General features: G+C 48.6%; 4 protein-coding genes across 4 annotated transcripts in view; 1 reads left to right on the forward strand and 3 right to left on the reverse strand.

The window, feature by feature from the left end:
* Nucleotides 1–28,885: 28,885 nt before the first annotated feature.
* On the reverse strand, nt 28,886–40,812 carry LOC136465004 (protein FAR1-RELATED SEQUENCE 5-like). Its single transcript, XM_066463913.1, has 2 exons — nt 40,495–40,812; nt 28,886–29,683 (listed from the first exon to the last, which is right to left on the reverse strand). The coding sequence occupies exons 1-2, from the start codon at nt 40,810–40,812 to the stop codon at nt 28,886–28,888; spliced, it is 1,116 nt and encodes a 371-aa protein (XP_066320010.1).
* Nucleotides 40,813–51,608: 10,796 nt separating this feature from the next.
* On the forward strand, nt 51,609–55,076 carry LOC136466494 (phytosulfokine receptor 1-like). The gene has a single exon (XM_066464927.1). The coding sequence runs from the start codon at nt 51,686–51,688 to the stop codon at nt 54,947–54,949; it is 3,264 nt and encodes a 1,087-aa protein (XP_066321024.1). The 5' UTR covers nt 51,609–51,685; the 3' UTR covers nt 54,950–55,076.
* A 3,909-nt stretch (nt 55,077–58,985) lies between these two features.
* On the reverse strand, nt 58,986–62,743 carry LOC136465005 (HIPL1 protein-like). Its single transcript, XM_066463914.1, has 8 exons — nt 62,653–62,743; nt 62,389–62,531; nt 60,680–60,961; nt 60,448–60,633; nt 60,057–60,351; nt 59,906–59,988; nt 59,636–59,802; nt 58,986–59,460 (listed from the first exon to the last, which is right to left on the reverse strand). The coding sequence occupies exons 1-8, from the start codon at nt 62,741–62,743 to the stop codon at nt 58,986–58,988; spliced, it is 1,722 nt and encodes a 573-aa protein (XP_066320011.1).
* Nucleotides 62,744–70,059: 7,316 nt separating this feature from the next.
* Nucleotides 70,060–72,089, reverse strand: part of LOC136465006 (HIPL1 protein-like) — a 2,653-nt gene continuing 623 nt past the window's right edge. Inside the window, exons 3-7 of the mRNA XM_066463915.1 lie at nt 71,485–71,973; nt 71,123–71,396; nt 70,972–71,054; nt 70,703–70,869; nt 70,060–70,528 (exon numbers count right to left, since the gene is read on the reverse strand). Of these exons, the coding sequence (XP_066320012.1) occupies nt 70,060–70,528; nt 70,703–70,869; nt 70,972–71,054; nt 71,123–71,396; nt 71,485–71,973 (1,482 nt within the window). The remainder of the gene's footprint in view (nt 70,529–70,702; nt 70,870–70,971; nt 71,055–71,122; nt 71,397–71,484; nt 71,974–72,089) is intronic.

Genomic DNA, 72,089 nt, shown 5'->3' on the forward strand with positions numbered 1-72,089 from the left:
TTCATGAGAAATTATCTACAATTTGGACTTTGGCACATATTAGATGAACAATTGTAAAACAAGCTATGTGTCGTGCTCCTAAACAATTTAAACCATGTAGGTTTGCTCCAAGGGTTAAGAGTGAGACCGAGCAAGCCTACCATAAGATATACCTAGTGTATGCAATACAAAAGATTAAACATGCAAATGCAAACCTAGGCATGAAAAGGAACTAGATGCTAATTAAAATTGCAAGAAATTAAATCTAGTTACCTAACATGGGGAGGGGAATTTGGGTCCATAGTGTTCACTAACCCACTTGACAATTGACATGATCCAATGTGATGCACCCCATGAAATGCACCCAAAACTATACCAAGTCTCCAAATTCCCCAAAGTCCATTGGACTTCTCACTTTCCTTTCGGGATCCAAACCTTCTTGGTGCTCTTCATGTTGGAAATGATCTCCTTTGGCACCCAAATGCGTTTGGCCCCATTGTTAGCTTGCTTGTTCACCTTGATGGCGACCACCTTGTTATTTTTCTTCTTCTTCAAGAGATAAGGTGTGGAGGCCTTTTTGTCCACCTTGTTGGTGTAGGTGTTGGAGAGCTTGCTTGTTTCCTTTTTGTTTTTCTCTTTCTTCTTAGCTCCTCCCCCATTCTTCACCTTGCACTCATAGGACTTGTGTCCTTCCTTGTGGCATACGTAGCAAACCACAGTTTGTCCTTCATCAAGCTTCTTCACTCCCTTGACGGTGTTATCTTGATAAAGTTGGGCTTGCTCTATTTTTCCTTTTACTTGAGTCAAGTCCTTGGTAAGACAAGCCACTTCTTGCTTAAGTTGCTCATTCTCCATTGCGACCTCTTGTGTGCATGTATCTACAACAACTTTCTCAACACAAACTTAGTTGCACAAGGATGAGTCTAAACATAAATCATTGCAAGAAGTAGAGGCATCCTTTTTAGGCATGTCAAAGATAGAACCTTTCCTTTTAGATGCCTCCGTGGGGGTAGAACTGACGGCTTCAAGATTAGCAACTTTATTAGTTAGCTCATCACAATGTTTGCACATAGTTTCCATTTTAGAAAGCAAACTTTTATAAGCATCTTGTGAGTTAGCTAACTTTTTCTTTAATTTTTCATTTTTCTTTACAAGTTGCTCATCATTGATTTGGTAATTATTTGTGTTTACACTAGTCTTAGGTTGCTCAGTTTTAGTAGATAGCTCCATATTAAGATTGGCAAACGTTTCATATTGTTCAAGCAAAGTATCGTAAGCTTGTTGTGAGCTATCTAGTTTTTATTTTAATTTTTCAAGCTTCTTTTATTGACTAGTGTAAACTTTAGCAAAGTTAAGATTTTCTTGCACAATTTCATCATAAGAAGGTAGCTCATCATCACTATCACTATTATTGTCACTATCACTAGGGATAGCCTTTTTGTTACCTCATGCCATAAGGAACACATGTGAGGTGCTTGATGATGAGTGCTTGTGCCCTCGCCTCTTGTGATGGTCTTCTTCTTCACTTGAAGAATTATCCCATGACCTTATTGATGTGAGGGCTTTGTCCTTGCATGCCTTCTTCTTTGTCTTGGGTGTGGGCTTATTTGGACAAACTTCCACAAAGTGCCCCAACTCCCCGCATCCATAGCATCCTTTCTTTCTTTGCTCATTTATTTGATTGGTAAAGATGAAATCTTGAATTTGGATGGGCACACCCTTGACATTGAGCCTTTGGATCATCTTCTCAACCTTGTTGATAAGTTTGATTGATTCTTCATCAAGGTCGAAGGTGGAGGAGGAAGATTGATCATCATCACTTGAATCATCATCATCATCATCCTCATCCTCATCTTCTTCTCCATCTTCACTTGAGGAGCTTGAGCTTGAGCTTGTCTCAACTTGCTTGCCCTTCATCTTGTTTTTCTCACTACACGCGAGAGATTTGACTTTGCTTGATGAAGATGCTTCTTCTTGACCCATCTTGCATGACATTTCAAATGCCACTATCCTACCAATGACTATGGCCGGGGTCATGGTGCTTAAGTCCTCCATGTTGTGAAGAATGGCGATGATGCTAGCATATTTCTTTTGTGGTAGCACGAAGATAATCTTCCTCACGATGTCTGCATCATCTAGCTTTGTTAATCCTATTGAATGGAGCTCATTGATAATTAGATTCAAACGAGAATACATATCATGAACAAGCTCATCATCATTTATTTTAAAGGAATCATAATTTTGTTTAGCTAGACAATGTTTTTGCTCACGGACATTAGTTGTGCCATCATGGAGCTCTTGGAGTTTTAACCAAATTTCATATGCCATATTTAAAGTGAACACTTGGTTAAACACATCCATGCTAAAAGATTCAAATAAGCAATTTTTAACTCTAGCATTGATATGAATTTCTTTTTCTTCACTCTTTGTGGGATTATCAAGATTCTTAATGGGTTTCATCCTGTCACGAGTGACTCTCCAAACACCCAAATCTACCGCCTCAAGGTGACAAGCCATTTTAGCTTTATAGTAGGGGAAGTTAGTGCCGTCAAAGTGCAGAGGCCTAGAGGTATCCATCCCAACTACTCTAAATAGCGTCGGCTCAACGGCGGTGAAGCCAAAGGTCCAATTTGAGCCAACCGACTCTGATACCAATTGAAAGGGACCATGACACCTAAGAGAGGGTGTGAATTAGGCAACTTAAAACTTCTAACTCTAACTAAGGCCTCTTTTTCTAACCTTAGCAAAACCTATGCAAAGAGATAAACTATCTAAATGTGCAACTACAGTTTTGCTAGTGTGTTGCTATCTCTACCGCAAAAGGAGTTATGTAAACAATGTAAATGTAGAAGCTAAAGAGTAAGGTAGAGATATACAAACTCCCATCGATGACTCTGGCTTTTTTACCGATGTATCGAGAAGGGCGTAAGCTTCTCCCTAGTCCTTGTTGGAGCCCCTCACAAGGAATCCCTCGTAAGGGCCAAGCTCTCAGTCGGGTAACTCCATGGATAGCCCCAGGCCTTCCCCACATGCAAGTGGGTCTTTGGTGTGCCTTCCAGCAAGCCTCTCCTAGATCACTCCCTATCATCTTCACTATCAAGCTTCTGGTCGAACCGTCGTGGGCCTTGTTCCCTTTGGTACACGGTGGCGGCCACACCACAAATGCGGTTGGTGTGATCTCGCAAGACTATAAGCCCCTTCGATGTATAGTAATGGTGCGTGCAAGCACCGAATGGTAAGAGGTATGCAAACCTCACTAAACACTAGGCCTACACCTAGAGCAGGCGTATAAGCAGTGGTCTAATCAACCTAAGCACTTCGCAAAAGCACCTATGCTAATCACCTAATGAATTACTAAGCACTATGTGTTAGGTTCATAAACCTAGGGTCCCCAATGGGCCTGCTTCCCAGCAAAAACTCAGCCTAGCAGACGGCATAGCGACAATGCGCGCCTCTTAGGCCGACCCAGTTACCTAACGACCGACTAGGAGAATGATCCAATCTCTGACCAGAAGGCCTGGCCAAGGAGGGACACAGTACGACTCTAACCTCCTTTTCTGACCGAGGAAACTCCGGACCTCCGCTCGTGATTCTTCCCCGACCGACACGGTCAGACTCGACTCAGAATGACCAACTAGGGACGCTTGCTCGGTAAGGACCCAAGGATTAGGCGGAGCAGATAAGGCAAGGTGCTCAAGTCAACCATAATACCGAGGACCGTACCCTGCCATACCCTGCACACATGCAGGACAGTGCCACCAGGCGACGGCAGACAGGTACTATGCAACCTTCCAGGCATATCAGAACCCAAACAGTGTTTTGGGCATCGACATTTGTCTTACAGTATTGTAGGCACCGACATTTACCATACCAGGCGAACACGATAAAACCTGCCAGACGCATCTGGGCATGAACAGTATTATGGGCGCCGATAATCATCTTGTACCCAATGGCATGAGCAACAAGACTAGGTAGCACACATGTAGGGGCGAGATGGCGACTAGATGGGGGTGAATAGTTGTTTCTAAAACTTAATCATGTCGGCTAACCAAAACAAGTGTGGAATTAAAACTATCGGTTTAGCCAAGACTACACCCCTCTATCTATGTTCTCTAGTACCTTGCAAAGATTCTAATTAAGCAACAAAGGTGCTGGGCTACCTAGAGCTTACCTAACCAATTCTAGGAGCAAGGTCACACAAACCTATGCCACTAGTATTTCAAGCAATGAGGGAGCTCCTACACAAGCTAGTAAGCAAAATCACAAAGCCAACTAAGCTCACTAGCAATACTCAATAACAAGGCAACCAATGCCAAATTAAAGAGCGCAAATACTTAGCTACACAAACTAAGCAAAGTGACTAACAAGGTTACATAAACCAAATTAGCCATGCAAGGGAGCTACTTCTATGCTACACAAGCAAGAAGGTAACTAGTGAGCTACACAAGCTAACTAATTACAAGAGCAAATACACAAGCACAATGTATATAAAAGTAATCACAAGCTTGTGTAAGGAGATTGCAAACCAACAGGAACAACAAGGTTGGCACGGTGATTTTCTCTCGAGGTTCACGTGCTTGCCAACACGCTACATCCTCGTTGTGTCGACCACTCACTTGGTGGTTCGGTGGCTAATTGGCATCACCCGCCAAGCCCGCACATCGGGCACCGCAAGAACCTACACTGAAAGTGAGGGTAGCTTAATGACATGCTCAACTAGGGTTGCTCTTTGTGGCTCCCACGGGGCGAGCACAATGCCCCTCACAAAGCTCTTCTCTGGAGCACCACACAAGATTCTTGCGGGCTTCGATGGAGACCATCCTATAATTTAGAGTACATCAAAAAACATTTTTCTCTTCTCTAAGTTCATTCACAACAACTCTAACTTCTTCTCCTTTACAAATGTGCCAACACCACCAAGTGTGCACCACCATGTGTATGTGTGTTAGCTTTTCACAAACATTTTCCAAAGGATTAGTCACTCAACTTGCCACGCCACTTGATCCTAGCAATGATGCAAAGTTAGATCACTCGAGTGGCACTAGATGACCGATATGAAAACAAGTTTGCCCCTTTTGATAGTATGACCATCTATCCTAAACTCGGTCATCAACTTCTCTACACACCTATGACCGATGAAATGAAATGCCCTAGGTTATACCTTGCCTTGCGCATTCCATTCCATCTCCTCCAATGTCGAGGCAACACATGCACCAACATGATCAACAATGATATGATCCACTTCATATCATCACGTGATCATATTGGTTCATCGATATTGACTTCACTTGCTTTCACTGTTGCCTTCGTCCATCGGCGCCAAGTCTTGCTCAAGCTTCACCGCCATGCGGTCCATCGCTCCAAAGCCTCTAACTTGCCCTTCACGCTTGCAACCAGTCCATCAAGCCAAGTCTTGTCTTAATCTTCTCCACCTTGATCACATGACTCAATGTCATGTCTCATGTGCAATAAGCTCCTTCATCATCACATGTGTGAGCTTTGCAATATCTCCAAACCATTTTCACCTTCACAGCATATGTTGCTCACACACATGTACTTGTGGACTAATCACCTATGTATCTCACATAAACATAATTAGTCCACCTAGGGTTGTCACTCAATTACCAAAACCACACAAGGACCTTTCAATCTCCCCCTTTTTGGTAATTGATGATAACTCTACAAAGATATGGAAATTAAGCTCTTTTGGATTCATTTTGCTTGCCCAAGCAATTTTATCTTGTGTAAATGATTTTAGACAAGTACCACAAACCCAAAATAGTAGTATTAGCTCCCCCTATATATGTGCTAGAGTATTTGTTTTGAAGCTCGCACATATGCATAGATTGAAATTATGGGAGAGTAATTACTACTAAATGATACTAAGGTGTATAAAGTAAACCTTTGAAGCGTGATATCAAACAGAGTTGCACCTTTAAGTTCATTCTTAGCACCATGGTTAGCTAGATATCACTTGGAAATAAAATCACTAGATACCTCGTGAGATCAACATTAAAATCAAGGTACTAGCATTACTTGAAAAGCATACCAAGTGTCTAGCTATCATCCTACGCATGCTAGTTTTCATTTCATCAATCAAATTCTACAACTAGCATACCTCACACAAGCATGCATATTGAATTTAAGAACTTATGCAATGCAAGCAAGCACATGAATATACACATATCAAATACAATCAATCAAAGTTCATGAGCTTGCTCCCCTTATTTGTGTGCTTTTCTTGTCCAAGAATTTTGATCCATCTCTTTTCTCCAATGTTGCTCCCTCTTTGTCCATGTCCATGTCGAACCTCTACTTCTTTGTCTCAATCTCTCCCAAAGCTTTCATATCTTATCTCTTGTCTCAATCTCTCCCAAAGCTTTCATATCTTATCTCCCCCCTTGTACAAATCTCAACCTCAAAGCTTTCATATCTTTGTATAATCTCTCCCCCTTTGTCATCAATTTTCATAAAAGGTGTGCTTCTCATTGAAGCAAAGGTATGCATTTAGGGTAGATGGTTGAGGCTTGAATCTTGCATTTTTTATGGACATCACTTGATTGTTGGAATGACACCACTTGTAGATACCACTTGTAACTTGTGCCACTTGTATCTTGTGTAGGGATTCTTGAGATACCACACCTAGGATCTTTGATCTTGATATCAATTAGCCAGACACCTCCCCCTATTTGATAGCATGGGTCATCCATTTGATACACTTGAGTTCTTGTAGGTGAGGGATGCATTCTTCATTTGATGATCACTTAAAGTTGAGGATCACTTATGGAACCATCATCTTGCATGATTGATATCATGTGTAGATGTGATACTACTTGAAAGAATCTTCTAGTATGGAACCACTTGATGGATTTGTCAATTTTGACCATTTCTTAAACATTTGCTATCTTCATGAGTACCTCTTATAGGATATCACTTGTGAGTTGATCTAGACATAACTTGTGAATTCTTGATGAAATACTTGAGTCTAGGTAACACTTTGAAACAGACAAGCTAGATATCCATCTACATTGTTGTCTTGTGCTTGTACTCTTATCACTATCATGGGCTTCTATGATTGACTTGAACTAAATTGATTTGCCTAAGCTTCCAAGTCTGGTTTGAACTAATGACAAGCTTCTTCACACCTCTTGCAAGGGTTATCTTGCCAATGTTGTACTTGTCACTTGTTGGCAATCCAAATTAAATCAAGTACTTGGGTTCACTAGCTCATGAACAAATTCATATACTAACCACTAGATCAACTAATCATTCAAGCAATAGTGGTAGGTTATGAATTTAAACATTTCATTTGTTATGCATGATCCTATGAAGTATGAACTATATGCACTAACCGCATACTAGTAAGGGATAAAATGATCATGCATATTACATTGATATCTTTGCTATGTTGGAGTAGAGGATAGTCACATAGATTCCAATTAATTACTCCAATAGCAATGTGAAGTCCAATTATAAGCTTGGTGAAGACTAATAGATACTATTTTAAATTCCATTCTTCACCCATATGAAATGAATACCACTTATGATCAAGTGAACTTTCTTGTTATGGTTGGCTTGCTTCATCTTTTGATCAATGCTTGCATGAGAGCATCAATGTGAGAGTACCACTTGAAATATCATGATTAGCTCTCTTTTTAGGTGTTGCTTGCTTTTCTTGATCAATCCTTTTGATTGCTTCAACTAAGCATCTCAAATGTCCCTCGGATCACCACTTCCATGTTAGCCTTTCAAGTACCACACTTGGTTTACCTACTCATAGACAGCAAGCCCCTACACTAGGGAGAAGTGACCTCTCTCCAAAGAACCATTCTTGATACTCACTTGAAATAGCTTGATTGATTGATCCAAGTGATGGACTTAACTTGATGAGTAACATTGATTCCTTCTTTAAGTCATTTTCTTTCTACTTATTTAAGTCCTTTTCTTTCTACCAAATGATCTCCAATCATATCTAGAACTTAAATTTCATCAACAACTTGAATTTGATCTTGATCTTCATCTTGAGTACCAAAAGTGTGCAAAGTACACTCCACAATCAAACGGCCTTGTACTCTTTGCTTGTCATGCTTCTAGATCATCTCAAAACCAAACTTAGGTGCATCAATTACTTATGAACATGTTTCCAATTTGAAAACCTTTCAATCAAAGTGACTCTAGATCAATCCAACATTTGTCACTTTTCTAGTAGATTCTGTACCCTTCAAAGAAAAGTGCATACCTCCTAAAGTACAAATCCAAATACCATGAAATTTGGTGAAGATGTGCTTCCCTAAGTTATCTAGCAGCTGTAAAATTTGAGCTTTGTTTGACTTCTAGATTGCTACCAGATTTCAATTCATCCACCATTGATATATGCTAAAAACTGCTGCACTATAGCTGTCAAGATCTACTCCAAAACCGAAGCATCTCTTATCCAATTCTCATGAAATGTGTATAAAATCTTATACCATAAGTTGAGCATGTACACTAATTTTTATGCCAATCCAATAAGTTTTGATCACTCAAACATGGCTAAGATCATAGCTCACTCAGATTTTCAATATAGGACATATTTCAATCACTTGAGCTATACTTCATCAAATATGAATCAAACTTGAAACTAACTCATTTGAATACTTTCACAAGACATAAATCCATTCAATCCACTTACTAAATATCATCTTATGAATTTATCCAACATAAATCAATCCAAACTTGATTACTAAGCAATTATCCATTCAATCATCTTATAGCAAGCAACATTGCATATTTATCCAATTCAATCAACTCCACCCAAATGAAAAGATCAATAAAAGATATACCTTGGTTAGTTCATAATCATCCAAATAGCAAGCTTCAACTCAATTATTTGCAAGTCATCAAATATATCCAATGAATCACCAACAACTTGAATTATAGCACTTGTATGTTGATAGCACTTGGACTTCACTCAATTTTCACTTGGCATTGGGATAGAATTGCATTAAGCTTCAATGCTTGATTCAACATATGGTGATTAATATGAAAACAATTGAATCAAGCCTCTAATGCCATGGTACCTACACACATTCATCCACTTTTTGATGATACCCAAACAATTTTGGGTCCTCTCAAGTTAGGAGCAACATACTTAGGCAATGCCTTAGTATGAGTAGCGGGATGTTTTGCAATAGCAACCATAGAGGTACCATTACCATCCTTCCTAAGCATAGAATCATCATAAATTAAAATAGGCTTAGGAGTGCTACCTAGGGGATATGAATGTGCCATGTGTCCCCTTTCTCGGCATGAGTAGCACTTTCTCTTTGCTCGAGCCTTTTCTTCCTTGCTCATGTTGTGCTTCTCATTGTCTGGCTTCTCCTTATTTGCTTGAGCCTTCTTCTCAAGCTTGTTTGGACAACCCAAAGCTAGGTGGCCCAATGTGTCACAACTATAGCATCTCATGTGAGCAATCTCCTCCATTTTCTCTTCTTTGTTCTTGCTCATTTGCTTTGCATCTTGATTCATCCTTGGACGCAATGCTCTTTCTCTTGCTTTTCCACCCCTTCTAGTTTTCTTCTTCTTTATCATTAAATCACCACCATCTTCATGGTTGGTCTTGATTTGCTCTTGGGGTGTCTTCTCTTGCTCAACTTGTGGCTTTGGTTGAAGCTCTTCTAGTTGCTTCACCAATTGCTTGGTTGGGCACATTGAGGTAAGGTGACCCCAAGTGCGGCACTTGAAGCACTTCACATGTTCGAGCTTCTCTTCTTCTTTTATCTTCTTGAGCTTCTCAATGTTCGGGCAACCATTTGCAAGGTGTCCCGCTTCATGACACCGGTAGCACATGGTATGAGAGAGCTTTCTTTGTTGTATCTTCTTCATCTTTCTTTCTCTCTTTATTTTGCCCTTTGTCATCTTCTTCTCAAAGCCAAGGCCACACTTATCACCATAGTTTCTTTGAGGTTTCAACATGTGCTCAAATGTGACTTTTGAGTTGTAGCACCTCTCTAGATTGTTGCTCAAATTTTCCACTTGTTCATTGAGCTCATTGTTCTCCTTCAAAAGGTTAGTTTCACAAGACAGAAGTAGAACAAGTATCTATATGTGAAGAGCATGGCATATCTAATAAATCATCACAAGAGGTGGATATATGCTTCTTGCCTACATCACAAGGGTTAGCAACAATTTGTGATTTATCATTTGATCTATGTGATGATCTCTCATTATTTTTAAGTTTCTTTGTAAACATTTTAATGAGAAAAGCATGTTGTTCTAATAATTCATCATGAGATACAAGAAATGTCTCATGATTCAATTTTAGATCATCATATGAAGATTTAAAAGCATCAAGTAATTTCTTATGTTCTTCACAAGAGTTCTTTAGAAATGAGTTTTCATTTTCTAATTTTAATGTTTTAGCTTTCTCATTTTCTAAAGACATGGTTATGCTAGCAAGTCTACTAACAAGCTCATCATATGCATCAACATGATTAACCACATTAGCATTTGATACCTTGGTGTCACCTTGTGACATGAAACAATGTGGTGTAGTTAGAGAGCTTGTAGTAGCATCATCATCATGGCTTGAGCATGAACCAACATCGTCAAGATCACCACCAAGTGTGCTTGAGGTAGAATCTTTATGTGCAACACTTGTGGCATCATCATCAACCTTGTCAAGTGAACTTGTAGTGGATCAATCATCATTATCATCACTTGACCATGAGGTGGAGCAATCTTCCACAATCATCAAATTGTGGTTATGCTCAACACACTCATGTGCCTCCACCTTGTGATCATCCTCCTTCTTGAATTTCCCATCATCACTTGTGGAGGAGTCACCATAGAAGGCTTGGAGTGCCATCCACATGTCATGAGCACTTTCCAAGTCCCACACATGTCTAAAAACATCATTATGTAAAGCACATGTTAGATAATAAAGAGCACGATAATCAAGTTGTAAGCAATCCTCTTGCGCTTGGGTTAGGTTGTCCTTATACAAAGCATCATGAGAAAAATCAACAACAATGATCCACCATGCCTTGGGACCCAATTCACAAAAATGATCAAGCATATGATGTTTCCACCGTGCATAGTGTGTGCCATAAAAATGTGTGAGTCACAAATAACTTCTAGCCCAAAGTTCACCATCCTCTCGGGTCGGTAAAGACCACAAATGATAGACCTAGCTCTGATACCACTTATAGGGTCGAGATGGCGACTAGATAGGGGTGAATAGTTGTTTCTAAAACTTAATCATGTTGGCTAACCGAAACAAGTGTGGAATTAAAACTATCGGTCTACCCAAGACTACACCCCTCTATCTATGTTCTCTAGCACCTTGCAAAGATCCTAATTAAGCAACAAAGGTGCTAGGCTAACTAGAGCTTACCTAACCAATTCTAGGAGCAAGGTCACACAAACCTATGCCACTAGTATTTCAAGCAATGAGGGAGCTCCTACACATGCTAGTAAGCAAAAGCACAAAGCCAACTAAGCTCACTAGCAATACTCAATAATAAGGCAACCAATGCCAAATTAGAGAGCGCAAATACTTAGCTACACAAACTAAGCAAAACGACTAACAAGGTTACACAAACCAAATTAGCCACGCAAGGAAGCTACTTTTATGCTACACAAGCAAGAAGGTAACTAGTGAGCTACACAAGCTAACTAATTACAAGAGCAACTACACAGGCACAATGTATATAAAAGTAATCACAAGCTTATGTAAGGAGATTGCAAACCAACGGGAACAACAAGGTTGACACGGTGATTTTCTCCTGAGGTTCATGTGCTTGCCAACACGCTACATCCTCATTGTGTCGACCGCTCACTTGGTGGTTTGGTGGCTAATTAGCATCACTCGCCAAGCCCACACGTCGGGCACCACAAGAACCTACCCCAAAAGTGAGGGTAGCTCAATGACACGCTCAACTAGGGTTGCTCTTCATGGCTCTGATGGGGCGAGCACAATGCCCCTCACAAAGCTCTTCTCCGGAGCACTGCACAAGCTTCTTGCGAGCTTCGATGGAGACCACCACCAAGCCATCTAGGAGGTGGCAACCTCCAAGAGTAACAAGCACCACCGTCTTGCAACTCGATCATCTAGTGCCACTCGATGCAATCTCACAATGCAACGCACTAGAATCACACTCACTCGCAACTGATTCGCACTCTTACAAGCACAAGTGAGTTAGAGGGCATCCAAGCACTCCTACACAAACCACATTGGCATGAGGGTGCTCAATAACCAGCCCAAGGCCGGCCACACACTCCTTTTATAGCCCCAAGGGCTAAAATAGCCGTTACCCCTTCATTGGGCAAAACGCACACTGACCGAACGTGCAGGTCATAACGACCGGACGCATAGGTCGCAGAGTTCGGTCACTTACAGAGAGGTTCTAGAGATGTTTTTCAGCGACCAGACGCGTCCGGTCATCACTGACCGGACTCTCCATGCATCCGATCAGTTCTAGACATGCTCAAAACACTGACCGGACGCTGGGACCGGACTCACAGGTGCTGATCAGACGCGTAGGTCATAGAGTCCGGTCATAGACCTTTCAGCGCTAAAACAGCTATAACTCTTAGCTCCGAACTTTGATTTTGATGATCTTGGACATTTTGGAAAGCTTACTCAGAGGGATACATATCCCACATGCACACTTGATCCAAATCACAATGGATCAAAATAGTATTCTAATCCAAGGACCATCCTATAGTTCAGAGTACACCGAAAACCCTTTTTCTCTTCTCTAAGTTGATTCACAACAACTCTAACTTCTTCTCCTTTGCAAATGTGGCAACACCACCAAGTGTGCACCACCATGTGTATGTGTGTTAGCTTTTCACAAACATTTTCCAAAGGATTAGTCACTCAACTTGCCACACCACTCGATCCTAGCGATGATGCAAAGTTAGATCACTCAAGTGGCACTAGATGACCGATATGCAAACATGTTTCACCCTCTTGATAGTATGACCATCTATCCTAAACTTGGTCATCAACTTCTATACACACCTATGACCGATGAAATGAAATACCCTAGGTTATACCTTTGCCTTGCGCATTCCATTCCATCTCCTCCAATGTCGATGCAACACATGCACCAACATGATCAACAATGATATGATCCACTTCATACCATCATGTGATCATATTGGTTCATCGATCTTGACTTTACTTGCTTTTCACCATTGCCTTCGTCCATCGGCTTCAAGTCTTGCTCAAGCTTCACCACCACATGGTCCATCGCTCCAAAGCCTCTGCCTTGCCCTTCACGCTTGCAACTAGTCCATCAAGCCAAGTCTTGTCTTGATCTTCTCCACCTTGATCACATGACTCAATGTCATGTCTCATGTGCAATAAGCTCCTTCATCATCACATGTGTGAGCTTTGCAACATCTCCAAACCATTTTCACCTTCACGGCATATGTTGCTCACACACATGTACTTGTGGACTAATCACCTGTGTATCTCACATAAACATAATTAGTCCACCTAGGGTTGTCACTCAATTACCAAAACCACACAAGGACCTTTCAATACGTACATACTCTCTCTATCTCTTTCTCTCTAACTTATAAGGCCATCCCCTTCTCCTATAAAAGGGGATGCGCTCTCTCCCACCAGGGACAGTCACTGGATTCTCTCTCTAGATCTGGCTCTAGAGAACCTGAGCATTTGAACAGCACCACAGCTCTAGATCTCAACAGCTACACAGAGCATATGCTTCAATACTTGGCACACGTTAGAGCACCTGTGACTCTTAACCACTTGGTTTAGAGTCTGTCCGGGCCTCTAACACCCCCTTCTCATTCCATACCTGTTTGTAACCCCACATCAAACTTTGAGCACCTGGGCTCAGGAATAAAGTCACCGACTGACCAAAACTAAACGTAGGGCACGTTGCCTGAACTAGTATAAATCTTGTGTCATTGAGTGCTAGGCCACATCCGATCACAACTCACAACAAAACTACAAATATTTACTTGTTGGTCACTTTTTGCACCGACAGTTGGCGCCATCCATAGGGAGGATGTCGTGTGTTCACGCTTTTGGTCATCGGATGGCCCATCTTTCCACCATCTTCGACATGGTGGGCTCAAGCGATATGATTCGATTTGGCTTGCTGGAGTTTCCCATGCTCTCACTGATGAGGACATGGCACCTTCGAATACGAGCAATGATTATAAGGTGCGCTCGATCCTACATTTGCATAGTGGCTTTGGTTATAATTCACTTGGTTCCACATGTATATGTCACTATTTGATTGTAGGTTCAAATATGTTTCATAATGGAAGTTCATCAAAGTTGAACTTTTGGTTCGTCGGCAGCCCAACAGTGCCTCATTGGGAAGGCCATAACTCATTCATCCGGAGTACGATCGAGGTCAATGAGCACTTGATGGAAAGATTATTTGATAAGCTTTCAAATAGATCTAGTCCCATCTCAATATCACGTCGTCAAGGCCTCCAAATCACTAATATATTCTATCATTATTTTTAGCGGGAGCTACACTATCGTCATGGGCTTGTTAGACATCCTTGGGACCCAGGCCCCAAGAAGATGGAGAACACATAAGAGATGTCCTTGGATGTCCTCCTCCTTGGCCACCACCTTAGGAGGCCAGCAAGGACATCCAAGCCAAGCCAGAGGCCCAGTCCAATCCGAGTTCGAGTCTACCTCAGCCGTCAGGACCAGTCTGCAATAAAACGGACACCTAGGACGCATCCGAACTCTGTTTTTGATGATCCACATATGGATGGAAATATAATTTCATAAGGAAACCAATGGAAGTGGTCCCACATCAAAATTCCATCAGAATCAATGGGAATCGTCGAACAAGTTGATGTCTAGAATCTATCACGGCGCTGCGTCGTCGTCTTTTGGGCTGTTGGGCCTTGTAACGTGTTGGGACACCTTTAGGACGTGAAGAGGGATCCTTGGACGTCCCTTAGGCTATATAATCAGTAGCCACCACCTACATTAGGTTTTGGGTTTTGCTTAGATTATTCTGTCAAGAAACAGTTTTGCCGTTCTTCGGTTTGTGAGACCCCAACTCGTGAGATTAATCTTTCATCTGCAATTTGGTTGCGTTCTTTCTTGTTCTTGCTTGTATTCTTTGTTGCGCAGGTAGGGATTAGCCTTTTTGGTGAGGTCAACCTGGTCCGTGACTTGGTTGATAACCAGAGGAGCTGTGGTGCTAAGATTGCAGGGTTCGATCTTTCGATCTGAAGCCGGATCGGTGTGTCATTCTCCGCCACAACGATAGTTACCATCACCTGACGGAAGATCGGGATCCCCGTCTCCATTAAGTGGAAATTAGAGCTTCAGGTATACCGTCAAGTTCGCATCTTACCCTTAGTTCGAGTGTTTTTGCTTTTATCCCATAGTCCAATGCCATATTTGTTTCCTATCCTATAACCATCCACGCCATAGCCTTTGCATGATTCAGTTTCAGAGTCCGCTTTGTTGAGTTTGTGTCCTAGGTCAAAGTCTTGTTGCTGGTTTAGATTGTGTTCTTTTCTAGTTTGTGTTGATACCTCCACCCACCGCTATTTCGTATCACCATCGGTTTGCATCTTGTGTCCACTAAATCCCTGATTCGAGCAGTTTTCTTAAAACAATCATAACTTTTGCATCCGAACTCAAAACGGGACAAATTTTATATCTACGGAGAACGCCAAAAAATTTTAGATCTATTTCATCCCAGCATTGCTGGGTTTGCAAAAATTATATTTGCGAAATTCAATTAGGAAAATTGAGTTTCTGGGCCCACAAGTTTTGGTATGCTTTTTAGCACAGTCCTAATTTTCTATAGGCCACATCTTTTATTCAATTGAGCTCAAATTTTTTTGTGGTTTATTCTTGTGTGCTCCTTGCTGAGAAAAAAATATCAAAAGAGCAAAAGCAAGAAAAAAAGATTGGACAAAAAAATAAAAGAAAAAAAATAGTAAAAGAAAATAGAAGATATCGAAAAGGAGCACATAAGGAACACTCAATAGCTCTATTGTTTGTGATACCTTTTGCCTTGTTCACATCCATTGCTACCTTTGATACTTGTTTCCTTTCATCCTTGTTTCCTCTCTTGTTTATCATAATTGGTGATAGGAACACGTATAGGCCAGCAACTAGGACAAGTGCTCTGGACATTTATTCAATATTGCTGTCTATCACTGACTTGTGTGCCACATATACATATTTGTTCTTTTGCATGCCTCCCAAGCTCCACATATACTTCAGATCGGGGTAGAAAAAGACCCTTGCAATCTTGGTGTCACACCCTCACAGGTATCACGTACCAGCCACCGGTTGTACCGTCCACTGCTTTGCGTTGGTAAGAACCTTGTAAGAGCTTGATAAGGTGTTTCCTTTTGCTGTGATCTTGAGAGGTAGCACCACTCCACCTGCGTAGTAGGATTATTAGGGATAACCTTCACTGTTTGTTCCTCATTTTTGTGTTTACAATGATAGGTTGTTCGTATCCACCGAATTATGATGGTATAGGTGCTGATGAGTACATGGAGTGGGAAATTGCCATAGACAACATATTTGCTACTCGCTTTATGTGTCCAAGGAGGAAGGTAAAAAATGTAGCTAGTATTTTGCGACATTCTGCTTTATCTTGGTGGGAGTCTTTAGATCCTTCTAATAAACCTCAAACTTGGAATGATATGAAACTCCTTATACGAGAAACCTTTGTTGATCCACCTCCTGTTTTGACTTCATATGATGAGGTGCACCATTTAGGGGAAGAGTCTATTGTTATTCCTCTTGCTATGACTAACCTTCTGTAGGATAATGTATATAAGCGAGAGGATGACATGGAAGAAAATGAGGAGCTCACAACCTCATATGCAAATTCAGAACCATCACTTCATAATGCACCTATTACTCCTGCTAAGAACATAGGTAATGCCCATGGTCCTATACTCACGGAAGGTAAAAATTGTCTTAATATAATAAATTTTTCCATAAACCATGTTGTCATAGAGCAATTGTTAGTGGAACCCTCTTTTGATTTATCTTTGTCCCATGATAATTTGCTTGATGTTCCTTATGACAAAGATGAGTTGGTTGAAGATGCTTTAGTTTTACATATTTTGGAACCAATTACTTATGCTAAACATAAAATTTTGCTTCCCATTGCTACCGAAAAAGATGAAAAGAAATTATTGTATTCTTCAAATACTTTAGGTTATATTGAGTTTGATACTTTATATGCTCTTAGTAGTTTAGAAGAGAAACTTAAATGTGTTGAATTGTCATGGTTGTCTACTTGTACATATCACTTTATTGGCAAATATAATTGTAAACGAGAGTATATGGTGCATCGTGTCTATATTTGTTCAACTCTGAAATCTCCTTTCATTGTGCAAAAATATGATCAACTAGAGGGCACCAATAGTGATAATATTGTCATGTCGAAATCCCCAAGTTTTGTAATGAGGCAACAGGTTAAATTTCAAGAAGGGGAGCAATGTTGGCTACTACCGACAACTTATCCACCAGCTAAGCTCAAACCGAGGATGGTTTGTTGTTAAGAAGGGGAGGATGATGAGGACATGGCACCTTCGAATACGAACAATGATTATAAGGTGCGCTCGTTCCTACATTTGTATAGTGGCTTTGGTTATAATTCACTTGGTTCCACATGTACATGTCACTATTTGATTGTAGGTTCAAATGTGTTTCATAATGGAAGTTCATCAAAGTTGAACTTTTGGTTCGTCGGCAGCCCGATAGTGCCTCATTGGGAAGGCCATAACTCATCCATCCGGAGTGCGATCTAGGTCAATGAGCACTTGATGGAAAGCTTGTTTGATAAGCTTTCAAATAGATCTGGTCCCATCTCAATATCACATCGGCAAGGCCTCCAAATCACCAATATATTCTGTCGCTATTTCTGGCGAGAGCTACACTGTCGTCATGGGCTTGCTAGACATCCTTGGGACCCAGGCCCCAAGAAGATGGAGAACACCTAAGAGATGGCCTTGGACGTCCTCCTCCTTGGCCACCACCTTAGGAAGCCAGCAAGGACATCCAAGCCAAGCCAGAGGCCCAGTCCAATCCGAGTTCGAGTCTGCCTCGGCCGTCAGGACTAGTCTGCAATAAAACGGACGCCCAGGACGCATTCGAACTCCGTTTTTGATGATCCACATATGGATGGAAAGATAATTTCATAAGGAAACCAATGGAAGTGGTCCCACATCATAATTCCATCAGAATCAATGGGAATCGTCAAACAAGTTGATGTCTAGAATCTGTCACGGCGCTGCGTCGTCGTCTTTTGGGCTGTTGGGCCTTATAACGTGTTGGGACACCTTTAGGACATGAAGAGGGATCTTTGGATGTCCCTTAGGCTATATAATCAGTAGCCACCACCTACATTAGGTTTTGGGTTTTGCTTAGATTATTCTGTCAAGAAACAGTTTCGTCGTTCTTCGGTTTATGAGACCCCAACTCGTGAGATTAATCTTTCATCTGCAATTTGGTTGCGTTCTTTCTTATTCTTGCTTGTGTTCTTCGTTGCGTAGGCAGAGATTAGCCTTCTTGGTGAGGTCAACCTGGTCCATGACTTGGTTGATAACCAGAGAAGCTGTGGTGCTAAGATTGTAGGGTTCGATCTTTCGATCTGAAGCCGGATCGGTGTGTCATTCTCCGCCACAACGATAGTTACCATCACCTGACGGAAGATCGGGATCCCCGTGTCCATTACTCACCTTTTGGGATGTAGGTTCCTCCCATCTTCAAGCCGCTCTAGACCTTCCTCTTTGGAAATCTGGACTTCATCGCCGACCAGCTCGGCGTACTCCTCCTCCACGAGGAGGCACCAGTCCTAGCATCCACTGGAGGAGGAGCGTCCTCCGCCAGCCCTAGGCCACTCGATGACCTCAACCTCAAGACACCTATGCTTCACTTCGAGCCCATGCTAGGCTCAAACTCCATGGTGAGTAACATATATATCGTTCTTTATTCACTATTTAACACCTTCCATCGACTCTCCGAAGGGACCTCGTTGTCCCCACCATGACCGTCGTGCAATCGGTTCCTCTACGGCTTCACGTCCCCTGCGGACACATATGCACGAGGCTCCGAAGGATGCTGACGCTGCCCCCTCTCACATCTGAATTCATGGGGATGGCGGGAGGAGTGCGCAGGATCGATAATCCCTGCGTTGAAGCTAGGTGGATCTCCAGCTCCATCGAGCGGACCCTTCTGGCTTGCTCGTGTGCCTCGGCACGGGATGAAATTTTGTGCCGACAATCGTTCAATGTGCCAAGATGTTCATTGCCATTGATGATGAACATTACAAGCGGAGCCCGTCGGGAGTACTCATGAGGTGCATCCCGACCGACTAAGGGAAACAACTTCTCCTCGAAGTCCATGCCAAAATCTATGGACACCACATGGCCCCAAGTCACTAGTCTGAAAAGCTTTCTACTAAGGTTTTTACTGGCCCACCGCACTACGAGATGCAGAGGAGGTTATCTTTAGGTGTGAGGGATGCCAGTTCTATGATCAGCAAACTCATTTGCTGGTGTAGGAGCTTCAAACCATCCCCATCACCTGGCCATTCGTGGTATGGGGCCTTGACATGGTCAGACCCCTCAAAAAGGACTTGGGTGGCTTCACTCACCTGCTCGTAGCGGTGGACAAGTTTACCAAGTGGATAGAGGCAAAGCCCATCATCAACATCTGCTCAAAAGAGGCGATCAAGTTCTTCCTCGACATCATCTATCAGTTTGGTGTTCCTAACTGCATCATCACCGACCACGGAACAAACTTCACTGAGAAAAAGTTCCTGGACTTCTATGATGGATACAACATCAGGATCGACTGGGCCTCAGTCAGACATCTATGTACTAATAGTCAGGTCGAGCGGGCCAATGGCATGGTCCTCCAAGGACTCAAGCCCCGCATCTTCGATTGACTCAGTAAGTATGCTGGGCAATGGGTTGTAGAGGTCCTAGTGATCCTCTAGAGCCTGAGAACGACCCCAAACCAATCCATGGAGTTCACACCTTTCTTCCTAGCCTAAGGGGCTGAAGCAGTGTTGCCCTCCGACCTCGACCATGGCACCCCAAGAGTGAAGGCCTTCGACCAAGACCGAGCCATGGAGGCTCAGCAGGACATGGTCAACCTACTCGAGGAGGCTCGTGAGACGACCATCATCTGCTCCACTCGCTACCAGCAAACTCTCTATAGGTACCATGAAAGAAAAATCAAGGGGAGGATCCTCGAGGTCGATGATCTCGTACTAAGGAGGACCTAGTCCACCAAGGACAAACATAAGCTCTCTCTGCCTTGGGAAGGACCCTACACAGTGACCGAGGTGATCCAACTGAGTGCCTATCGGCTGAAGGATGACAATGACAACATTCTCACCAATACATGGAACATCGAATAGTTACATCGTTTCTTCCCCTAAAGCTCGGTCTTACCATTTTCTTTCCATTCAAAGTTTGCTCCTACAACACCCCAGCCCGAGCACTCTTAGCCTGGGTCACTCGAGGGCTCCACGGGGATGCGATACCACCCTCCTTTTTTACTATCATATAGTAATACTTTTTGCCCAAATGAAAGGGTGTCGCCCAAACAAAAGGGCATTTCATTCCTTTTGATTACCCTATGTAACTTCTGTTTTAAAATCCCAACCGATCACACCCCACCATGACCTACGGTTACGAGCAGCTAAGCCTCATGGGCCATGCCTGGGTTCTTAAGGTTGTAGCCTATGGGTCAACTGGTAGGTGCAAAAAAGAAAGGACAAAAAAACAAAGCTATGCTAGGGTAAAAACAAGGGCGAATGGGACAAGCTGCCCCTTATGAGTGATTCCATCACAAAACAAAATTGAAATATTCATGAATGTAAAACTATTCACATGGGGGCTCCCCCACAAACTTGTCTTTTACATGTACTGACTATTTCTACTCTAAACTCTACTATGGCCCCCAGCGGCATCGACTGATGGGACGGTCGATAAGGATAAAGGCAGCTCACTTTCGGTCGAGGCGACGTTCGGCTCAGTCAGAGGCGGGACAACGCTCGCTTCTGACCTGATCTCCACTCCTTCCACAAGCTAGATGACATCCTCATGGCACATGTCTTCAGCCATGTTCAAACGGTGAGCCTCCATCATCCATTGCATGGAGACTTGCTCGGCAACTATCTGTGCATATGGCACCAAACTCTCCCCCAACGCATGGATTTCATCTGCGCTCCACCCGTCGGTGTACCCTCTACAGATGGCGGCAAAGTCCAGATCAGGGTGATGGGTCACCACCGAGGTCAACACCCCTAATGTCCTGTAGAACATGCCATCGGCGATGTGTGCCTGAACTTTGTTTGAGACCTCTGCTAGCTAGACGGTGGGCATACTGGTGCTCGGTCCTGACCCGAACACCTCAGATACGACCACCTAGGTGACATTGCAAATTTGGTCAAGCTCTCCCTCAAGAGCATGTCGGTCCTCAAGGGACTTGGCTAGCGCCTCCACGCCTTGACCGACCGCCGCTTTGGTCGTCTCTAGCTCTTGCTCTAGAGAGCCAATTTTTCCACCCAGTTCTAGAAAAAGATGACAAGTTTAGAAGCAAAGGAAAGGAAATAACCAAGGCATCAATCGAAGGCGGAATAGATATATACCAAGGAGGGTGCTTTCGAGGATGAAGAGTCCTTCCTCTTGCTAGGTCACCATCTCGAGCAATCGAGCGTTTGACTCCTCTGCCCCGAGCACCTACCCTCGAAGCGCGACCACTTCTTATTCAGGATCCGACTAGGCCATCCGCTCCATGTCTAGAGCCTCCAAGGACTTCTGAAGTGACACCTTGGTCTCCACCAAGTTGACCTTCACCGCATCAAGTTCCCGCTCAGCAGCAGTCACCCGCTTGACCGCACATTGTTCCACCACCCGTGCTCCCATCACCTCGACCGCCCGGTCTTGGGACTCATGACAGGCAAACTCTAGCTAGTGCCTGAGCTCATCGATCCACCATGACATCATTGCTTCCTGCCCCATCCGATCATGCTCCTCCTGAAGAAATCAGGCTTACGGGTCAACATCACCTCCATATCCTATGAGACAAGAAGCAGCCATACTGAGACAACCATTGAAAGGCCAAGAAGTCAAGAACAACACCAAAAACATAGAGAACTTACGTCTGCAATGCATGGTAGGTCCATTGTCATGGCTTGATAGACGAGCTCAACCCACTCTAAGGCCTCCTTGAGCCTCGCCTCACTATGGGCAAGATCAGACTCCATCGATAGTCCTCTCTCCCCAAGCAAGTGCTAGAGCCTCACTTCCTCCTCATCACAAAGGATGAACTAAGCCTTTCCCAGCTCGTTGGGGCAAGGCCACACCAGCTCACGGGTTGCCCCTGACCCACTGGAAGATCCAACCATTGCAGTGTCATGCGACGGCCAGATCATCACCAACTCCCACAATGGCAGGATGGCTGGCGGCTCCACCCTAGTGCCTACCTCGCTAGAGCAAGGATCTCCACCACCTAGACTCCATGGCTCACCGGCAGATGTTCTACCTCTGGCCTGGCCATGTCTCCTCTCGACCCCTCTAGCTCTGACCAGGAGGGTGAACTGTGTGCTCCACCGTCGAGCGAGGTAGGGAGCCCAAGTTCCCTCCAATCCTCCTCCACAGCTGTTGGGGGAGGGATCATGAGGGTCACCTCTAACCCAACCTCTGCCATCACCACAGGGATCGCCACCATCACCATCGCCGCCGCTGCCGCCGTGCTCACAACTGGCTAGAAAGACGCAACCCCTAGTAAGGAAGGTTGCGCCACCGCCAGCCTACTTCCTCTACCGCTCATCGTGACCTGCTATAGGCTAGGTCTCCACTCTTCTTGCACGGGAGGTGGGGAGACTCCCAGTCCCACCAGCCCCTGGCTACTGTCAAACAAACATGAGTTAGTCACACTCAAAAAGCTCTACTATGAGAACAAGAAGGAGCCTAAATGCTTACCTAGATGAAAGCGGTAGAGCCCTAAAGCCCCGACTAGCTGATGGTAGGCCGATCGGACAAGGATCACCCATGGGTCGCAATCCAGGCCCCCTCGCATCGACCGAGGCACGAGCCGACCCGACCAGTCCCCAGTTAGCCCACGAATGGTCGTGACCGCCAACTTGTGGTGGAACCACTAGAGCCACTGGCGAAACATCCCCCTGATGGGGGTCATGCACATGTGCCGGCCCCGAAGATGTAGGGGAATGAACATGTTCTTCCGATCGGCCAGCGTGCTCCGCCACACTCAGAGCAGGGGGTGTGGAGCCAATGATGCCTCCGAATGACGTGGCGACTATGCCCACTTTGCCTCTCATTCGATAGCTGTGTCTTCGCTCATGGTGCACTTCCTTGACTTAGGAATGTCACCGCGCATCTCTATATCACGTCCGTTATCAACGGATGCGGTCATAGGCTCATGATGCTCCACTGAGGTCATGATAGTGCCCCTATCTCCTTTGTCCTCGGAGGCACTCGCATCACCACCCATCTCCGTGGGCTCCTCTGACTCGAGCTCTACCTCCACATCACTCCGGCTCTCACCCCCTAGACCTGTCGGCTGATTTCCTTCTCCTTTTCAAACCTCCTCCGGGACTTTTTAGCTCTCTTCTTCTTCTTGGCAAGCGCCACCTCCTTCTAGGCATCTTGCCGAGCTACGCCCTCCGGCCCCCTTGGAAGGTGCGGCCGAGATTTGTAACCCATAAGTCCCTATGAAACGGGTAACCCAAAATCAAAACAAAGAAGAGCAAGAGGGAAAAGGTCATAGGAAAAGGGGGCATACTAGATTGGACAGCTTTATGGCGTGAAGAGGTCTAGGCGTCCCTTTGAGGGAGTCTTTATCCCTTAGCTATAGCACCCAATCAAGTCGACTTCATACTTCAACCTTTGGCAACTCCTCTGGCGACCTATGGTCGGGATCCATCGGGCCAATGTATTCCCACATCGGCCGTGTTCTTTCCACCAATGAGGCAAACCGATGGCGGAAGAAGGTGTGGAAGACCCGCAACCCATTGAGGCCATGCTGCACAAGCTTCTAAAGTTATGCCTCGATAACTTCCAACTTGTTTTGCTGACTGACAGGACCCCACGACCAGCTTCCCCACCTCTCCGGCCTTCTTTCGGTGAACAATGAGAATGGCACCTCCACTAGATTCCTGATGTAGAACCACTCGTTGTGCCATCCCCAATTGGAGTCATAGGGGGAGTACGTAGGGTAGGGGGTTGACAGCTTTGGCTTCTTCTACAAGGTGAATCTCCCAACTGGTGTGGTTCTGGGTGGCTTCCCCTCGGATAGGGCTTGCCCACTGAAGATCCACCGGAAGTGGGCCATGTGTGGCTCCATCCCAAGGAAGGCCTCATAGATGATGACAAAGTCGATGATGTGCAACACCCTAGTCGGGTTGAGGTGCTGTAGCTCTAGGCCCCACTTGTTGAGGAGCCTACGCAAGAACCAGTGCGTGGGGTACCCAAGCCTACGCTTGTGGAAAGCGAGAAAGGAGATGACCTCATCGGCCTGGGATTGTGGAACAACTTCTCTTAGTGCAGGAGCCCTCCAACGTGCCACCTCCTTCAATGGGAGTAGCCCCTTCTCAGCGAAGGCAGCCAGCACCTCCTCATCCACATTGGATGGCCTCCAGTTCGACGTCACACCTTGGATTCATGAACGGATCTGTAAGTTCTCCTCTCCCTCACTTTACCCTCTCTCCTAGAAACCGTTGCAGTGCATGAATGGGCTTGGCGAAAAGGAAGAAGGAGAAGAGGCAGCAGTTGGAGAAAGGCGAAGGAATGGGAGAAAAACCCTCTCTCTTCCCCCTATTTAAATATGAGGAGGTGTACGATGGGACGACGTCCTAGCTAATGGGATGCGCCTGCCCAATGAAACATCGCCCGGTTAATGGGACATGGCCTAGGCAGGGCCCACCACTACCGCAACCCAGGCATGGGAAACAAGGCACAACCACAGGCAAATGACCCTCGCCTTCCCAGGTAGGGTTTGGAAGGGCCCACCAACGGGATCTCCATCAAGGAGAAGCCAATGGGTCACCTTAGTCGATTAGATGGCTCGAGCGGCTGCCAAGAGATAGGTAAGAGAGCAATGGGATGCCCTAGGTGGGTTCTCCATCATGAATGACAGGCCCTGATTCCATTCGAACATATCCGACAAGAGCTCCCCGAACCCATCACATGAGCCATCGAGGTAACTTTACCAAAACCCACTTTTACTTTTCCAATACATAGTCATTCATTCATTTCATTCATACAAGCATTCATACATTCATCCATACATTAATCCCATACATACAAGCATTACATATGTAGCTGTTGCATCACAACGCTTCATGTTGCATCACGAAGCGGTAGTCGCCTCATTCGATATGAGCGACAATCGACCAAGGTTCGAAGGCTGGCCCATGAAGGGCTCGAGGCCGCCTCACATCAAATAGAGCTAGGGGAGAAAATGCAGATGAGCCCTAGTGGCCCTCGCCTAATCTGCTCAGGAGCAAACAGGGTCATCTTGACCTTCTCGTTTGATCCTAACCTCGAGCCATGCCCATAGAATCTCCATCAAGGGGAGGCCAGTGGGCCACCTAAGTTGGTCTCTAGAATGGCTTGGGCATCTACCGGGAGGTGGGTTAAGGAGTAGTGGAATGCCACATGAGGGCTATGCCGACCTGGTTATGAACGATGGACCCGGATTCCACTCGGATGTGCCTGTTAGTGAGCTCACCGAGCACATCACTCAAGCCATCGAGGCAAGCGACGTTAGCCCAACCCCTCCGATTGCGAAAACTGCAGATGGGGGAACACATGAAACTAGACGGACCCCTCGGCCATGCCCCGATGCTTGGGTCCGCAATCTGTTGTGCCTGACCCCTCGATAGCGTGCCGACACCTGGGTCCATGCTCCATTCACGCCTGAGCCCTCAGCCGCACCCCGATGCTTGGGTCCACGCTCTGTCTCACCTAACCACTTAGCCACACCTGACACTTGGGTCCGCGCTCCATCACGCCTGACCCCTCGGCCATGCCCTGACAGTTGGGGACATGCCTGACACCTGGGTCTATGCTCCATCACGCTCGACCCATCGGTCGTGCCCCGATGCTTGGGTCCGCGCTTCGGCGATTGGGTCCACGCTCTATCGCGCCTGACCCCTCGGCCACGCCCCAACACCTGGGTCCGCGCTCCGTCATGACCCGACCCCTCGACTGTGCCCCGACAATTGGGTTCACGCTCCATCTTGCCTGACCCCTTGGCCATGCCTGACACCTGGGTCCATGCTCCGTTGCACCTGACCCCTCAGCCGTGCTCTAACGCTTGGGTCCATGCTCCATCTCGCCTGACCCCTCGGCCATGCACCGACACCTGGGTCCACGCTCTATCACGCCTGACCCATCAGCCATGCCCAACAGCTGGGTCTGCACTCCATCGCGCTCGACCCCTCGACCCACGATCTTACACCCACCAGGTGCTCTCATAAAACAAGCATAAACAACCCCTTCACAACTTCATAGAAGTCCCAAAAGGGCATAGGGGCTCCTATCGGGTTCATAAACCTAGGGTCCCCAATGGGCCCGCTTCCTAGCAAAAACTCAGTCCAGCAGACGGCGTAACGACAATGCGCGCCTCCCATACTAGCCTAGTTACCTAACGACCGGCCGAGAGAATGATCTAGTCTCCGACCGGAAGGCCTAGCCAAGGAGGGGACACAGTCCGACTCCGACCTCCTTTTCTAACTAGGGAAACGCCGGACCTCCACTCGTGATTCTTCCACGACCGACATGGTCAGAGCTGACTGGGAACGACTGACCGAGGATGCCCGCTCGGTAAGGACCCAAGGATCAGGTGGAGCAGATAAGGCAAGGCGCTCAAGTCAACCGCAATACCGAGGACTATACCCTGCCATACCCTGCACACCTATAGGACAATGCCATTAGGCCATGCTAGATGGGTACTATACAACCTTCTAAGTGTGTCAGAACCCAAATAGTGTTGTGGGCGCCAACATTTATCTTACAGTATTGTAGGCGCCGACATTTACCATACCAGGCGAACACGGTAAAACCTACCAGACGCATCTAGGCATGAACAATATTGTGGATGCCGACAATCGTCTCCTACCCAGTGGTGTGAGCAACAAGACTAGGTAGCACACGTACATACTCTCTCCCTCTCTTTCTCTCTAACTTGTAAGGCCATCCCCTTCACCTATAAAAGGAGATGTGCTCTGTCCCACCAGGTACGGTCGCTAGATTCTCTCTCTAGATCTGGCTCTAGAGAACCTAAGCATTCGAACAGCTCCATAGCTCTAGATCTCAACAGCTCCACAGAGCATACACTCTAATACTTAGCACACGTTAGAGCACCTGACACTCTTAACCACTTGGTTTAGAGTCCGATCGGGACTCTAACACCCCCCTTCTCATTCCATACCTGTTTGTAACCCCATAGCAAACTTTGAGCATCTAGGCTCAGAAATAAAGTCACCGACTGACCAAAACTAGACGTAGGGTACGTTGCCTGAACCGGTATAAATCCTGTGTCATTGAGTGCTAGGCCACATCTGATCATAATGCACGGCAAAACTACAAATATTTACGTGTTTGTCACTTTTCGCACTGACACTATGCAAGTGGAGATCACTAAAATGGTGTATCAACACCCTTGGTATGTTTTCTCAGCTCCACACACCTCAAATGGCCAGTTGTGGGGGTCTATTTATAAGCCCCACTGAGAAAATAGCCGTTGGGGACGAAACCCAGCTTTTCTGCTACTAACCAGACGCTGCTATTGTCCTAACCGGACGTGTCCGATCGTCCCGACCGTTGGAGCGTGCGCGTTGATTGAACTTGGCACTGAGTCCGGTCACTATCGATCGGACACGTCCGGTCGTGCTGGCGCCATTCTAGAACCTCTCTAGACTCGATCGGATGCTATAGTTCCTGCGTCTAGTCATCCAGTGTCGCCGCATCTGGTCACGCTGAAGACATTGCTATGACAAGGAACAGTGCCATCGTCGCGTTCGGTCATGTTTCTTCTTCAGCGTTTGGTCGCATGCTGACGCTTGCCATAGTCTCGGACTACTGATCGGACGCGTCCAGTCACTTATAGGGCCGCGTTCGGTCACCTCTACCGAGCTCATTTCTTTGTCATCTTGCGTCCGGCTTGGTTCCCATCTTCGTGCTTGGACTTTGCATGATATCTTGGGTCTTCTCTTGTGCTTCTAGGGTCTTGCTTATGGTGTTGATCATGGGATCATCATGTTGCCTTCGTCCAAGTCACGTCTTGCACCCTATTGAACTATAAAATGATTACTTGCAAATTCATTAGTCCAATTTAGTTGTGTTGGTCATCAAACACCAAAATCCAAAGTAAATGGGCCTAGGTTCCATTTTTCTTACACCAATCATTTCCCATGAGTGCAAAATCTATTATGATAGAATTTCACTATGACTCAAAATCATCTGAAGTCTCGGAGCCCCAAACACACATGTGTAGTCTATCCTAGAACTGTTCATCCTCTCTTATAGAGGGCCTGACCTTCTTAGGTACCTTTTCCATAATATGACACATGCAAAGTCTATGAGTTGTATCCGGTAGAATCTAAGCAATAGCAGCCTTCATGCTTGCATCTTCATCTATTATGATTAGATGAGGTGCTACTCCACGCATAGCCTTCAGAAAGGTGTTAAACAACCATTCATATGACTCAATCTTTTCATTTGCCAAGAATGCTGCCCCTAGGAAAATACTTTGAAAGTGATGATTGACTCCAGTAAATGTCACAAAAATCATGTTATACTAGTTAGTGGTGTATGTTGAATCTACAGAAACCACATCACCAAAAACACCATAGTTTTCCCTGTATAAGTCATCTGCCCAAAACACATGAACAAGTCATCCTTGTTCATCCACCATAAAGTCATAAAAGAAGGCAGGATTTCCTTCCTTCTTTCGCTCAAGTTGTGCCACAAACATTTGTGCATCTACATCCTTGATTTTGCTCCTAAGGTCATGGTAATAGTTTTGCAAATCCCTCAGCGTGCACCCAACATTCTGAAACCCACCCTCACTGACATGGAGAAGTCTATAAGCTTGTGAGGTGCCAATGCTAGCCTTATAACAACTGAACAAAGTACTCTTTGCCCTCTCACTAACATTACGGTTGGATCTTAGCAAATGCCTCTTATCTGGTGACACAAAACCATGACTATGCTCCTCAACCATTGAAGCTATCCAATACTTCTTGTCACTGCCAAGCTTCACAACAATATGTGTCTCACAAACACATCTGGTTTCCATCACATTATGTGTCTTTCTCTTTTTTCCAGATTCATCAATAACATTTTTTACGTTCTCCTTTCTATACCCTTCCCTTGAACAATAATACCGCTTGAATAATATTTCATCATTTTGCTTCTTGTGCTGACCAACACGAATAGAGAAACCAGCTTCATGTGCATACGATTTGTAAAATTTCTCCACATCCGTAAGTGTATCAAACATCATTCCAACCACAGGCTTCAAATGATCCATGGCGGTGGCCTCAAAACTTGTTCCTGTAAGTCCCACGACGGCGGGATCAACGGCGATGACTTCAGAGAGGGCGTCGTTCCCTGTCCATGGCTGTTGCAGCTCTTGCTGCTGTTGGCTGTCGCCATCGTTCCGCATCGTCGTGCCATCCGGGTACGTTCTCTAGCAATCGGATTGACATAACTTGCAATCAAACGAAAAGGAAACCGGGCCATCAAAACAAAAACAAAAAACGAAAATAAAGGTCACGATAAGGAACTCACACATGCCGGAGCCACGTAGGACCTCGCAGATGGTCGGGCGCACGCAAAAACGAACTCGCCAAACACACCAGGCCAGGCGCACGGGCGGCAGCACTCAGCTCGCGACTCGCTCGTGATGGTGATCGTGATGCACGTAGACCGGCAGGTCCTCCTCATCTCCTAGAGTTCAGCGGCAGAACCAGGGGCGCACATGCGTGGCGGCAGCCTAGGGGCTGGGGCGACTCGCTGGCGCCGGGCGGATATGGACTCGCTGGCTTGTGAATTCCCTGGCCGATGAATTCCCTGGCGACGGGCGATGAATTCCTAGCGGCGCAATCCCTGCTCGTTCGTGGAAAGCAGACACGCGAAAACGAACCGGTCGCGATGGGAACGGACGATCGGTGCAGCGGAATCCCTGGGGTAGGTTTGCACAGGAGGGGCCAGGTTTTTTTTTGGAAAACTAGCTGGCAGGTGGTAGGGTTTAAGCCCAAAATAGTCCCACCTCTCACCCCATCCATTGGATTGGCATCCTGTGGATCTGATTCGTAGTTTCCAAGTTTGCACATGTTCCCTGGTTTGCACCTGATATGTTGCCGAAAAAATAGACAAGCTTTTTTATTAAAAACATACATGAGAAGAATTCTAGCTTAGATGCATATATTTCAGAGAAGCAACTGAGAATATTTGGACAAAATCCAGGGATTTTACCTTTCGGCAAATGAGATAATAAAAAACTAGGCTTGGACAGGAGATTTTGAAGTGACCAAGAAGATCTGCAACAACCTCTGATATCTCCTGCTTCTCAAGCCCTAACAACAAGTGGCTTCCACCACCTCCACTGCCAACATATTTTATGCCTGCACAAAATGGTTGACATGCTGTGAGCCGTTGCTTCTGATCCAGTGCTCATCATGAGATTAAAGAAAGCTAATCCCTGGGTGCAAAGCAAACGACACCACACCAATGTCACCTCCTAATGAGCCCAAAAAGAAAACACCACCACAGAGATGGACTCGACATTTTTAAACACACAAAAGAACTCCATATGTACCTCATCCCTACATGGCAACAGTGATGGGCTGACCCTGAAAATCATGCTGTTTTTTAACCATATCCTAGCAAAAAAACAACTTTTTGGTGCCTTGCACTACCGTCTGGTATGGTGATGACAGCTTTTGCAGATTCATGGATGGTCATTCATAAAATTATTAGAAAGGTGGCTGGAAATCATTTGTCCAGTGGAAAATAAAGGCGCAGATGTGCCTTAAGGTTAACAATAGTGCAGCCATCTTGGGGCTAAATGGTGATAAGTAACCGCCATTTCGCTGCTGTGAGTTTGTCAGCTGCAAAGCTTGCCTTTTTAAAAACAAAAGGAAAATCAGAGTAGCCGTGAAGCATGCCTTTTGGTCTCGTGATCCAAGAACACTGAAATAGCTGTCCTGAAACTGACTTGTATGCAGCAACGGAACAAAGTAGGTGGTTGCTCATACATTTAACATTTTGTTGCTAGTAAAGTAGTAACTATTGAAGTGTAGTTGAAATGCTGCTCACCTCATGGATTTTGTTAGTCTACCAATAAAATTTGGCCTTAAACTACTAGATTTGCATATTGCCGTATTCTTTATTCATATGTTTTTGAGTTGACAGTCCATCCCATCGTGACGTTTTTACCTGACCTTTTTTTGGTATAAACATAAAACATGGGAAGTATTCATGGATAAGAGTTTGCACTGCGATTTCGCATTGCTGGAATGGGACATTTCATTCCTCCCATTAAAAAGTAAACTAATGCTGGTCAATCATGAATCATGCAGCGCAAGTAACGTGTATGGATTCCCGACTCATGACTTTGAAGTTTTAATCATGTTTTGTTTATCATTCGAATCGTACTGGAGCAACTTCTAGTAGCAACAAAAAAGTCCATTGCGGTAGTGTTTGAAGTTTGAACTGCAAGCAAACCCTCTTGCTTGCTTCAGCAAGCAACCTTGGCCTTGTTTTTTCCAAAGCATGTGGTTTGGACTTTCGAATTCTGACCATTAACCATTCCGGATTATTGTTAATAATGTCATGTCATGCCAAAGAGGTTTCTACTCTATCTGTGAACTAGAAAATATGAAATTTTGGAAACAGATAAAATGAAAGTAGTTGTTGTAGTTGACATTGCTGCTTTTCTTAAAAAGATTGGAACATGATTACTTATGAATCGCCCAATGCAAAAATATAAACTAAAAAATTGTTACCAACTCCGTACAGTTCATTGCACCTACTACGCCTGCATGCATGCTCCCTGCCTATTCAGAGGTCAACCATACCCTAAACTATTCTTAGGTTTGGCCTGGACCAGAAACTCTTTGCTTGAATCACAAACAATTTGGATGACATGGAAACGCGCTAGATTGCAGATAAACTTTTTTTGGGAGAAAGATTGTAGATAAACTTGCACCAAGATCATGCCATCTGACTTTTCTTGCAGATATGTGAGGAAAATCATATGCACGCAGCAGAGACAAAGGCTGCGAACCAGGCTCCGTGTCCCCCGAGCGCTCCTCCGCGGGCGACTCGGGGGGGGGGGGGGGGGACCCGCCGGCACCGCCTAGAGCCCCCCCTCTTTGCCTCCACTCTGGCCGCCGTCGCCGCCCTCCGGCGTGCGGTGGCGGCCTAGAAAAAAGGGAACCGTCGCATCCCCCTCTCCCTCCCCATCTCCCCTGAACCACCCCTCCTCCTACCCGTCTTCTCCGGCGAGTAGGGACTCCAGTGGGGCTGATCTTGGCATCCCAAGGGCGGATCTGTCGTCTAAGGCCTCTAATGTCGTGGATTTGATGGTGGTCGGCGCTGCTAGGGTTTGTCTTCTCCCGAGGGCGACCGACGGCAGCTTCACCTAGGCGGTCGGAGGTTGCTATGGTGGCGGGTCGGCCGAATTCGGGCCCCTTGGGGCTGGATCTGGCGTTCGTTGTTGGCCATGCTCGACGGAGGCTGGCCAGATCCACCGACGCACCGTGACTGGCCTAACGGCGACCGGAGGGGCTGGCCTACGCCCCTGCTGCTGTGGCGGCTAACCTGCCAGATTCGTGCCTCTACGGGATGGTGGCGACATGGCCTCCATGGCACTAGCGGCTTGGGCCCTGTGGCAGAACCGCCCGAAATAACACGCTTTCATAGGCGTTCGTCTTCCACTAGACACTAAGCACCCCAGAAAGTTAGCTACATCGGACAGTTTCGTCGAGCCCACCCCAAGGGAGAACTTGAAACAATTCATGTTTTACATCCAGAATCCAATAATGAGTATGAGCTTATAATACTTAGTCCATTTCATACAACAAGAGTTCTTAGAAATTATTTATTATAATACCAGAGTTTAGAGTGCGATAACTAAACAGCAGAATGAAAATAAACAACTAGCAGAAACGATATAAGGATCCATCTGTGCCCACTAGAAGAATCATCCACACAAGAGCTACTCCTCAAGCTGCACCTGCAACAGGAGTAAAATAAACCCTGAGTACACAATACACTCGCAAGACTTATCCGACTAGTGGGAATAGTTTCCCGACTCCAAGAAGTATGATAGGCAATATGGGTTTGTTGTTTTCTTTTTGTTTGCAAAAAGCATTACTAGGAGTACATCCTTAAGATCAAATTTTATTAGCAGTTATGATTACTTCATTAGCTAACCATTCTAAGTAAGCACATGTTCTACTTTCAAGCAAGGGTTGAGCAATTAGAACCATTTTATCATCTTTCATCTTCTAGTTCTTACTACAGTGCTAGACCATAGCCAAGTCATATCATCTCACGAAAACGGCGATTCGCAAACCAATGTATCACAGCTGGGTACTCCAAAACACACGCCCTATTTGTACTCCAGGCACAAACAAGATCAACCCATTCTACTCCTGTCACAGGGTCCAGGTCCCCGTCCAAACTTAGACTCTAAGCCCCCACACTTGAGACCCAGTCTCCATATGGTGTTTAGACCTCCACCTTTTTCCGCATCCAATCTGTCAGTGTGGAAAGAGCCGAAACCCACAACAAGAGCGTAATGAGCCTTCCCGCTCCCATAAGCAAGTATGTGCTTAGGATAATAAGTCTGTGACCTGACTACCATCCACATCAACGGATGGTCCTTAATTGACATGAACAGGGAAAACAGTGTAACCAAGCTAAGCCCTATTGGCCGTGGGACACAACCTGTTACACCCACCAATACCCATACCATATCTCTGCCCGGTCTCCATTTTTCCTTTCATCATTTTATCATGAGAGTAAATATAAATATAATTGTCGGGGACCTAATACCGGGGTACCCCAGAAGGTGGAACCGATAACCACCGAACGTAAAAAACTTCTGGACGCATAAGGGCGCCATGTCATCCTTTGTTCGAATGACAGGAGTTCGGTTCCGCCTCGCCCGACACCCTTGGGACGGGCTCGGTCTCGCCCGAGGACCAAGGGATAAACTCCGTCTCGCCCGACGCCTTGAGGACGGGCTCGGTCTCGCCCGAGGGCTGGGGGATGAGTTCCGTCTCGCCCGATCCTAGAGGGGTGGGGTCAGCCTCACCCGACGCCTTTGTGGGATAACCCTGCCTCGCCCTAAAGGCTCAAGGCTAATCTCCATCTCGCCCGACGCCTATAGGGCGGGCTCGGTCTCGCCCGAAGGCTAAGGGATAGATTCCGCCTCGCCCGATCCCGGAGGGATAGGGTTAGTCTCGCCCAAGAGATAGGGACTGGCCTCCGTCTCATCCGACGGCCCAGAACGAGCCTCGCCCTGATCGATATCTATCCCTCATAACGATGGGTACAGGACGAGACAAGATGTTCGGGTCAACCATGGCTCCGACGACCATACCCTGCACCCTGACAGGAAAAGAACTGCCAGGGAACGACAGGACTGACGCTTTAGACCCTTCCGGGCGCCGCAGAGCCCAAAAGGTATTACAGGTGCATGCACCTCACACTGTAGAGTTGTAGGCGCCGCCTTCAGCTCTGGGACACGGAACCCAACGAAGATATACGACAACCGCTACACTCCAAGAACGGATTTGCTATCTCCACGAACGACGGATACTCCGTCACCGCGCTGTGGACCCGAGGAAGCGGGCGGGGCCCTCTTCCCAACCCCTCAGGTCCTCCAAGTCAGAGAGCCTTGGCCACGGCGCTACACCGGACCCCGACCCCGAATTCTCCCAACAGGAATCATGGGAACCAGAAGGCGTGTGGAGCAAGGCTGGGGGGAGGCCCCTAAGTCAAAACCACTGTACTACAGCCCATACCCTGGGGGCAGCATGCTGTGACTGATCTGACATCCTACAGAGATATTGACGACATCATAAGCACTTATCTTCCTTCGCACTCATCAGAATGGAGGACCTGACCAGGTAGACATGAACCACAAGGCTAAGTAGAGTACGCATCCAGGAGCTCTCACCCTTGTAAAGCCAGCCCCTTCATCTATAAAAGGGGAGGCATATCCTCCATCAAACGGACGGAGAACAATAGAACACATTCACGCACATTCAAGCAGCTACGAAGCTCTTGACCACCTTTCAATCCTTCGATCAGAGACTTGGGACCAGTCCCTCTCTCGGCAGTTTGTATCCCTTACTACAGATTATTTATGGTGCTAATAACACAAGCAGCAACAAACTGGACGTAGGGACGTTCCGCCCGAACCAGTATAAATCCTGTGTCCTTTAGCGCACCATCCGAGCCTAACGCGTATTACTATAAATTTACTTGCCGGTGCTTGTACGAAACACCGACAGTTGGCGCGCCAGGTAGGGGCTTTGCGCGTTCCAAATCAGGTCTCGGATGGCCACCCACGCAATCACCTGGGCCCCGGGCGCACACGTGCGTTTCGGCGACCTAGATTTCATCATCACATTAGGAGGAGAGCTAGCGCTGACTCACTCAGCCGCTCCATCTCCCCCTTCCATCAACCTCAGCCGTCTCAGGCTTGAGGGCCCACCGGGCAACTCCCAGGGATTCCCGTCACCTAAGGAGACCTCTCACAACACCGCCATGTGTTCGGAAGGGTCCAGATGGAGCGCCCCGACAGCGTTTCCGTTCGGTCTCCGCAACGTTGCGGCGACCGCTGGCTGCCTTCTAGCGCTGCGTGTGGTTCAACCACCCACGGACATCGAGTTCGTGGGGGCGATTGAGCGGGATACGGAGACCCTCTACGAGCTCCTCAACGAGGAGCCTATATCGCTCTCCAGCTCAGATTCCAGTGGGGGGAGCCACCACCCTTCCCGGGAATGCTACATGACGCAGACCCCCGAGGGTCACGTCGAAAGCGCCTCCAGGGAAGAGGCCACTCCTACAAACAATCCTGACGGCAGATCCGGGGAGGATGGGACAGCCCCATCTCACCTGAGGATGGAGCAGCTAAGGGCTCGTCAGCAAGAGATCAATGAGGCCGGGCAAAAAAGCGAACTGCTTGTCAAAAAAGCGCCCAGAGGCTTTACCCACCTGCTTGTCACCATAGACAAGTTCACAAAATGGATTGAAGCTCGGCCAATATCCACAATCAAATCCGAGCAAGCTGTGCTGTTCTTTCTCGACATCATCCATCGCTTTGGAGTACCGAACTCCATCATCACAGACAACGGCACGCAGTTCATCGGTAGGAAATTTGTTCGTTTCTGTGACGAACAACACATCCGAATCGACTGGGCAGCCGTCGCGCACCCCCAGACGAACGGACAGGTCGAGCGCGCAAACGGCATGCTCCTTCAAGGCCTCAAACCCAGAATTTTCAACCGGTTGAACAAATTCGGCGCGCGTTGGCTCGCTGAGCTCCCGGCTGTGCTCTGGAGCCTAAGAACGACTCCTAGCCGGGCCACCGGCTACACACCCTTTTTCATGATCTACGGCTCCGAGGCCGTTCTCCCGACGGACCTTGATTATGGATCGCCAAGAATCAGAGCATATGACGAATAGGGAGCCGAGGCATCTCACCAAGACGCCATGGACCAGCTGGATGAGGCCCGCGACATCGCCCTCCTCCGTTCAGCCAAGTACCAACAAGCGTTACGGCGGTACCACAGCCGACGGGTGCGGGGTCGAGCCTTCAACGTCGGAGACCTCGTCCTCCGCCTTGTGCAGAGCAACAAGGATCGCCACAAACTCTCCCCGCCCTGGGAAGGGCCCTACATCATCGCGGAAATACTTCGCCCAGGCGCCTACCGGTTGAAAACCATCAAAGGGGAGGTCTTCACCAACGCCTGGAACATTGAGCAGCTACGTCGTTTCTATCCTTAAAATAATCTTACACTTTTCTTTATCAGTTTTTGTCTTAACAGAACCCCGATCCTTAGTGATTTCCGACCCCTACAAATCACGAGGGGTCAGACCTCACTCGGGGGCTGGCATGTGATCGTAACATATGTTATGTGTAATACGAGCATCGCGATTGCAAAAAATCCCTGTGTTATACTTACAAACATTCTATAAGTTTTCCATTCGCCTCGTAAATAAGTCTCGAGGGCTAAGACCTTGGGAACCAATTCTGAATACAACTGGTAGGACTGCGAGACACCCACGCCCCAGCGGCTGCAACCTCTTTGCTCACCAGTTCAATCAGAATTAGTTTGCCCACGTTCCTAGCTTCCTATGACTTAGACCATGAGAAGAGTTGGAAAGCGCTAAAATGACTTGCCACAAGCAAAGGATGTAATTTTGTTTATTTTTTTGCACGAATTCACCACTTACAAAGCGATGTCATTACAAAAAAGGAACAATATACTCCGAAGACTGTTTACTCGGGGGCTTCCCCACAATGTTATTTCATTATAGTCTCGGCTCAGCTCTACCACAAGTGCTACTACGATCGCCGCGCCACGCTCTCCATCGGCGACGTCGAGGGCATGTACACGGGCCAGTTCGTCCACAGCGGCCGCCGTGCCACGCTCTCCATCGGCGACGTCGAGGGCATGTACATGGGCCAGCTCGTCTACTACGGGCGCCGTACCACGCTCTCCATCGGCGACATCTTCGCTGGATCCTCGAAGGCGCCACCATCTATGACGTCTCCGCCGGAGCATCCGGGGACTACGCCATCATCGTCAGCCACAACCCCGGTAGCAATGCCACCGTCATGGCGTCTGGGGACTACGCCATCATCCCCAGCCATAACCCTGACAACGGCGTAGGGGCAGGAAACGCCTCCCGCCAAGGGAGGGGCGCAGCGAACGACGGCATAGTCAACGACGTACGACGCCCACCGACGCCTTTTCTCCTTCAGCAGCAGCGACTCCTCACCAAGGGCCGCGCGTACCATCTCGTCCACGTTGGATAACCTCCGGCTCGACATCACGCACCAGACTCACGAGCAAGGTTGTAAGTTCTCTATCTCTCTCTCTGGCATTACTGTTCCTCACTCAGGAACCACCGCGATGCACGGATGCGTTTGGCGGAGAGGAAGAAGAAGGAGAGATAGCGGCTCGGAGGCAGAAGGGGAGGTGGGATGAGAACTCCTCTCCCCCTCCCAATTTAAAGAGGAGGCGCAGTAACTAAGGAAAGGCGAAAGGTCGGACGAAAAAACCCTCTCCCTTCCCCTTTTTAAATACGCAATCAATGCTGATTGATATCTGAGGGGACGCGCCAGAGGTGACAGGACGAACCCCGGTCTACGAAGCGTCCCTCTTTGGTCAAACTGAACACTGCCTGGGTACGGCCCGCCACTGACCCGCTCCGGACGCGGCGATTAAGGCGCCCACATAGGCAGACAACTTTTTCGCCTCCCCATGCAGGACCACGGACGACTCGATGACGGGACCCTTCAGATCTCCTGGGTCGATCGTTCGGCCTAGAAGACACGACGAATGAACGACCAAAGAAAGATAAGCCTCTCAGCTTTCACATTTTGTGCGTTAAAATTTGTTCACAAGATTCCGACCCCATCAAATAGCAGGGGCGCGAACATCACTCGGGGGCTGTCGAGGATGACTACCAATTCAGACATCCTCTTCACCCGACCCCTCCGTACGCTTGAAACTAAGGGCGCGATATACAGGCACAAAGCTTTGAGTAAAACTGGACGAACTAGCAAACCCTACGCCCCGATAGCTACGATGTTTCTGTTCACCAGAAAAATCATGCTCAAACGCCTCTCGCGTCTCTAGTTTCGACATCCGCCTTTCTCAAAAAAGGGATCGGAGGGGTCCGCCTACAGCTGTCAGGTTGCCCAAGTTAATCAAACAGCTCGGATCATCACCGAGACACAAAAACAAAGAATAGCAATTCTTACGCAGGTTTTTCCAAACGTCAGGGCCCGAACCCATCAGGTAGGAGCTTTTCCGCCACTCATACCACCAAGGTAACGTTACCGCCTTTATTTTCAATTAAACCTTGCATTCAAAACATTTCATATGCAGAAAATTGCATCCCAATGATTCGTGTCGCAGCACGAAACGGCTGTCGCCTTATCCGATATAGGCAACCACAGGCTGAGGTTCGAAGGTCGGCCCGCGAAGGGCTCGAGGCCGCCTCACGCCGAATAGGGCCAGGGAGAGATAACCAAGACGAGCCCCAGCGGCCTTGCCCGATCCCGCTTAGAAGCGAACCGGGACGTCTCGACCTTCTCTCGTTCGATTCTAACCTCGAGCCAAACCCACAGAATCTCCATCGAGGAGAGGCCATCGGGCCCCCTGAGCTTATCGAACGACTCAGGCATCTGCCGGGAGGCGGGTTAAGAAGTTGTGGAGTGCCACCAGAGGGCTCTGCCGATCCCATCAGCAAATGATGGACCCGGATTCCACATGAACGTACCCGTTAGCGAGCTCGTTGAGCACGGTACTCAAGCCATCAAGGCAAGTGTCGTTCACTCAGCCCCTCCGATTGCGAAAACCGAGGACGGGGTAACACGCAAATAACGGCCGACCCCCATCAGACCCTGACAGGGATCGAGGGCTCGGGCCAAATAATGCAGGGACAAAGGCCCCACCTTGCCGAGCCCATAGAGTCCCCAGTTGGGATTTCTGTTGGAAGGCAGGGCAGGGATTATTGCGAAAGCACCCATTGTTACCAAAACCACGATTCCGGTCTCCAGTAACTCCCGACCCCAGGCAGGTGCGGGGGTCGGACCTTACTCGAGGGCTGTTAAGGTACGGCTACCTCCTCAATCCCCTCACATTATAATCAGCGGCATAATTCAGGGGAACATATTGGTAAGACCGTAAAAAATCAAATCGCAAAAAATCAAACGAAACGAAATTAAGACGCAAAAGCACGAAAGGCGTCCAGACTCGAAAAAATACCGACACTTGTCCACATATTACATATAAGCTATTCTCAAAATTGTTCGACTAATTACTCCCGCAAAGGGAGAACCATTTCTTTCAGACTGTCTGCCAGGTTCTTCGCAAGGGGAGCGACCATCTTCTCCATTTCCTCCAGCTCTTCATCCTCGTAGGTGGACGGAAAGCCTTCGCTCATCACCCTCAGGTTTATTTCCTTCTCATAATGGGCGTGGGCGACGGTGAAGGCCTGGGTAATCCCGGCGTAAAAGGCACTCTCCTCAAGTTGGCCCACCCGAGCCGTGATACCTCCGACACGAGCCGCGAGCGGGCTGGTCTCCACCGGCTCCGTCACATTCAGGGCGTTAAGGACCACCCCGACCGCAGTTTGTAGAAGATCATGCTCATCGCTCTCCGCCTGAAGGACCCTGCGCGTATAGGCAGCCTCTTTCTCCAGCTTGGTGGCGGCGTTCTCGGCACTCAACTTTCCTTTCACCGCGTCATCAAGCTCCGCCCGGAGAGAGCGGACCACCTCGACGTCCTTGTCCACCCTCTGCTGGAGGGCTATGGCCCTACTCTTGGCCTTCTGCCGGAGGTCCCGCTCCATCTCCAGCTCCTTCAGGACTTCGCCGGCCTTCTCATTGGCCGCGGCATTCCTCTGCAGCAGCTTGTCTCGCTCTTTTCGGAGTTTGGCAATCTCCTCTCCATCCAGTTTAGACCTCGCCGACAGGTCCTCGAACATCCCGTGCGCCTCCTCCGCATCTTGACGCGCCTGAGCCTCCCGCTCCTGGACGATGGCAAGCTGGGCAGCCATGTTTGCTCGCAGCTGGGCCTCCTCGGAGAGGCGATCTCGCTCCGCCTTCTGCTCGCGGAGGAATTGGGATTTTTTCCGGCTACGAGCAACAAGAATCTGAAGAAGAAGACTGATATCAGAAATGCGAGAACCCACAAACACACGAAGAAAGAAAAAAGAAAGTCCAGAAAATACCTGAGAGGTAGGGATAACGATCTCACGGAGGGCTCCTCTGGCCTGGTCTAGGGCGTTCAGCATGGTCGAGATCCCGATGTCAAGACCTTCTCGCTCCATACTCTCGGAATGATCATCGAGCGAGAAAAGAGCCGACGTCGGGTCCTGAGCAGCCATCCACTGGAGCGGCGGCTCTCCCCGCGCAGGGGAGCGGCTTCCTCCCGATAAAGGGGCCGGTGGTGGCTCCCTCCTGACCCTGTGTGGCACCACCGCCGTACTCAAGGACCCTCCGGCTGGACCCTCCTCCGTCTGGACCACTTCGGGCGCCACGGGCGGATCCACATGGGCACCTGGCGGCGCGGATTGCACCATGCCCTCGGGTGCCACCACGACCGCGCCCGGCTGATCCTGGCTCAGCGCAGTCACGATCACCGGCAGCATACGGTCCTCGGCCGGCTCTTCCACGCCCGCCATGGAAGAAGCCGCTCGCTCAGTAGCCTCCGCGGGCGTGGGAGCCGCCATGGACGCCGTCGGTTCGGCCAACGCGGCCCCAACATCGGCACCACCCCTGCCCGAAACAGGGGTGACTCCAGGCGACGCCGTCTGTCCCGCTTGAAGGGCGAGACTCTTCTTGGGCGCCAGCCCCAGGGGGTGACCCGTCCGCAAGAACCTACACAAAGGTAATAACCGATTAAGTCAAAAAAAAATAAAAAAAAAGATGAACACAGAGGAGTCAGGAGCTTACGTTGATGTCCTCGGCCGGCGGAAGCATTTTGGGGACGGATCCCCAGATCCCTGTCCTGACTCGTCCGGACGGGACCGTTTCTTGCCTGCCCCCTGCTCTGGGGCAGGAGGGTTCATCTCGTCGGGCGCAGCGCCGGAGTCGCTCCCCTCCATCGTCTCGTCAGGCGCGGCACCGGAGCCATCCCCCTCCCTCGTCTCGCGGGGCGCAGCACCGGAGCTGCTCCCCTCCATCACCTCGCAGGGCGCGGCATCAGAGCCGGGCGCGGCTCCGGTACTACCCCCTTCCACGATCGCCTCAGGGTCGGCGGCAGCAAGCCCAGCGTCCCCATCCACCGATCCTCGGCCGGCACGCCGTGCGAAGCGGCGGACTCGCCGGCCTCCACTGATCTCATTGATTCACTTCCCTCTGCGTGAAAGGCAAAGGGCCCCTGCACGGGTGGGTGGCCACTTGTCAGCGTTTCCTCATCCTCCAGGACGCCCCAATCCACGTCGACGGCTACCTCGTCGTCGCCGTCGTCATCATCATCATCATCGTCATCCTCACTGCTCACGTCCTCTCCCCGATCCCGTGCCTCCTGCTTCAGTCGTTTCGCCTTCTTCATCTCCTCCTTTGCCTTCTTGTCCCGCTCGGCCGCGAGTCGATTCGCCGCCGCCACAGCCCTGTCCTTCGGCAGTGGAGCCGGACTATCCTTGAAGACTAGCCCCCTCGGCTAGCCCCAACATCACAAAAGCAAGTTTTAAAAAGGGAGATTCAGGAGAAAGAAAAGAGTGCAGGGGAAGAGGGCTTACGAATTCGAAGAACCCAGGCTCCGGGCGCATTGGAGGATGCCCAGGCATCGGATACACGATGTCGAGGACCATGCCGGCAGAATCCTTCGTCGGCTCCGTCGCCTCCTTGACACGCTGCGCCACTTCCGAATAAGGAAGCGCCTCGTCAACGAGCACCGTTCCCTCGAACGACATCCCTGGCATCATCCGATGCAGGGGAAGCACACGCGCCATCAGTGGCGCCACCCTCCTCGTGTGGTAAGCACCGATAATCCCCGACCCCTTTACACCCCGACCCTTCAGGGCATGGAGGGCGGAGAGAAGGTCGGAGATGTGCTTCTTGTCTTTAGTCTGGACGCCCCAGCCCCATGACGCCGGAGCATCCACAATAAGACGTCCGGTGTACTTCGGTAGGGGGGCACTCGCATCATCCCTAACATAAAACCATTGCGAATGCCATCCCTTGTTGGATGTGGCCAGACGCATGTACGGGTAACCCTTCGATCGGGTATGGCGCAGGTGAATGCTGGCACACCCCATCGGTGCGTCTACTTCTTTCCCCCCAATCTTCCTCCTCGACAGACTAACGCTAAAGAAATGCCGCCACAGATCAAAATGGGGATCGATCCCCAGGAAACCCTCGCACAGGGCAACAAACGCTGCCATATGCTGTATCCCATTGGGAGTTAGATGCTGCAGCTCTACCTCAAAGTAATCTAATAGCCCCCGAAGGAATCTATGCGCGGGTACCCTGAATCCCCGCTCATGGAAGAGGGCAAAAGAGACGACATACCCTTCAGGCGGCACCGGCTCACCCTCGTCGCCAGGAAGCAACCACTCCTGGACGGCGGATTGTGGGCGGAGAAGGCCACGGCGAACGAGGCCCTCCAGACACCGAGAAGAGATGCTTGATCTACCCCACAACTCCATTGAGGCAGTAGGGGGGAAGGGCAGGCGCGAGCTTAACGGTGGCTGGAACACGAACGCAGGCCGGTCGACGGTGGTGATGCGGGCGTGAGGAGCTGGGAAGATTGGCGGCGGATGTCTTAGAACGCAAAGGAAGGGGAGCGAAATACGGGACCCTGGGGGCGAACCCCGCGGTTTTATAGGGGGCGACGGACATGAGAAGGGCAACCGTCCGCCTCGATCTCCGGGCCTGCCACGCGCGCCCCCGCGTCACGTCGCGGGACACGCGCCCGCAGTCCCTATCTTCTTATCCCAAAAATCTCGGCGGACGGTTCGCCTTCCGCGAGCGAATCCGGACTCTCCGCCCACCGGGGAAACACAAGCCACAAAGGCCTGTTTCTTTTCTCTTTGGCCCACCTAGGGCCCAGCGACTCGCCAGCCAGCCCAACTAAGAAGGAATCCACGAACGATCCGCCATCAGGGGCAAAAGCACCAGTTAGGACAGCCCCGAGTCAGTCCCCAGCGAACGGGACGCCACGACCCACTCGAAAAAACACTCAGTTGATGAAAAACTAAGTTCTTCAGCCTTACCCGCGAAGGGGCCGATACAACCCCCCGAGCGACTCTACTCGAGTCACCCGGGGGCTGGGGGCTACACCCATCGGGTGCGCTCGCGCGCACCCTCCGGCAATTTAGCTTCGGCGAAATCAAAAAACACCCTCCAGGCGGTTCTGCCCGAATCACCTAGAGTCTCGGGGGCTACTGTCGGGGACCTAATACCGGGGTACCCCAGAAGGTGGAACCGATAACCACCGAACATAAAAAACTTCTAGACGCATAAGGGCGCCATGTCATCCTTTGTTCGAATGACAGGAGTTCGGTTCCGCCTCGCCCGACACCCTTGGGACGGGCTTGGTCTCGCCCGAGGACCGAGGGATAAACTCCATCTCGCCCGACGCCTTGAGGACGGGCTCGGTCTCGCCCGAGGGCTGGGGGATGAGTTCTGTCTCGCCCGATCCCGGAGGGGTGGGGTCAGCCTCACCCGACGCCTTTGTGGGATAACCCTGCCTCGCCCTAAAGGCTCAAGGCTAATCTCCGTCTTGCCCGACGCCTATAGGGCGGGCTTGGTCTCGCCCGAAGGCTAAGGGATAGATTCCGCCTCACCCGATCCCGGAGGGATAGGGTTAGTCTCGCCCAAGAGATAGGGACTGGCCTCCGTCTCATCTGACGGCCCAGAACGAGCCTCGCCCTGATCGATATCTATCCCTCAAAACGATGGGTACAGGACGAGACAAGACGTTCGGGTCAACCATGGCTCCGACGACCATACCCTGCACCCTGATAGGAAAAGAACTGCCAGGGAACGACAGGACTGACGCTTTAGACCCTTCCGGGCGCCACAGAGCCCAAAAGGTATTACAGGTGCGTGCACCTCACACTGTAGAGTTGTAGGCGCCGCCTTCAGCTCTGGGACACGGAACCCAACGAAGATATACGACAACCGCTACACTCTAAGAACGGATTTGCTATCTCCACGAACGACGGATACTCCGTCACCGCGCTGTGGACCCGAGGAAGCGGGCGGGGCCCTCTTCCCGACCCCTCAGGTCCTCCAAGTCAGAGAGCCTTGGCCACGGCGCTACACCGGACCCCGACCCTGAATTCTCCCAACAGGAATCATGGGAACCAGAAGGCGTGTGGAGCAAGGCTGGGGGGAGGCCCCTAAGTCAAAACCACTGTACTACAGCCCATACCCTGGGGGCAGCATGCTGTGATTGATCTGACATCCTACAGAGATATTGACGACATCATAAGCACTTATCTTCCTTCGCACTCATCAGAATGGAGGACCTGACCAGGTAGACATGAACCACAAGGCTAAGTAGAGTACGCATCCAGGAGCTGTCACCCTTGTAAAGCCAGCCCCTTCATCTATAAAAGGGGAGGCATATCCTCCATCAAACGGACGGAGAACAATAGAACACATTCACGCACATTCAAGCAGCTACGAAGCTCTTGACCACCTTTCAATCCTTCGATCAGAGACTTGGGACCAGTCCCTCTCTCGGCAGTTTGTATCCCTTACTACAGATTATTTACGGTGCTAATAACACAAGCAGCAACAAACTGGACGTAGGGACGTTTCGCCCGAACCAGTATAAATCCTGTGTCCTTTAGCGCACCATCCGAGCCTAACGCGTATTACTATAAATTTACTTGCCGGTGCTTGTACGAAACACCGACAATAATAATCACTTATTGTGAGTAACGACAGGTTACTCGCGCTACCGAAAACCTAAGCAGAGCAGCTACCCGAACCTGCACTAGTAAGATTCTTAGGACAGATATATTTATGCATGTGGTTTCCATAAAATTCCTGTAATGTAAATGCACATAACATATATAAACAGTGATTAACAAAAATGAGAGGTTATGCACCGGGGCTTGCCTTGGGTAGGCGTGGTGTCTGCTGAGTCAGTCAGTGGCGGCTCCGAGACCTCCTCCTGCATGAGAATCTCCTCCTCATACTCCTCGACGATCTTCTCGAACTCGTGATCGCCAGTGGTCACTATCTCCACCAACTCGTTCTCTACATGCATGCGATGATGATGCAACACTTAGTATTTATGCAACAACGACTCTTAAAATAAGAATACGCATACTAAGCCACTAAGCTAGCTCTAATGACTAAGATACTAAGCTAACTATTATTTTCATCAAGCAAGGTTTTGGATTCAACTAACAAACACCTAGCTTTACAAATTAAGGATATATATTTATTTCTACTAAAGATTTAATGTATATTTGAAACAAAGAGCATTTAACTACCCTAATGTTTGGTCTATTCTAAGACTACAAAAATTACAGTGAGCACATAATAATACAATAAAGCTACCATAAAAATGTCAGGACTAGAGCTATCACTAATTTACCACAAAATTTTCCTACAATATTTAACCTAATAATATTGAGCACTCTCAAATGATTTAATAGCTCCTAGTATCAACATGTATATATATGAATTAAATATACTAACAGATAGAGCACACTTTTAGAAACCTAACAAAATTTGTTTCATAATTTTTGGACACCTACATGATTTTATATGATTTACCAAAGACCAGCTTAAAAATTAAATTAGAAAACTATTTCTAATTCCTTATGAAAAAAGAAAAATGAATTCGCCCGCGCGGCACACGCGTGGCCCACGCGACGCAGCGCGTGGTATCCCATGATGCGGCCCACGCGAGGCCGGCCTGCAGCGCGAGATGGCCCGCGGCGGGGGAAATCCCGCGCGCGCTGGCATTTTTGCAAAATAGACCTCCCACTTCTCCTGAATTACAACTAAGTGCTAACACTATTTACCTCTCTCTCAAACCTTCTCACTTAAACCCCCTAGCTTTCCTAGAATTCCCCCGTGCACACCCTCGACGACTCAGCGCACGGTGGCGTGGCTGTCGGTGACACAGCGCGGCTGCGTCGGCCACCTAGGACCTACGACAAACCACCTAACGGGCTGATCACCATCTTCGACCCGAGCGGCTACGCTAAGCAGTGGTGTAGGGTGACACGACTGGCTAGGGAAGGCTGCAGCGGCATGCGGCCATCCGCGACGGCGATGCCACTGTTCTGGTGAGCTAGGGTAGCTATAGGCCTAATTGGTTAGCGCGTGAGCATCAGGAGGCTACCATAGACTAGGCCGAGGTGACTGTTGGGGCGAAGGATGACAGAGGAAGGCTGGCCATGTGCGGCTGAGCCATGCACATGGCGCACCACGGCGGTATGGTCGCGTCAGCGATGATAGGGTGGTGGTAGCAGTTCCGCTGACGTGCACAAGGTGGAGAGGGAGGCGAGGCGAAGCTGATGGTGTAAGTGAATTGGCTCAGGAGGGATGGTAGGAGGGCTGCCCACATCGACGGCCGAACACGGCCTTATCGGCACGGCTGCGGGAGAAACTCCAAATTGGAGCTTGGCCTTACACGGTTTAAGACTGGGTAGGGTCGACAGCGAGAGGACATGATGTTGAAACCGTGGATGCACTGAATTGAATGGAGGTGATCATTCGCTGGGTAATTTGATGGTGTGGCTCGTGGCGGCGGTAGAGGGAGAAAGAGAGAAAGAGAAAGACGGGGCGCGATAGGTAGGCTTAGCTTGTCCTCGCCTTGGCAGGATGCGGTCGGCATGATCGTGGAGGCCCACGCATAGATGCTAGCAGACAGGCGTGCGCATTTGCGACTGGCATGGCCTACGCGCCGCAGTGCCATCAATGACAAGGCGACGGCGAGCCCGACCACGTGCGCGCGGTAGAGGCAGCATCACACTAGGCCAGCAGCGGTGCAGAGATGCAGATGGAGGCACTAAGGGGGTGATTGGTTGCTTTGGTGATGGAGAGCCGGGATGGAGAGCCGGTCTAGGATGGTGAGATGCATGCTCAAACCGTGCACCCAATCATGTTTGGTTGTCTTTGTTATTGGTCCAGTACGAAATGAGTTCTTGTTTGGTTGCATACATGGATGGGAGTTTTGAGTGTATGACACATGGGCCTCTGTATCATGGGTGCATCACGTTATCCTACATCGTGAGCAAAGTGGGAATCGAGAAGATGGATCCATACGGGACGGAGGGGTGAAAATGAATGAGACGGAGCAAGTGCACCGAATGATGCTGGGATGGGACTCAGGATGGCCTCCTGCGTGCAACCAATCATCCCCTAACATGATGGCGAGGCGACAGCACCGGCAGCGGCTGTGTCGTAGCGCATGGCGGTCGGCAATGTGGCAGCGTGGCGGGGCAGAAGGCAGCACCGCCTGGCTACGCAAGCAGCAGCGGCGGCTCCACGCGCTAGGAGCCAGCGGCGACCAGCCAAAGCAGCCGTGGCCGGCCACGTGCGGTAGCGCACGAGCGCGCGGGGCACCACTGTGGCAATGCCGAGAGCCCGAGCGTGGTGACCGCGCCCACGTGGCCTACCAGCCCGAGACTGAGTTATGCACAAAATTTAAGGCGACCAAAACAACTAAATAGTTGCTTCAAGAGCCAAACCATCTTCACCATGCTCAAGATGGCGTATGAGACTACCAAATCGAGCTATAACACTACACCACCCCTTAACCTAATCTCTTAAAATAATTTGCTAAACATAGCAATGTCTAGCTGTTGACAAACTTGGAAATTTTCTATGTTTTTGAGCTGAACTTGATTTCAATTTGCAATTTCTAGGCTAGTAGAAATATTAGCTAGTAATATCATTTTTCGACAGCAAGTATTTCACTATCATCTACAAAGTTTGTACTTCAAACTTTATTTAAGTAACACACACATGTTCTATAGTATTTTTGCTTAATAAAAATTGGTTTTCAACCCTACTTGATATACATGAGCTATTGAATCAACTTTCATTTAGCATTTTTATCGATCATTTTAAGTTACAAGAAATTTATCTACACATTGTATCACATGCATTAACACATAAACATGATGCTCATGACATGTTTTAGTAAATGATTTAGGATGTAACACCGAGGGTGTTACAGGCCCCCACCTTGGTCGTCGAGCTCCCAATGCTCCCGGCTCCGCGTCAGTTGTGCTGGTGCCACTGCAGGCCCCCCTGTCTGTTTGATGTCGAGTAGTTTTTGGGTGAAAACCCTGCTCAACTTCTTGCTATGGTCCGACGGCGATGGTGCGGTCTGTGCCATGTTCCTTCATGGAGGCGTCGTCGAAGTTTCTACTCGTCGCAGCCTTTGGGGCAGGTTATAGGACGAAAGTCCTCGTGCGCTTCTTCCAACATTGATGGCGTCTACGGATGTCATTCCCTTCTTGAAGGCCTTGTTGGAGCACATCTGCTGCCGCCCTGCTCCTCTCGTCGGAGTGTCTTGTAATGTGCCTGCATATGCTTCATCTTGCTCTCCACATTGGTCTGTTCAACCCCGTGTTTGGTGTTGCCATGGTCGTTTGGTGGTTCGCAGCGGATGCTTGGCCACTTGCGCTTTCTTTGACAGATGCTTTGACGTCGTTGCTGCTTTGGTGGATACTTTGCCGCTACTGTCGCTTGGGTCTCCTCACTTGGGTAGAAGCTTTGCTGCTGGGTGCGTGATGACCCCCTTTCTGGCGGATGCTTTGCCGCTTCAGGTCGTCTCGGGCGGATGCTTTGCCGCCGATCTCGTTTCATCACCATTGCGGTTTCACTACACGGAAGACTACCAATGTGTTGTTATCTTCATGTTTTAGGCTCAGACAGTCGGGTGTTGAGGTGGAGGGTCCCCCCTCGTTTTTTCTTGCTGTTTGTATGTGTCTGTGGGATTTTGCTGGTAATCCTAGGATTACTGACGAATCATGTATAACCTTAAACTCTACTTTATCTTAATGAAAAACGGGTGAATGGCCCGATGGTAAAAAAAAGACAAAGGCTGCTAACTAACCTTGTGCAATGTGAGGATGCATGCATGTCAGTGTCGTCTACTCATCTCTGCCACTTGTTCTCTGCAAAAGGTTTTGCCAGTTGCGCCGGCAAGCTCTCCAAAATTGCACACACACAAAATAGTGAATTGAAAAAAAAAATCCAAGTTGACTTTGGCAATCAGACAAAAATGCTAAGACAAAAACGTAGAGCATCCTGTAATTGGTTGGTCTGGTCCTCTCAAATCTCAACCTTTCGAACATATTGATGAAATTTGCCGACAGTCTCCTAGCACAGCCGTCAGTTTCTTTCCTGTTATTACTTTTCGTTGCATGTGTCCTGTGCTCCATCATTATTTTCTCGCTCGTGGCTACAACAAACTGCACTGTCAAAGGATGTCTGGGCTGGTGACTAGCTGAGACAGCTGGCGTGTACACATCTACTAATCTATAGACTAGATCAGAGGTGAAACTGGTTTGCATTGCTAGACGCACTACTACAACATGCAAACATCTAGCATCCATCTCATTGGCCAATAATTATGACTGAACTATATATGAGTATAGAGAATTAATTAGTACGATCCAAGATTTTACCAATCATTTTTTTTTCATTTTTTCTCCAATTAATTTAATGAGAGAGAAATTGTAGTGGCTGTTTGGTTCGGGCCACAATTTGCCACAAATAATATTAGGCAAGTGTGGCAAGCCAAAAAAAATATGGCTAGAAAATTTGGAGTCAGCACTTTGCCATGGCTAAAAGAATCTTGTCATAGTTTTTTACTCTTTGACATGTGTAACCTAAAAGAATATTGTTTACTCTATGACATGTGTAACCTAATAGCGCCTAACGAGATTGTTGTTACTGCCTAACGTGAAGTGTAACCGAGTGTGACTACCAACCAAATGCTATTTTGTAGCCTCCAATTCCAAAGGTCCATTTATCCTGTAGGCTATAGCAAGCTGGGTTAGCTTTGGCAAGCCAAGCTGGTCGTATAATTCTAAGTGAGAGTGTCGTAACTCTGACTGCTGCAGCATTGTCCCAGGTTTAAGTCAGAGGAAGACAAAAAAAAAAAAAAATGGAAACCTACTACAACTACTAGTGGACAGAAGCTTGGGCCTTGTTTAGTTCTACCCCAAATTCCCAAAAGTGCTACAGTACCTGTCATATCGAATGTTTGTGGCTCGTGCATGGAGCATTAAATATAGACAAAAAAAAACTAATTGCACAGTTTGGTGGGAAATTGCGAGACAAACGTTTTGAGTCTAATTAGTCCATGATTGAACACTAATTGTCAAATAAAAACGAAAGTGCTACAGTATCCCTAAATTCCAACTTCCTACCACTAAACAAGGCCTGGGTGCTAAACTAGTAACCATGGCTAGTAACAACAATAATCTGGTTAGGCGCCAGCCGGGATGCACGCGCCTGCTGCAGGTCACACCGCCACGTGTCCTGCTCGAACAGCCGTTGACCTCCATTAATCACTGGCAGGGTTAAGGTAGTCAATGCCCAGAACCAAGAGATACAGTTACATGGAACGATCAGTTCAGTCAGTCAGTCAGCTGGAGAAGATGACGATGGCACACGCACACTCTGAAAGATCAATCTGAAGGTGGCATTTTTTGTAGCTGCGGCGTCCAGATGCATCCAACAGATTGAGCCAAACCAAAGCAAGCACTCTGCACTCAACAACAAATATATATATTTACGGTACACTAACAAGAAATACTAAGAAACTATAGAGATGGGTCTCAAATCATGACAGGCACTACTACCTACTTTATAAATCAACTCACCTGAAGAATTAGGACAGGTCAGGTCAGGGATGTAAGCTAAGCAGCAGTATTAAACTTGAGCTGCAGAGTCAAACCCAGAGTGCCTTCTCTCTCTTTTCCGGCGATCGACATGGGGAGCAGAGCAGCGGCGATGCTGCTAGTGGCGCTGTGCGCGACCGTGCTGAGCGGCGCCGCCGCGCAGACGCAGCCGTGCGCCGCGGCCGACCTTGCCGCGCTGCGAGGGTTCTCGGCGGGCCTCGACGCCGGGGTCGACGTCTGGCCGACCGCCGCCAACGCGTCCGACACCGCGTGCTGCGACTGGCCCGGAGTGACGTGCGGCGAGTCGGCGGTGGACGGCACGGCGGTCGTGGCCGTCGTCGGGCTGGCGCTGCCCAACCGGACGCTGCGTGGGCAGGTGTCCGCGTCGCTCACCGGCCTCACCGAGCTCCGGGTGCTCAACCTCTCCGGCAATGCGCTCCGCGGCGCGCTGCCCGCGGGGCTGCTCCGGCTCCGGAGCCTCGAGGTGCTCGACGTCAGCGCCAACGCGCTCGCCGGCGCCCTGGCGGCGGCCGGTCCGATCGACCTCCCGGCGGCACGCGCGTTCAACATCTCGTACAACGCGTTCAATGGCACCCACCCCGTGCTCCCCGGCGCGCGCAACCTGACGGCGTACGACGTGTCGGGCAACGGCTTCGTGGGCCCCGTCGACGCCGCCGCGCTGTGCGCCGCGTCTCCGGCGGTGCGCGTCCTGCGGCTCTCCATGAACAGGCTCTCCGGCGCGTTCCCCGCTGGGTTCGGGCAATGCCGGTCGCTCGTCGAGCTCTCCCTCGACGGGAACGGCATCGACGGCGTTCTCCCTGACGATCTCTTCGGCGTCACGTCGCTGCAGTTCCTTAGCCTCCACACCAACTCTATTTCCGGCGGCCTGTCGCCTCGCGTGCGCAACCTCAGCGGCCTCGTCCGGCTCGACTTCTCCTTCAACGCCTTGTCCGGGCCGCTACCCGACGTGTTCGACGCGCTCACCGGCCTCCAGGAGCTCTCGGCGCCCAGCAACCGGCTCTCCGGCGAGCTCCCCGCCACGCTCTCGCGGTGCCGCCGGCTCCGAGTGCTCAACCTCCGGAACAACTCGTTCGTCGGGGACATCGGCCTCGACTTCCGCGCGCTCAGGAACCTGGTGTACCTTGACCTCGGCGCCAACGGCTTCACGGGGCCCATCCCGGCGAGCCTTCCTGAGTGCAGGGACATGGCCGCGCTCAACCTCGGCCGGAACAAGCTCATCGGCGAGATTCCGCCGTCGTTCGCCAACTTCTCCTCGCTGTCCTTCCTCTCGCTCACCGGCAACAGCTTCTCCAACGTCTCGTCGGCGCTGCGGACGCTGCAGAGCCTCCCCAACCTGACCAGCCTGGTGCTCACCAGGAACTTCCACGTAGGCGAGGAGATGCCGTCGGACGACGCCGGCATCGCGGGTTTCCCCAGCATCCAGGTGCTGGTCATGGCTAACTGCGAGCTGCACGGGGCAATACCGTCGTGGATCGCCGGCCTCCGGAAGTTGAGAGTGCTGGACCTGTCGTGGAACCGGCTCGCCGGCCCGATCCCGCCGTGGCTTGGGCAGTTCGACCGACTCTTCTACCTCGACATCTCGAACAACTCCCTGCAGGGAGAGATACCGGGTAGCTTGACGCGGATGCCGGGGCTGATCGCCGGCGGCGCTCATGGCAGCGGCGACGACGACGAGGCGCAGGTGCATGACTTCCCGTTCTTCATGCGCCGGAACACGTCAGTGCAGGGGCGGCAGTACAACCAGGTGGACAGCTTCCCGCCTTCGCTGGTTCTTGGACACAATAACCTCACCGGCGGCGTGCCGGCCGCGCTGGGGGCGTTGACCAAGGTGCATATCGTTGAACTGAGCTGGAACAAGCTGTCGGGGCCCATCCCGCCGGACCTGTCGGGGATGACGAGCCTCGAGTCGCTGGACCTGTCCAACAACGTGCTCTCCGGCGCGATCCCGGCGTCGCTAACGCAGCTCAGCTTCCTCTCCCACTTCGACGTCTCGTACAACAACCTCTCTGGCGAGGTCCCCGTGGGCGGGCAGTTCTCCACGTTCTCGCGCGGGGACTTTCAGGGGAACCCGCTGCTGTGCGGCATCCACGTCGCGCGGTGCGCGCGGAACGACGAGCCGCCGCGCGCGGCGGACGGCGGCGGGGGCGGCAAGCAGGAGCGGAGCGCCAGCGCCGGTGTCGTGGCGGCGATCAGCGTCGCCACGGCGCTGCTCGTCGCCGTGGCCGCGGCCGTCACGTGGCGCGTGTGGTCGAAGCGGCAGGAGGACAACGCCAGGGTGGCGGCGGACGACGACGACAGCGGCAGCCTCGAGTCGGCGGCCAAGTCCACGCTGGTGCTGCTCTTCCCCGCCGGCGAAGAGGAAGGCAGCGGCAGCGGGGACGGGGACAGCGGCGAGCGCACGATGACGCTGGAGGACGTGATGAAGGCGACGCGCAACTTCGACGCGTCCCGCATTGTCGGGTGCGGCGGCTTCGGGATGGTGTACCGCGCGACGCTGGCCGACGGGAGCGAGGTGGCGGTGAAGCGGCTGTCGGGCGACTTCTGGCAGATGGAGCGCGAGTTCCGCGCGGAGGTGGAGACGCTGTCGCGCGTCCGGCACCGGAACCTGGTGCCGCTGCAGGGCTACTGCCGCGCCGGCAAGGACCGGCTGCTCATCTACCCGTACATGGAGAACGGCAGCCTGGACCACTGGCTCCACGAGCGGGGCGGCGCGCTGGCGTGGCCGGCGCGGCTGGGCATCGCGCGCGGCGCGGCGCGCGGGCTGGCGCACCTGCACGCCTCGTCGGAGCCGCGCGTCCTGCACCGGGACATCAAGTCGAGCAACATCCTCCTGGACGCGCGGCTGGAGCCCCGGCTGGCGGACTTCGGGCTGGCCAGGCTGGTGCTCCCGACGGACACGCACGTGACGACGGACCTGGTGGGCACGCTGGGGTACATCCCGCCGGAGTACGGGAGCTCGTCGGTGGCCACCTACCGCGGGGACGTGTACAGCCTCGGCGTGGTGCTGCTGGAGCTTGTCACGGGGCGGCGGCCAGTGGACATGGCGCGGCCCGTGGGCGGAGGCCGGGACGTGACGTCGTGGGCGGTAAGGATGCGGCGCGAGGCCAGGGGCGACGAGGTGATCGACGCCAGCGTCGGCGTCGGCGAGAGGAGGCACCGGGAGGAGGCGGCGAGGGTGCTGGACGTGGCGTGCGCCTGCGTAAGCGACAACCCCAAGTCGCGGCCCACGGCGCAGCAGGTGGTGGAGTGGCTCGACGCCATCGCCGCCTCTGCCTCGCCGGTGCCGCGGACGACTGACACAGAGCACGTCGTGAATAGTTGTAACTGGAGATGAATGGAAAATGTAAAATGAAAATTGGAGATGTGCACTTGTAAAACTAAAGTTTTGGAGTAGTACATTGATCAATTAACCGTATATATAATCATACATACACAGAGTAACTGCTGACACTGTAACAAATCAGAACATATTCTGCGTCTCCGGTCCTTTGGTTGAAAGAAATTGTTACTGTATGATCATTCATTCGCCATACAGTAAACATAAATATTTATTACTGACAGTGTGATCATTCATAGAATCACGGAGCTTGGTGCAAATATAAATCCTAGAGTATATGTCAATTTGTTACTCCAACAAGAAGCTATTTTTGGTGCCTGGGTGAAAAATAACCAAAGGAAGAAGAGAAGCCGTCGTAGACACTCTACCACCTCTGTCTCCACTGTAACAGTAGCGGATCAAGAGCGGCTCAAAGCTACGCCAAATGACCCATAAACTAGACTACACGGATTAACAAACATTGCCTCTCAGTTCCACACTTTGTGGCCTACATTTGTGAAGGAATTATCAATAAGGAATCAAAAGAGTTATACAAGAAAGATTTCAAATTACCAAAGCTATGTTTTTATCACGAACAAAAAAAAATGTCCTCGGGGACATATGCACCTAAATTGGATGCACATGAGGGCATATGAGAAGAGAGCGTCCGGCTGCCAGCTTGCTGCTCAGGAGTGAGGTTAGCGGGCGACGACTCAATTGTTTATGACCGGTGACTTTTATATACTAATAAAACGTACTTTTGTAATCCGTCTTCTTTGTAGCGGTCGCGGAATCTACAACGAACAGTGGCACAACGCACACACAACGGTTGGGTGCACTGACGCTGCCACTAACAGACTAGGATAGGTGAAAAAATATGCTACAGTGAAAAGTGTTTAAACAGTACATAACACAGTGCATAAACAAATCGTGCGACAATTGCCCTACTTGACCATTATATGCACATCTTACCGATCGACCCTCTAAATGACACCACAAAGTGAACCATCCCAGGAATTGAGATGAGGGCCAAGCTATTCACTTTGACGGCGGCGGCGAGTCTGGGACGGCTGCCGTTGCCACATACCTCTTCAGTACAGGCGATGCCCCCCATCCTCCTATCTACCGATATAGCCGTTGACAAGCAAAAGAAGCGGCACTCATAAGGTGTATGATGTGGTGTTCATCCCTAATTAACAATAGTGCAGAGAAGATGCAATTTGCATCTTCGCTAGACTGACGATAGACAAGACTAGCAGCAAATGCATTTTATTGTTTTCACCGAACGAGGGAAGGAAGAAGAAGGTGTGTAGTGTGTCAGTCTAAAGTTATCTACTCCCTCCATCTAGAAAAAAATGCAATTCTCGTATTTTGAGAAACCAAATGTTTCTATCAAATTTATATGAAAAATACTAACATTTATGAAACAAAATAATTATTATAGATTAATTATGAAATATACTTTCACAATAAAAAGGTTTGGAGACATAAATATGAATACTATTTACTGTAAACTTGATCAAACTTAAACTACTTGATACCATAGTTGCATTCTTTTATGATTGGAGGGAGTACTATATTACTATGGAATAAAAAAGTATGTGTGAATGGCTTTTTTTTCTTCAAAAAAAACTGAAACAATACAACAATACAAGCAAATCACAAATCCTAACAGCGAGGGCTATAGTTCGATGACAGAAGATATGGTGCATGCAGTTCTAGATGACGATCTACGACGCACTTTGATCCGGTGTTGCCGAAGCAGCGATGGGTGCCCCATGACCGGATGTAGCCACACAGTTGCCGCAGAAGGGCTTGCTTAGCTCAGGGCGTCGGGAGATGCTCACATTTATGGTCACCCACAGCACCATAGGAACCAGACTAACAGCAGAATTGCGATGGATGCTAGACCGCCTTCCAGCCAATCATGCTGCATGTATGTCCCCCCCCCCCCACCCACCCACCCACGCAGCACTTTCTCGCCCAAAACTTGACCATCCGCAACGAGCTCCGCGGTCAGCGCCGTCAGCTAGGTGGCGTGGAACAGGGAGCATGTTGTCAAGGAGACCGTGGACAACGTCAAGTATATGGAGTTCAACAACAGACGGCCCGGCACAGACACCACCCACTGTGTCAACTGGAAGGGCATCCAAATCCTCCACGCCGCCACCTAGGTAGCCAAGTACACCGCCGTCGATAACTTCATTGTGCCTTGGGTATTCTACTGGTGCTTTAGTGTTCCAAGAGTTGCTCTTGAGGTCACTTGCTGTGGTCAACTAAGGCTCTTATAGTATTTAACAGGGGAGCTATTGGTGGTCGTTTTTTGTTTTGTTTTGTGTGTTGCATTTTTGTGTGTGTGGTCATTCCACGAGGTAGTTGCAGGTGATGGTAGTGAGTTAGGGCATGCATGGTTTTGGGCAAACTTGTTCTGGTCTCACCTGGCACAAGCCACGTGTCAGGCCCGGAGAGCCAATTTGGCCTAGGATTTTATTATACGGCTACCGTATAAAATTATTCATATGGAATCCTATAAAAAAACATTTATTTATGAATTTGGTAAATGATTGTAAAAGTTACAATTTAATTCACTATGCAGGCACTAGATAATATAATATGTCTTGAACTTACCAAATTACAATATAAATAGTTTAAATCCAATACTAGTAGTTTAAAATATAGATATAAAAGAGACTTACAGTAATACTCATACGACTTGTTTTGGTGAACCATGAAAAACAATATCTAACCTAAATATCATCTGAACAATGTCTCTGATACATAGATAATTATTGATAAGTAATTATGCAACCAAGCTTTTTTTAGAAAAAAAAAATAGATGATTCAGCGGCGCCGCGACAATTACAACCTGATAGCCTCTGTGTGACTGCCTCGGCCGTCGGCCGCTCGCATCACGCCGTCGTCGGGTCGTCCAGTAGTCCCGTGCCGCGTGCGTGAGATTGATTTGTGGAAATCAATTGACCACTAGAAAAAAGAGCGCGCCTTTGGCGCGTTAGCCCTGTGCTTTTTCTTGGATTGTGAGATGATGAGTAAGATGTCACAGCAAAACGAGGTGCTTCGTCTTTGCAATTGTAAATTCCTCTGAGAAATCTGTTTTGTTCATTACATATATCATGATATAATGAAAGTTGGCTGCTATTAGAGTTGACCTGAACCATCCTTCCCTTGCATCTTTAATGTTTTTGGTGTACCAAAAAAAGGACATGGCCTCAAGATATTCATATCAATGGTGTGCAGTTGATTTTTGTATGTCGTTCTGGTTGATTCCTGGGCCGTCGAATCGAACACCAAGATTTGGCCCGCTAAAAGCTTTGGTAGGGCATAGCTGGGGCCTGGAACAACTCAAAGACACCCACGATTTTTTACGTGGGCCAAGCTTTGGCAGGGCAGCGTCCAAATTAAACGCACCCATAACTAATTTTTCTGTGGGGATCAAGTCCCGTTGCTAATCTCTAGCTACCAGTGCCGAACAATCGTTGCATCCAAATGCACAGGGAATTGGAATATAATGCAGAAAGCGCGGGTTATATGCACATTTTTAGTTTACGCTGAGTTATCATGCATGCGGACCACAAAACAATATATGTTTCGTTCTCAAATATCTAGTAGCCTAGTACATTATATATATCATCAAAAGCACACCATAGACAGGTATATATATGAAACAAAAAGAGGTACGTGCATGTTATGCCACCATAACAAAAACTACTACCAATAGCAGCAGTAAGCAGTACTTTCTCCATTCCAAATTATAAGACGATGTTCAAGATACATTGTCTTTTGGATCTATTTTTTTTAAACGGACTGGGCAGAAGAGTTGCCGATTATATTGTATTTTATTAATAAAGAAAGAGACTCAAATCGGACAAACAACGATCCACAAAGGAGGTTACAAAATAAAACAACACTGACTACAGTAGTTTGAACAACTCTGCCAACAGCAAACAACACGTATCACCAACACAACCACAACAACTGAAAAGAAGATAATGTCTAATAATAAAGAAAAACCAAAAAAGAAACCTCCTTTGGGGATCTATCCTTCTGTACTAATAACGGCGAGTTGGATTTTATTTTCGCCATTGTGGATGTTCACATTGGTGGCGTTGACCGTGATGTTAGTCGTCCTGTTGAAGCAGTTGCATGTCCTGTACCTGTACGCCCCGTGACCACCACCAAGAATCGCTATCAGGCTTCCTATCACACCAAAGATCCACTTGAGAAGGCTCTTAGTAGATGTGGATGTGGCGGCTCTGGTGTGGGTGTCGTCGGCGTCGCAGAGGCTGGGCCGCACAACCATGTAGACACCGTCTGTTGCGAGCAGGAGGGCATTCTTGTCTGCATCTTCCGCAAAGGAGGTAACGCTGCCGCCAGCAAAGTCGCCGCCGCGGCAGCGAGATGTAGCGGTAGCAGGTGCGGCGCACGTGACCCGGAGGTTCCGAGTGGTGGTGTAGTTGCTTGCCGGTGGCGCCACCGTCCACCAGAATTCTGAGCCTTCCATGTAGATATAGCTGTATATAGAGAGAGTACAAACATGCCGATGCCGCACACAGGTAAGAAAAAGACCAAGGATGCATGATGAATGAACCGGTGCTCTGTTCGGCTGATTCATAAGCCGGCTGAAGCTATTTTGTTGTGAGAGAAAAATACTGTAGATTCTAGCTGATAAGCAGGCAGTGACAATACCTTCCGGTGAGGGTGTTGTCCGCGTAACCTCGGTAAAGCAGGCCGCCTACTAGGGATGGCGGAGTTCCTGGCGTGGGCCGTTGGTGGGCCACGATGAGCGAGGCACTTGGCGGCGTGGCAGAGGGGGATGGGCCGTCTGAGGTGAGGTATACAACCTCTTGCTCTTCCTGCACGTTATGAGTTCCGTTGGTAAATGCATTGGACTCACTACAAGACCCACAACACATGAAAACAGCACTTGTAGCAGCAGCGAAAAAAAGCCAGAATAACCTTAACGATTGCGCAGTAGAGGTCGTGAGGCTTGTCGGCATCGAACGCGCATCGCCTCGGGACGCCTAACAGTGATGCGTATACTTGGACCTCCGTGGAACCGATTCCTGACGCAAATTATGTTAAGATTTGAAGGTGATTGGTTTTTTGCGATGAGATGATGAGAAATGAAAAAACAAACAAGTAAAATCGTATATACCCGACGGCATGCCTCCAACGCGAAAGCGCAAGATTTTTGCTTGCAGTTGTCCATCGCTCTGGGCCGGGCCAGTGACGAGATAAAGGAAAGAGTCAGCGTTGGTGGGCCGAAATAGGATCTGGCCACCGTAGTAGTCGAGGAGAAAGCCTACTGATGAGGAGCGGGGCTCCGCCTCGCCTTGATCAAGCAAGGGCAAGGCCATCGAGAACACCCTCGTAGTCCTAGCCTGGGCCGGGTTCCTGTTGGCCTATATATAATAACGAAGGGTAGAAATCAGAGGATGTACTCGTACGTACGAGCTGCTGAAAAAGTGAAAACAGACGATGTATGTACTGAAACTGACCTCGTGCCCGCTCCAGGATGCTGTCGGCAGTTGGTCGACGACGAGGAAGGCGCCGCCGTCGTCTGCGGCAACGGTCGTGTAGTAGGAGACGAACAATCTGCCGCTGGAATGGACGGCGACCCCAGCGAGGCCCCGGCCGCGCGCGGCGGCGTCCTGGCTGACGCGGGTGCCGAGGTCGACCACCGGCTTGTCGCCCACGCGGAGGACGGAGCCGCCGGCCGGTGGGGTCCACCACGTCCACCGTAGCCAACCATATCTGCCCGTTTCTTCGCCAACAGAGGAGTCGGCCAGATCCATCATCAAGTGGCACCACACCATCGTACGCCCGCGTGGAAGCCTTGTGCACGCACAGCGTGCCGCTGGACGACCTCCTGCTGCCGCCGCCGTCAGTGCAGCCTAGCTCGTCGTCGTGACAGGTAGTGGAGATGGACGGCGGGGCCGCAGCGTCGGCGCAACGGAGAGGAAGCGTGGAGGACGTGTCGTCGTCAGCCGGAGCAGTGGCGGCCACGCACATCTGCGCATACGAACATTAGAGTGTATTATGAGCAGTGGCGAGATTAGGATCAAATTCTAATAGTGGAAAGGCAAACGATACACCATAGTCTATATGACAATGTATGTACGTGCCACATAGAAAAATAGCTCACAAGAAAGGTTTTTAAATCGAGAAGTTCTTTAATCATATAATTAATAATAATATAATATGATACAGTAGCTACCGGGGAGAGAAATACGATGCTAATGTCCTGGTCCTCTTCATCTTGTATTTTGCAACAACCAATTTTGTAACTATCAATCAATTATGAGAAATCTGTAATTTTATCTTTTAATTGGAGTCAAAACTGCACATAGGGTTAAAATTGGAAACTCTCGGGCCAGACTTCAACTCTCGAAGTGGAATAATTGCTGGGCTGTTGGGCTAACAAATTACATAGCTATCCCTGGGCTAGTTGGACCACAACGGCCCTAGGCCTGAGCCCGCCCCTGATTATCAGATCCGCACACCACCGGCCCACCCGCGGCGGCGGCCACTGCACGACTAAGTGGGCGGCGGCCACTGCACGACTAAGTGGGTGTTTGGATCCAGTGACTAAAATTTAGGAGGTGTCACGTGAAGGTGTTATATGGGGTGTTCGGATACTAATAAAAAAACAAATTACAGAATCTATCATTACTCCACGAGACGAATTTATTAAGCCTAATTAATCCGTCATTAGCACACGTACTGTACTTAAAAGATTCGTCTCACAAATTAGTCGTAAACTGTGCAATTAGTTTCGTAATTAGTCTATATTTAATACTCTGTGCATGTGTCAAACATCCGATAGGACAACGACTAAAGTTTAGGAGGAGAAACCGACCACCCTCTAAGTTGCGCGCTACGGCGCTACCACAGTCCACATGCTGCTTGCTACAGTAATGATTATTTAATTTGTACGGCGCTACCACAGTCTACATCCTGCTATAGGACAATCTTTTGTAAATTTAAGGCAGTTCGTGACTAGCTACGGTTGCAACAAGAAATTAAAATAAACAGAGGTCCGTTATGGTTTCTACCTTAAGCAAGTATGGAATGCAGTCTACAATTTTTTTGGTTGCTATAATATGGAATTAGTTGTCAGTTAGTCTAATATGGCATAGTTTTGTCTTGCTGATATTTGATGCTTAAAATTTTGTGTTTTTGGTAATTTACAACACGTTTAAACTTGAGTTATCGTGGAATTTTTTTTCCCATTGCAACGCAAAACAAATGGTCCTACTTGAATTATCAAGAAATTATTATTTTTCCGTTGTAACGCACTTGGTCCTTTTTTTTTTTACCCTCACCCGGGCAACGGTACGCGCCAGTCCCCAGCGGCTAAGCGCAGCAGCAAGACAGAAGGAACACACCCGTGTACGGGTACCCGCCAGAAAGGAGAGGTGGAACAATGACGGACTTACCGCACAGATGTAGGCCTCCAGCTCGGATCTGCAGGCAGCGTCCTCGTAACCGTGGGCTTTCACCTCGGCGAGGAATGCCTCCCGCAGCTTCAGGTCGTCTTCGGCACTGCAGCAGCGAGACCCACAGAAGGGCGTCGTTGTTCCTACAACAAATTAATTAAAGGACATACAAAGATTGTTCAGCAGCGGTACACGCGAGATAAGAAAGCAAACGGATCGGATTGATATGCAAAGATGATAGATGATGCATGTTATGTTAATTACCTGCACACGAAGCAGCAGGAGGAGGTGAACACGACGCAAGAGACAAGCAGGCGAGGGAGAGGAAGACGACGATCCGCATCATCATCATCATGGAATCTGCGATGCAGTACCCAGTAGCTTGTAACAGAGTGGAAGGCTGGAAGCAGTAGCTCCAAGCGGTGCTGTCAAAGCTGCTTCGAGCCCACCGGCTTATATAGGCCCTGTTTGGTTCCACGATAACGCATCGCGCGAACGCGTGTCGCTCGGAGGCTGCGTTTTCCCGACACCGTAAAGCGTATAGCAGGGCGGAAATACCCGAAGACTTTTCCGCATGGGTGTTGACGTGATGGAAAGCCCCACTGAGCGATGGACCCCGGATACGTCTGGTCCCATTGGCCGCGACAGGGGTTCTCTAGGGGTGCGTGTGGGCGGAAGGAGCGGGCAATTTCCGAAACTAATAAGCATACGTTTACAGATTCTTAGATAGGCTTTTTCTCGGCCGGACGAGCCGGTTAGTGCTAGTTACTGTTGGTCCTGAGCTTCGCCTACACTTCGTCAGATTACGTCCCATTCCGGTCCATGGATTGTCGGCGCTTCTGCGCTGCAGGTCTGACACCTCGTTCCCGGCCAACCAATCACACGAAATTCACATCCCATCCATGGACAGGACAAATGGGACGGAACGAATCAAAATAATCTCAAAAATTTTCACCCCAAACTATCACATCGAATCTTTCGGCACATGCATGGAGTATTAAATATAGACGAAAAAAACTAATTGCACAGTTTGATTGAAAATCGCGAGACGAATGTTTTAAAACTAATTAGCCCATTATTAGCCATAAATGCTACAGTAACTAACATGCGCTAATGATGGATTAATTAGGCTTAATAAATTCGTCTCGCAGTTTCCAGGCGAGCTATGTAATTAGTTTTTTTATTAGTATCCGAAAACTACTTCCGACATCCCCGAAACATCCGATGTGACATCCAAAACTTTTCATTTCGCGAACTAAACAGGCCCTAAGATATTATCTACATTTAGATCTCCAATTAGATTTATTAAAAATTATATTTAATGATTAATTTAATAATATTTATTACATATCATAAACATTAATATTGTTTATACATATTTTTTTAAATTAAGAAAATATTTGACTTCTTGGAAAGCGATATTTATATTCTTTTTCACTGAGAAAGTACTAGTTATAGATCGTGCGTACCAACACGTTTGGATTACGTCACCGCATGCTCTTGTAGTTATCCGAAACTAGTATATGAAAGGTCTTTGTTTGGTTTTGGTAATTGAGTGACAATTTTAGGTGGACTAATTGTGTTTATGTGAGATACACAGATGATTAGTTCACAAGTATATGTGTGTGAGCAACATACGCCATGGAGGTGGAAATGTCTCGGAGATGTTGCAAAGCTCACACATGTGATGATGAAGGAGCTCATTGCACATGAGACGTGACATTGAGTCATGTGATCAAGGTGGAGAAGATCAAGACATGACTTGGCTTGATGGACCGGTTGCAAGCGTGAAGGGTAAGTTGGAGGCTGTGAAGCGATGGACCGCGTGGCGGTGAAGCTTGAGCAAGATTTGACGCCAATGGACGAAGGCAACGGTGAAAAGCAAGTGAAGTCATGATCGATGAACCAATACGGTCACACGATGATATGAAGTGGATCATATCATTGTTGATCATGTTGGTGCATGTGTTGCATCAACAATGGGTGAGATAGAATGGAACACGTAAGGCAAAGATATAACCTAGGGCATTTTAATTCATCGGTCATAGGTGTGTAGAGAAGTTTATGACCGGGTTTAAGATAGATGGTCGTACTATCAAGATAGGTAAACTTGTTTGCATATCGGTCATCTAGTGTCACTCGAATAATCTAACTTTGCATCGTTGGTAGAATCGAGTGGCGTGGCAAGTAGAGTGGCTAATCCTTTGAAAATGATTGTGAAAAAGCTAACACACTTGCGCAAGGTGGTGTACATTTGGTGGTGTTGGCACATTTACAAAGGAGAAGAGGTTGGAGTTGATGAGGATCAACTCGGTGAAGAAACGGAGGCGAAAGGAGGTCACTGTGAGAAACACCTTTGGAGTGCAAGGGAGAGCAAGAGCCTAGTGGAGTGATTGAGATTTGATAATCCAAGATTAAGGACCTCATTAGTGCATAGGGAGTAGTAAGTGTGCATCCACCATACTCATTAGGCTTGTCTTGGTCAAGTGAGAGTTTGTGCTTGTTACTCTTGATGATCGTCATCACTTAGACGGCTTGGTGGTGATTGTGAGCTTAGTGATCATCCGGCAGAGCTTGTGGATGACCCAAGTTATTTTATGAGCGGTTGTGGGCGATTCACCGCGACGGAGTGTCAAAGAATCTGCCCGTAGAGAGCACTTGATCCTTACGCGGATCAAGGGGGAGCTACACCCTTGCGCGTGTGCTCCAATGAGAACTAGTGGGGAGTGACGACTCTTCGATACCTCGAAAAAAACATCGCTGTGTTCATTTTTCTCTTTTTGTTTTGAGCATTTACATTTGAGCAATTTATTTCATATCTTTACATTCCTAAAATTGCCATGCTAGAGTAGGATTGAAACCTAGGGTGCAAAACATTTGTACGGGAGAACAATAGAAACACATTCTAGACACAAGGGGTGAAATAGGCTAAGTGTAGGGCTTAATTATTGCAAAAAATTAGAATTAGCCCAACTCACTCCCCTCTTGGGCATCTTGATCCTTTCATCGCCCACAACACCATAGGAACCAGACTAACAGCAGGATTGCGATGGATGCTAGACCGCCTTCCAGCCAATCATGCTGCCCATATGTAAGGTTGAACATAAGGGCGGAGCCAGGGGGCATGCCCCCCACCCACGTAGCACTTTCTCGCCCAAAACTTGACCATCCGCAACGAGCTCTGCGGTCAGCGCCGTCAGCTGGGTGGCGTGGAACAGGGATTACGTTGTCAAAGAAACCGTGGACACGTCAAGTATATGGAGTTCAACAACAGACGGCCTGCCACATACACCACCCACCGTGTCAACTGGAAGGGCATCCAAATCCTCCACGCCGCTGGAGCTTGTCACGGGGCGGCGGCCGAGTGGACATGGCGCGGCCCGTGGGCGGAGGCCGGGACGTGACGTCGTGGGCGGTAAGGATGCGGCGCGAGGCCAGGGGCGACGAGGTGATCGACGCCAGCGTCGGCGTCGGCGAGAGGAGGCACCGGGAGGAGGCGGCGAGGGTGCTGGACGTGGCGTGCGCCTGCGTCAGCGACAACCCCAAGTCGCGGCCCACGGCGCAGCAGGTGGTGGAGTGGCTCGACGCCATCGCCGCCTCTGCCTCGCCGGTGCCGCGGACGACTGACACAGAGCACGTCGTGAATAGTTGTAACTGGAGATGAATGGAAAATGTAAAATGAAAATTGGAGATGTGCACTTGTAAAACTAAAGTTTTGGAGTAGTACATTGATCAATTAACCGTATATATAATCATACATACACAGAGTAACTGCTGACACTGTAACAAATCAGAACATATTCTGCGTCTCCGGTCCTTTGGTTGAAAGAAATTGTTACTGTATGATCATTCATTCGCCATACAGTAAACATAAATATTTATTACTGACAGTGTGATCATTCATAGAATCACGGAGCTTGGTGCAAATATAAATACTAGAGTATATGTCAATTTGTTACTCCAACAAGAAGCTATTTTTGGTGCCTGGGTGAAAAATAACCTAAGGAAGAAGAGAAGCCGTCGTAGACACTCTACCACCTCTGTCTCCACTGTAACAGTAGCGGATCAAGAGCGGCTCGAAGCTACGCCAAATGACCCCTAAACTAGACTACACGGATTAACAAACATTGCCTCTCAGTTCCACGCTTTGTGGCCTACATTTGTGAAGGAATTATCAATAAGGAATCAAAAGAGTTATACAAGAAAGATTTCAAATTACCAAAGCTATGTTTTTATCACGAACAAAAAAAAATGTCCTCGGGGACATATGCCCCCATATGCACCTAAATTGGATGCACATGAGGGCATATGAGGAGAGAGCGTCCGGCTGCCAGCTTGCTGCTCAGGAGTGAGGTTAGCGGGCGACGACTCAATTGTTTATGACCGGTGACTTTTATATACTAATAAAACGTACTTTTGTAATCCGTCTTCTTTGTAGCGGTCGCGGAATCTACAACGAACAGTGGCACAACGCACACACAACGGTTGGGTGCACTGACGCTGCCACTAACAGACTAGGATAGGTGAAAAAATATGCTACAGTGAAAAGTGTTTAAAGCAGTACATAACACAGTGCATAAACAAATCGTGCGACAATTGCCCTACTTGACCATTATATGCGCATCTTACCGATCGACCCTCTAAATGACACCACAAGTGAACCGTCCCAGGAATTGAGATGAGGGCCTAAGCTATTCACTTTGACGGCGGCGGCGAGTCTGGGACGGCTCGCCGTCGCCACATACCTCTTCAGTACAGGCGATGCCCCCCATCCTCCTATCTACCGATATAGCCGTTGACAAGCAAAAGAAGCGGCACTCATAAGGTGTATGATGTGGTGTTCATCCCTAATTAACAATAGTGCAGAGAAGATGCAATTTGCATCTTCGCTAGACTGACGATAGACAAGACTAGCAGCAAATGCATTTTATTGTTTTCACCGAACGAGGGAAGGAAGAAGAAGGTGTGTAGTGTGTCAGTCTAAAGTTATCTACTCCCTCCATCTAGAAAAAATACAATTCTCGTATTTTGAGAAACCAAATGTTTCTATCAAATTTATATGAAAAATACTAACATTTATGAAACAAAATAAATATTATAGATTAATTATGAAATATACTTTCACAATAAAAAGATTTGGAGACATAAATATGAATACTATTTACTGTAAACTTGATCAAACTTAAACTACTTGATACCATAGTTGCATTCTTTTATGATTGGAGGGAGTACTATATTACTATGGAATAAAAAAGTATGTGTGAATGGCTTTTTTTTCTTCAAAAAAAACTGAAACAATACAACAATACAAGCAAATCACAAATCCTAACAGCGAGGGCTATAGTTCGATGACAGAAGATATGGTGCATGCAGTTCTAGATGACGATCTACGACGCACTTTGATCCGGTGTTGCCGAAGCAGCGATGGGTGCCCCACGACCGGATGTAGCCACACAGTTGCCGCAGAAGGGCTTGCTTAGCTCAGGGCGTCGGGAGATGCTCACATTTATGGTCACCCACAGCACCATAGGAACCAGACTAACAGCAGAATTGCGATGGATGCTAGACCGCCTTCCAGCCAATCATGCTGCCTGTATGTCCCCCCACCCACCCACCCACCCACGCAGCACTTTCTCGCCCAAAACTTGACCATCCGCAACGAGCTCCGCGGTCAGCGCCGTCAGCTAGGTGGCGTGGAACAGGGAGCACGTTGTCAAGGAGACCGTGGACAACGTCAAGTATATGGAGTTCAACAACAGACGGCCCAGCACAGACACCACCCACTGTGTCAACTGGAAGGGCATCCAAATCCTCCACGCCGCCACCTAGGTAGCCAAGTACACCGCCGTCGATAACTTCATTGTGCCTTGGGTATTCTACTGGTGCTTTAGTGTTCCAAGAGTTGCTCTTGAGGTCACTTGCTGTGGTCAACTAAGGCTCTTATAGTATTTAACAGGGGAGCTATTGGTGGTCGTTTTTTGTTTTGTTTTGTGTGTTGCATTTTTGTGTGTGTGGTCATTCCACGAGGTAGTTGCAGGTGATGGTAGTGAGTTAGGGCATGCATGGTTTTGGGCAAACTTGTTCTGGTCTCACCTGGCACAAGCCACGTGTCAGGCCCGGAGAGCCAATTTGGCCTAGGATTTTATTATACGGCTACCGTATAAAATTATTCATATGGAATCCTATAAAAAAACATTTATTTATGAATTTGGTAAATGATTGTAAAAGTTACAATTTAATTCACTATGCAGGCGCTAGATAATATAATATGTCTTGAACTTACCAAATTACAATATAAATAGTTTAAATCCAATACTGGTAGTTTAAAATATAGATATAAAAGAGACTTACAGTAATACTCATACGACTTGTTTTGGTGAACCATGAAAAACAATATCTAACCTAAATATCATCTGAACAATGTCTCTGATACATAGATAATTATTGATAAGTAATTATGCAACCAAGCTTTTTTTAGAAAAAAAAATAGATGATTCAGCGGCTCCGCGACAATTACAACCTGATAGCCTCTGTGTGACTGTGCCTTGGCCCGTCGGCCGCTCGCATCACGCCGTCGTCGGGCCGTCCAGTAGTCCCGTGCCGCGTGCGTGAGATTGATTTGCGCAAATCGATTGACCACTAGAAAAAGGAGCGTGCCTTTGGCGCGTTAGCCCTGTGCTTTTTCTTGGATTGTGAGATGATGAGTAAGATGTCACAGCAAAACGAGGTGCTTCGTCTTTGTAAATTCCTCTGAGAAATCTCTTTTGTTCATTACATATATCATGATATAATGAAAGTTGGCTGCTATTAGAGTTGATCTGAACCATCCTTCCCTTGCATCTTTTATGTTTTTGGTGTACCAAAAAAAAGGATATGGCTGATTCCTGGGCCGTCGAATCGAGCACCAAGATTTGGCCCGCTAAAAGCTTTGGTAGGGCATAGCTGGGGCCTAGAACAACTCACAGGCACCCACGATTTTTGACGCGGGCCAAGCTTTGGCAGGGCAGTGTTCAAATTAAACGCACCCATAACTAATTTTTCTGTGGGGATCAAGTCCCGTTGCTAATCTCTAGTTGCCAGTGCCGAACAATCGTTGCATCCAAATGCACCGGGAATTGGAATATAATGCAAAAAGCGCAGGTTATATGCACATTTTTAGTTTACGCTGAGTTATCATGCATGCGGACCACAAAACAATATATGTTTCGTTCTCAAATATCTGGTAGCCTAGTACATTATATATATCATCAAAAGCACACCATAGACAGGTGTGTGTGTGTGTATATATATATATATGAAACAAAAAGAGGTACATACACGGTACGCCACCATAACAAAAACTAGTACCAATAGCAGCAGTAAGCAGTACTTCCTGCATTCCAAATTATAAGACGATGTTCAAGATACATTGTCTTTTGGGTCTATTTTTTTAAACGGACTGGACAGAAGAGTTGCCGATTATATTGTATTTTATTAATAAAGAAAGAGACTCAAATCGGACAAACAACGATCCACAAAGGAGGTTACAAAATAAAACAACACTGACTACAATAGTTTGAACAACTCTGCCAACAGCAAACAACACGTATCACCAACACAACCACAACAACTGAAAAGAAGATAACGTCTAATAATAAAGAAAACCCAAAAAAAGAAACCTTCTTTGGGGATCTACCCTTCTGTACTAATAACGGTGAGTTCGATTTTATTTTCGCCGTTGTGGATGTTCACGTTGGTGGCGTTGACCGTGATGTCAGTCGTCCTGTTGAAGCAGCTGCATGTCCTGTACGCCCCGTAACCACCACCAAGAATCGCTATCAGGCTTCCTATCACACCAAAGATCCACTTGAGAAGGCTCTTAGTAGATGTGGATGTGGGGGCTCTGCTGTGGGTGCCGTCGGCGTCGCAGAGGCTGGGCCGCACAACCATGTAGACACCGTCTGTTGCGAGCAGGAGGGCATTCTTGTCTGCATCTTCGGCAAAGGAGGTAACGCTGCCGCCAGCAAAGTCGCCGCCGCGGCAGCGAGATGTAGCGGTAGCAGGTGCGGCGCACGTGACCCGGAGGTTCCGAGTGGTGGTGTAGTTGCTCGCCGGCGATGCCACCGTCCACCAGAATTCTGAGCCTTCCATGTAGATATAGCTGTATATAGAGAGAGTACAAACATGCCGATGCCGCACACAGGTAAGAAAAGACCGAGGATGCATGATGAATGAACCGGTGCTCTGTTCGACTGATACATAAGCCGGCTGAAGCTATTTTGTTGTGAGAGAAAAATACTGTAGATTCTAGCTGATAAGCCGACAGGGACAATACCTTCCGGTGAGAGTGTTGTCCGCGTAACCTCGGTAAAGCAGGCCGCCTACTAGGGATGGCGGCGTTCCTGGCGTGGGCCGTTGGTGGGCCACGATGAGCGAGGCACTTGGCGGCGTGGCAGAGGGGGATGGGCCGTCTGACGTGAGGTATACAACCTCTTGCTCTTCCTGCACGTTATGAGTTCCGTTGGTAAATGCATTGGACTCACTACAAGGCCCACAACACTGGAAACAACACTTGCAGCAGCAGCGAAAAAAAGCCAGAATAACCTTAACGATTGCGCAGTAGAGGTCGTGGGGCTTGTCGGCATCGAACGCGCATCGCCTTGGGACGCCTAAGAGCGATGCGTATACTTGGACCTCCATGGAACGGATTCCTGACGCAAATTATGTTAAGATTTGAAGGTGATTGGTTTTTTGCGATGAGACGATGAGAAATGAAAAAGCAAACAAGTAAAATCGTACATACCCGACGGCATGCCTCCAACGCGAAAGCGCAAGATTTTTGCTTGCAGCTGTCCATCGCTCTGGGCCGGGCCAGTGACGAGGTAAAGGAAAGAGTCAGCGTTGGTGGGCCGAAATAGGATCTGGCCACCGTAGTAGTCGAGGAGAAAGCCTACTGATGAGGAGCGGGGCTCCGCCAAGGCCATCGAGAACACCCTCGTAGTCCTAGCCTGGGCCGGGTTCCTGTTGGCCTATAATAACGAAGGGTAGAAATCAGAGGATGTACACGTACGAGCTGCTGAAAAAGTGAAAACAGACGATGTATGTACTGAAACTGACCTCGTGCCCGCTCCAGGATGCTGTCGGCAGTTGGTCGACGACGAGGAAGGCGCCGCCGTCGTCTGCGGCAACGGTCGTGTAGTAGGAGACGAACAATCTGCCGCTGGAATGGACAGCGACCCCAGCGAGGCCCCGGCCGCGCGCGGCGGCGTCCCGGCTGACGCGGGTGCCGAGGTCGACCACCGGCTTGTCGCCCACGCGGAGGACGGAGCCGCCGGTGGGGTCCACCACGTCCACCGTAGCCAACCATATCTGCCCGTTTCTTCGCCAACAGAGGAGTCGGCCAGATCCGTCATGAAGCGGCACCACACCATCGTACGCCCGCGTGGAAGCCTTGTGCACGCACAGCGTGCTGCTGCCGCCGCCGCCGTCAGTGCTGCCTAGGTCGTCGTCGTGACGGGTAGTGGAAATGGACGACGGCGGGGCCGCGGCGCCGGCGCAACGGAGAGGAAGCGCGGAGGGCGGGTCGTCGTCGGCAGACACGCACACCTGCGCGAGACGAACAGCAGAGGCGTATTATGAGCTTCCAGAGGATTTGGGCGAGACTCCAAGTGGAATGATTGCTGGGCTGTTGGGCCAACAAATTACATAGGTATCTTTGGGCT

This window comes from Miscanthus floridulus, chromosome 7 (assembly GCF_019320115.1).
Source record: "Miscanthus floridulus cultivar M001 chromosome 7, ASM1932011v1, whole genome shotgun sequence".
In the NCBI taxonomy this organism is placed as follows: domain Eukaryota; kingdom Viridiplantae; phylum Streptophyta; class Magnoliopsida; order Poales; family Poaceae; genus Miscanthus; species Miscanthus floridulus.

Excerpts from the sequence above, each read along its gene's own strand:
- LOC136465004 (XM_066463913.1), bottom strand. The coding sequence starts at position 40,812 with ATGGCTGCCCAGCTTGCCATCGTCCAGGAGCGGGAGGCTCAGGCGCGT. Across the intron at positions 29,684-40,494 it reads GGGCGGAGCTTGATGACGCG|AGAACGTACCCGGATGGCAC; the intron begins GTGAAAGGAAAG and ends TCCGATTGCTAG.
- LOC136466494 (XM_066464927.1), top strand. The coding sequence starts at position 51,686 with ATGGGGAGCAGAGCAGCGGCGATGCTGCTAGTGGCGCTGTGCGCGACC.
- LOC136465005 (XM_066463914.1), bottom strand. The coding sequence starts at position 62,743 with ATGATGATGATGATGCGGATCGTCGTCTTCCTCTCCCTCGCCTGCTTG. Across the intron at positions 59,803-59,905 it reads TCTACTGCGCAATCGTTAAG|GAAGAGCAAGAGGTTGTATA; the intron begins GTTATTCTGGCT and ends CATAACGTGCAG. Across the intron at positions 59,461-59,635 it reads GACAACACCCTCACCGGAAG|CTATATCTACATGGAAGGCT; the intron begins GTATTGTCACTG and ends CTCTATATACAG.